This window comes from Cryptomeria japonica, chromosome 3 (assembly GCF_030272615.1).
Source record: "Cryptomeria japonica chromosome 3, Sugi_1.0, whole genome shotgun sequence".
Taxonomy (NCBI): domain Eukaryota; kingdom Viridiplantae; phylum Streptophyta; class Pinopsida; order Cupressales; family Cupressaceae; genus Cryptomeria; species Cryptomeria japonica.
This window is the reverse complement of record NC_081407.1, coordinates 771814289-771886377: the sequence shown is the minus strand read 5'-3', so window position 1 is coordinate 771886377 and position 72089 is coordinate 771814289. Positions and strand designations below refer to the sequence as shown.

Below are 72089 nucleotides of genomic sequence, written 5' to 3'. Positions count from 1 at the left end.
TTGGTTTTGGTATTTTGGTTAGTGGTCCAATCGGGTTGACATATTTGTTGTTACCGGCAAATTGGTCTAGGTTATGGACTGGTATGAATTATCTATTCTAGATCAGCACAACATGTTATGGAAATGATTTATTGATTGGATATTGTTGTAAATGTATTGAGCCGACATGATGCATCACATCTTAGCTTGTTTGTAATTGATTTTATTGTAATATTCTTAGTGAGCCGACCTACACATTTGGTCTTAGGTTTGGTATATATGTAAGATCTCAATTCATGAGATATAGGATATGGTATATGGTATGTAAGGTTATGGTATTGTAACATGGTATGTGCAAATATTGACGATCATATGAGCAGACCATAGAGAAGGTTCAAGGAAGGTTTGAAGATGATTATCAGAGTTTAACCGATACTGAATCCAGCATTGGAGATGCTATTTTGAGAATTACATTATTCTAGGATTTAACTATCCTACTGTAGTCATTGCGACTCCCATTTGATCAGTGTGCTTTAAGCAGTTGGCCTTTCTGCATGTGCAAACCCCATTTGTATACACATACTATCTGCAGTAGTATCATCTGATCGTGGGTAAGGTTTCCCATTGCAGTTTTTCCCCTTACAAGGTTTCCACGTTAAAATATTTGTGTTATGTGTTGTGGATGTTGTTTCTCTTTTTGTTTCATGCATTAAGTTTCACCGGTATTGATATTAACTGTTAATCTGTTAACCAGTATTAAGTATCAAGTTTTATTAAGTTGTATTTGGGTTGAAATTCATAGACAATTGATTCACCACCCCCCCTCTCAATTTCCTTTTGGGTCCTAACAATTGGTATCAAAGCATAGTCCTCTTTTCGCAGAAGTCTAACAGCTTGAGGAGATCCTATGGTGACTAACATTTTTAGGAAGGATAGTCTGAAACTTGATGGAACCAACTATGGTATATGGAAGATCAGAATGGAGAAACATATGAATTGCATTGAAAGAGACATATGGGAAGTTACAAATAATGGCTATGTTGTTCCTACACCGAATCAACCTAATCCACCAACATTGGGTAAAGATCAAGAAAATGATTGCAAAGCAAGAGAAGCACTTTTGAGGGCATTATCAAATTAGCAAATCATGGGATTATCAGACTGGTCTACTGCTAAATCTATTTGGAATAAATTGGAGACACTGATGAAGGAGATACCAATATCAAAATTGTTACTAATATACATTTATAGTAAGTTTTCATTTGAGCACGAAATGGTGTGAAACTCTCCCTAAAGCTTCTGGTTGGTTAGATAAGCATTCCGGTAAAGTTGCGTCGCAAGGTCACAGCTAGTTTTGAAGATATTAATGTTTTCATCTTGGAGGGGTGTAATAAAATATTTAAACTTAATTTTGGGGACTTTAGAGGCTCCAAAACGCCCTGAAAAGTGGCCGTAACTGGCGAAGCAGGTTATGAGGTGATAGAGCACTTCGTGAGCTTTCCGGCGCTTCAAACGGTTCGTCAATCGGACACCCGGTTCTCAAGTTATGGCCTCCGAAAGTTTGTACTCCTGAAATAGGAAAAAAATAATTTGTATCGGATACATAAATGAGTTGTAAAGGGGAGCGACACATGTTGATGTGTGCTTTAACATGTCATAGGGCATCTAGAAGGGAGATAAGGTCAGCTACACCTTATTGGGTGGTTTTAGCCCATGGTTTTGTAATACCGTTTGACGGTTTCTTGTATTGTATCTCCTATTTATGAGGTGTGTGAGATAGAGGTTGTGTGTAAGAGTCTTATGGCTATTGAGTTGCCTCTGAATCTCTGATTAATGGTACTCCTGTGAAGAGCTTGCTCTGCAAGTATGTTGTAATCTATTTTTGATTGCTGAATAAAATATTGAGCTGCTTTTGGAGGGTGGGGTTTTTCTCCCGAAAGGGTTTTCCCCACGTAAATCACTGTGTTGTGGTATGAATGCTATTATATCTATTTCTATTTTCTGTAACTGTTGTAACGATCTGAAAAAGTTTTGCATTACCCTCCTCTCAAGGTTAGTGTAGGAAGTTGTTTCCGCTACTTAACTTCCTTACATCATGCACTTCTTTCTAGGTTTGGAAGTTTGCAAGAGGCCCAATGAGATTATCCTAAGTCGAGAAAAATACACCATTGATATCTTGAAGAGATTTGGAATGATAGATTTCAAATCTATGTCCACACCAATGGAAACTAACTTGAAGAAATTGAGGGAAGTTGCAGCTAGTTCAGATCTTGTGGATCCTACTATGTATAGACAGTTGATTGGATCCTTGATGCATCTTGTCAACACTAGACTAGATATTTGTTATGCAGTGAGTGAACTGAGTGAGTTCATGTGTGAGCTGAGATAGATACATCTAGTTGCAACCAAGCATATCTTGAGATACTTGCGTGGCACAATTGGATATGACTTGAAATACTCTTCCAGTGTGGACCTGAATTTAGAAGGCTATTTTGATTCTGATTGGGCCGAGAGTGTTACTAATCGGAAGAGTACCTCTGGCAATTGCTTCAGTTTGGGATCTACTATGATTTATTGGTGTAGAAGGAAGAAATCTTCACTGGCACTGAGCACCGCAGAGGAAGAATACATTGCAGCATGTGTGGAAACTCGTGAAGCAGTGTGGCTTCGAAAACTCCTTGCAGGATTGTTTGGACAATCGTTGGAGCCTACTACCATTCATTGTGATAACCAAATTTGTGTGAAGCTTTCAATCAATCCAGTGTTCCATGACAGAAAAAAGCATGTTGAGATACAATACCACTATATCAGAGATATGGTACAAAGGAATGGTGTTCAATTGAGATACATTTGTACTGAGGAGTAGACGGCTGACATTCTCACCAAGCCTCTTGCCAAAGTGAAGTTTGTGCATTTTTTAGACAAGTTTGGAGTTGTGGAGAATGAAGCCCTTGCTGAGAGAGAGTCTCAGCATCAGTGATTACTTGATATGTATTATAATTCATTCTTCTTTGTGAGAGAAGTTTGAGGTGCAAGCCCTTGTTAATGCATTCTTCTCTATGAGATAATTTTGAGGTGCAAGCCCTTGTTAATGCATTCTTCTCTATGAGATAAGTTTGAGGTGTAAGCCCTTGTTCCTCCCTCTATGAGTAGGTATGGTGGATGTCATGTGAGAGACTCCATGACTTGTCACTTATGCTTATTCACCATTTAGGAGTAGCCATGGTGAACGTCATGTTGAGATGATGACATCACATTGAGTGACTCTGTGATGAGCACTTGTGTTCACTTACATTTCCATACATGGGAGTAGCCATGATGGACCCACCCTCTGGGAGTAGCCATGGTGGATGTCACTACGTGACTCATTCATTGAGAAGAATTCCTCCCTAGTTAAGAGGGAGTGTTGATGTTATAGTGTCGGCTAGTATTCTTTTATAAACCGATTGTGCAAATCCAAATGTTTAATTGGCCTTCCGGCCTTAGAAATTTTATGGGATTGACTAATATACATTTATGTGCACTGATTTTATACATATATATCCTTTCCGATTTTGTATTTATAAATATAACTAATTGCTAACCCCGACACCCTTGGTGAAAAGTCAAGTTAGTCATAATGTTTGAAGAGGCGTGTTGATTAATGATAAGTCGACTTGGTAAAGGAGACGTGTTAGTTGGCGACACCTTCTCACAAGTATAAAGACCAATCGTGTCTTCCTCCATTATGCATCGATCGAACACATTACCATCTCCAGCAAGTTCGTGTTGTTTACTACAAGCAGATCGTGTCATTCTCCATTGAAGTTCAAAGTCATTCTAAGACAGATCATATTCATCTCACTCTTCACATTGATTACGACTTGTGTAAATCTTCATCTGCAGATCGATCTCATATTACAGCCATGTATGCTCGTCTTAAAGGAAGATCATCTGAGATAGAAGGCGGAGTTATTAGTATAGACCAATATACAGTGATTCGGATTTCTTCTTCTATCAAGGGTGAATTTGCATCACCCTTAAGCTTCAAGAGTGAAGCAAATTTATTGTAAAACTCATTGAGACAATTAAGACAATAAAGACATCTTTAATTGTTGGGGTTTTTACCTTCAAGAGGAAGGTTTTCCTAGGATAGTATATGTGAAATTGTGTGAATTGTTGTTATATCTAATTTGATCATAAAACTTAACACTTATAAGAGAAGCTTCATTCTCAAAACCAGATGCAGTATTTTTATGTCTTATACAAGGTACACATTCTCAAAAGCAGACAAAACAGTCTTATACGATATTCTCCTGAAACCAGGCATATATTTGTCTTATGTGGGGTGTTCAAACTTGAAACCAAACAAAACAAAGTCTCATACTATTGGAATCAAGGAACACTGTGAGGGGGGGTGAATCAGTGTTCTTCAATTTTTAACATTCTTAATATGTTTATGCAACCACTTAATGCAATTGAACAAGAGAAAGATGCAGACACATAAAGAAAATATCCACCACACCAAAACACTAGGATTTATACATGAAAAACCCAGTTAAGAGAAAAACCACAGTGGAATTGAGACCCACAATATTAATATACTTTGTTAGAAGTATAGAAATGTTACATAAGGGGAATGCACATGCATTCAAGCACACTTCCTAGAGCTCACTGCTCAAATTACAATAAGGGCTACAACCCCGAAAGGCTCACTTCCTTACAAAATGATTACAAAGGATTACAAGAAGGTTTGAACTATTGAATAGCATCACCAAATGCCTAAGTATAGTTCCGATTAAGCACAAATCACATAATCTTACTCTACTCTGTTGCACTGCTCCGTTATGTTGTTATGCATTATACCAAAGCACAAATCCTTCACATGCGCACATGAAACTACACACAATCACTCACAACCACTTTTGACACAATCATCGATACCCAAAATAATCATATCAATTGCTCTTATATATTGGCAACATCAAATTAGATCTTATACATGTCAGCCCAAAAATGCATAACACGCAAATGAAACGTGTATATCAAGTTGGCTCAATTCAACCTCAAATGCATGTGCAAACCAAAATAAATTGTCCACACACTTCCCACATGTCGGCTAATTATCCTCAAACATAATTACAACCACCAAAATTACTCTGCACGATCCGCACAACGAATATCCACATGTTACTATTGATGAACACTGTTCTAACCAAAAATTTGTATACCGAACCTTCCAACTTACTCAAGAATCATCACCAGAGGCCACAAACCAAGAATAGGGTAGATTACATATCTGCGATGCTTCTCTGATATCTACAACACAAAACATTCAACCAAAATATTGTACACTATCAGATGTCCTGTTCAAACTCACCGAACCTCGCCATAGCTCAATTTGTCTTCCGATATGAACAAATTAAGAACTGCGGATAAAATATCTGACTCTAGTTGCCATCAATGATAACATCCGATCATTTATACAGTGTCTCTTGCCGACATATACAAGATGCTTCATTCCTGAAACTAGACACATTTTTGCATTTTCATGTCTTATACAGGTTGCTGCATGCTAGAAACCAAACAAAAAAATTATTATACGAGATTCTTAATTCCTAAGACCAGATAGAACCATATGTAATAGGATGAGTGAAACTATCAAAACACAGCTAGACTATTCTAACTCTCCTCCCCAATATAGATTACCTAATATAACACAACTTGCTAGCCCATGACATCCATGTTCTCTCTTTTCTCTCTTCCCCATGAGCTCATAGCTTTGTTATTTTTGGCTCATGGTTCAACATTTGATACATGCTCTTTCTCTTTTTATGTGATCACTTGTGTTCTTGTGATAGCATTCTGAGAAGGATATTAGCAGTTGAGACATTTTGATTATCAAGGTCTCTTCAACTAGTTGGCTTGGAGCCTTTTTGTGTTGTGTCTTTTGCCTTTGAATGTCTTTTGCCTTTCTTTGTGATTTTTCCTTTGTCTGGTACTTTTATTTGTTCTTGCATAAGATTGTGTGAGTTAAGATCCTAAGATTATGGGCTTGGTTCCTCACAATTAGTGATCTCTTATCTCCTTGAGATCTCCCTCCTAATTGCTCCTCTCTCTTATATTTCTATTTTAATGCTAGTATCTGTATAGACTCATACTCCCATTAAAGTAAGGGCTAAATGTAGCATCATAAATTGTAATTGGTCCAATTTACACCATATTTGTGCTCCCACTTTAGTATGTCATGTCCCCATCCCTTCTGTAAGTCCAATTTGACCCTATCTTCCAACTTTGATGTCATGAAGACCCTTTTGTGGGTCCTATCATGGAATACTCTTCCCCCTGGCTATTTATTTTGGTCATGTTTGTAAAAAGACCAAGGCCTGGGACACCTGGTCTGGACCAAGGCACCCCAAAATGCCTTGCTCCCTCTCAAATGGGCCTCAATTTGAAATGGGGCAGGTTCTATATCTCCTTGATAGCATTTGATCATTAAGGCTACACATGACTATTGGAGGTCGACCTAATTCGTAATTTACCTAGGGAACCCTATATAAAGACATTCTATGAATTCATTTCAACCTAAGTCTCCATACCTAAAGTATTCGTGTATTCGTAAAGCATTCATCACCAAGTGTTTTCAAAGATTCAAGGATACATATTCATCAATCAAGCATTGTGGAGAAAAGGTACATCAATCTTCATGCAAGCATGAGTGTGTGATTAGGTTTTTTCATGTTCATATATTTGTCATGCCATTGCATTCAACATTTGTGATTACATTCAAAGAGCATTACATCATCATCAACAATTGCAAATATGAGGAAACAGGTGCAGGAGTTGTACTCAAGAAATATAGCGATGTTGACAATGATGAACAGGTTCAGCTTTCTACGGTGGAAATTTTGAACGACTAGGGTAGGGTAAAAGCACAAAACTATGTCACATTTCGGGCCAACTTATTAGCACAAGTGAATTTAAGTAATTCTAACTAAAAATTAATTTTAGTCAAACATATGGTCTATGGAGATCCATTATAGCTATCTTATATATGGTCCACAACTTTTCCAATTAGAATTGTCCACTAAATGTATATTTTATACCACTTTGGGTCTACTTAACAATTTTATTTGATTTTTTGAAAAACTCGATGTTTCAACAACTCTTATAAATAATTTTTTTTTTGAAATGTTAAAATACCCTTTTATAGATCTATAAATGAATTTTCCAAAATACATATCTTTTAATATTTTAATGAGTTTTTATAATTTATATTTTGTTTTTATTGAAAGTAGGTCATTGGCACTAAAATATAAGGTTGATTATCTTGTAAAGGAAAAATATTTAAATTTATTTAAAAAATTTGAAAAAAAATGATGCACTAGAGAAAAGAGTCTATGTCAAGATGATATAATTCAAGTTTCTAATCTGGATAAATAATTAAGAAAAAAAGTGACGCCGAATGAAAAGAGTTATATTTCAGTACACGTAACTTTTCAAATTTATTGAAAAATATATATACATAAAAAATAGTTAAAAATATGGTTTTTCACTAAAGTTTCAAGTTATCAATATACACAAAAAAAAATTGAAGAAAAATAGGTAGAATTTTCTATATAAAGTGTGACACCTCATGTAACTTCAATTTCAACATTTTATCAACAACTAAATTATAGTGTTTACTTTATAAGAAAGTATATTCAAATAATTTTTTTAATTTTTTAAAAAATTACAAACATAAAATACACAAAAAAATATACATTTTATTAGTTTACATCATTTCAAAATTCAAAACATATATTTCACTTTCTATTGATTCAATTTAAAAAGTTGAATCAGTATTGACCATTTCCTTTATAAAAGTATGTCGCAGCTTTGTGCTTTTAATCGACAGATCTGTGTTACTTGGTCCCAAAAAATTAGGCCAAACTTCTAAGAACATGTTCTAAACTTCTTTTGCCCAAATCTCAGTTAGTGGCTCTGTGAGACATCTGTAGCTTACTGTTTTTGGTAGTCTACTTCAATTATTCATGGTTTTTTCCTAACTTCACAATTACCTTCCAAATTCAACTAGGAAAGAAGATAATCAACCCTAACCAATTGACTCCAATCAAAATCTCAGTCTCTTTCCTCACTAGGATTGAGCCTAGATCTATTGGGTTTGACCCTTTTTCAATGTAATGGTGTTAACTGAGTTATCACATGATCTTGCAACAAAAATTTACCAACATGCTTATTTAGCCAATCTGTAGCTTTGGAAAAAAAAAATCAACCAATTCGTGCTCAAATGTAAAATTATTATAAATAGTAAGCTTGTGCAAATGCAAAGTTGAGACACCATTTTCCTAACAATAATGTGTACCAAGTTGATGATGGATAAGCTTCTGCCAACTTGGAGTGTTGATATGGGATGGCTTTCAAATGTATTAAAAGTTGTTATTATGGTGATTTGATTTACAAAGACATCTTTAATGATTTGGTTAATCTAAATCATTTGGTGGGGTTCAATGTTTGCCATGGGATTTGGTATGTGTTTAATAATGTTGACATTACTCTTTCCACTACTAAAGTGGGATCCTTTGTCTCTCATGTGTTGATGATTTATTTGAATGCATGATAGCTAGCTTTATGTTGGATGGTAATTTTTTTGGAAGAGAGAAAAGGGTAAGCATTAATAATTTTATAGTTTTGTGACATACCACAACAAACCCAATTAGAATTATCACCAAAATACTTATATTAATTGCACGTTAAAGGATTTCTTGTGCAACAACTAAGTTAAGAGATTTATATTTTCACTTAGAAGAACATAGTGAAATTAGCATTTGGAATACCTATTTCCATAATTTGGAAGTCCATGTGACTACTACGGTTTGAATGGGGGTTGCTAGAGAGATTTACTATTGTGGTAATATGGGAGGGTCGAAGAAGCATTTAGAACCCATATCGTGTAAAGTGTTTCAACAGAATATGGAATTATGGAAGATTTTGATAATCAAGGCCTCGCTCCTTTTTTCCTAGCCATGAAAGAATTTAACAATGAGTGCACATCTAAATTATGTAGTTCTTGGAAAGATGATGAGGTCACGATTAGGAGTCTTCATTTTTATTTGACACCAAAGCTAATTACTGAAGTAACAGGATTGCAATGTAATGGTCTTAAAGTGGCTAAAAAGAGAAATGATAAATATCAAAAGTACATTGATAAGGTCTTTGAGAAGGGAGAAAAAGCTAACAGATTCTACAGTGTTTTCAATAGGGTCAATCTACCTACTCCATGGGGATTGGTAAGTCTAGATGTTATGAATTACTTCACCTTAGATGGCTGATTCATGACTATTCATGGGTATCATTCTCTCATTTTGAATCACATAAGACACAAAGTAAAAATCAATATTCCTTTCTATCTATTATCCTCGCTCCAAAAATTGCATAGAGAAAGGTTCTTCCCCTCTGCTCCACCAAGGTCTAATCATGGCCTTATACAAATATGTCCTTCCTTTTGTTCCTCACTCCAAGTCTACTATGGTGTAGAGCTTGGATAGGATTAATCTATTGAAAGTAAGATCCACTCTCCTACTCAAAACCCTTATCAAATTCAAACTCTTGGAGGGAAAAAAGGTAAAGCTAAAAAAGATACTTTGCAAATTGGTGGTAGTATCCCTTCTACCCCATCCCTATCGAAGAAATTGTTGAAAATTACCCCTACGAAAAGGAATCCTTCCTCCTCACGTAACCCTAGTTCAACAATAAAGAGGAAATTAGAATATAAATCAGGCATGCCTATGTCAACAAGGATAATTGCAATTATTGATGTTGTGAAGTCTAAGCATAAAGAGGATACAAACTTCGGGCATTCTATTTCTTTATAGTCAACTGGTACAAGGTCTACGAGGCTCACTAAGGCTACTTCCTATGGGAAATGTTTTGAACCAAAAGGAAAATATATTCATTTTGAGGAAGATGAGTGCACAATTGATGAGTTTAATCCCTAAACTATAGAGGAGAGTGTCCAAGAGGAGGAGGAAGTTGACAAGGTTAATGATGAGGATTGTCATGGGGTTAACATTGACAATGATAAGGATGAGGATGATAATGTTGATGATGATGTTGAGGTGATACTAGGGAAAAGGATGATTACTATAAGAGGGAGGAGGATGTGATTGAAATAGGGACTCAATTCAAGACTAACAAGGATGTTAATGAAATTGAAAATAATATTGAGATAGAGGATAACAATAAACTTAAGGCTTAAGTTAGTGATCTCCATAGTTATATTTCTATCCTCGAGTCTATGATTGATTCTTACAAATGCATAAAGATGTGACGGTTATAGTTTTAGGGAAGTCAAAGATAAAGAAAAAAACAAGATTCACAAGGACAAAGTCTCTAAAAAAGGTAGAAACACAAATATCAATGATGATTGGACGGAGTCCCTTGAAACCCTCAAGGACAATTTGACTCTTATTTAAGGTCGTATGGATTGATGGAATATAATGATCTTTTTTGTTTTCCTAATAGTCTATTTTTTGATAGTATGGTGCTCATAGGCCCACATACCTAGATTTTTGTTTTGTTTGGCCTATGTGCCCCTCTCGTACTCTTAGTTTTGTTAGTGGTCTCAAGCCTGTGTGTCTCCTCTTTATTTTCTAATTATGTGCCTCTAGCCTACATGTCATTTTTTGTTCTAGTTTTGGTCTCGCGTGCCTTCTTAGGTGTTATTTTTTTTGTTTTGTTTTTTATGTTGTAACTCTTGGGATAAACACCCTTTTCCCCTATTATATAATAAAAAACATGCATAACAACATTATTTGATAAATAAAACCAAATCTAGAATTCAAGAAAATAAATAACTCAATAATTCAATAATTTATATCACATTTAATCATAAATTTCTACATTAATTGCATGGAGAACATAAGAAAAGAGTTCAAATAGAGGTGAGGATTTGAAATGCCATCTATTAAGGTGCACAAAAACCTAATTTTTTCAACTATCCTTAATTACAACTTTCACATGCTCTCAACACTCTCCCTCATAATTTGAACATCTCAAAGCTAAGTACATAGTAACCTAGCCTAGATGAACTCACTTAAAATTTACTTTATTTTCTCATCTTTTGAGTGTGACCCTAGAATGTTTCTAGAGCCATTCCTTACATCTTACTCCAACATGCAAGGGAGATTTTATTTTTCTCTCATGTTCTTTATTCTATCCTCCTCCCTCTCCATTGATTAACATTCTTGCAAGACTTCTTGTCTTTGTCTCATACTCTAGCCATCAAATTTTTGTATTTAATATTCCCCTTTACTCTTCTAAACCCTTTCCTTTTAGCTCATTATTTTATTACTATTTTTCAAATTTATTTTACCAATAAAATTTATATGGTTGATCTCATACTAAAATTTATTTTATTAATTTTCGAATAAATAAATGAATTTGAGTTGTCTTTTTTAATTAATTAAAACCATTGCATAAAATTTAAATATTAAGTAATGAAATGCTAGTGATTTCCTTTTTATTTCTTTCCAAATTTCTTGATTCCCAAATGCATCATAAAATATTACCATGCAAGATTCATTTATAAAAAAAATAAACAATGCATTGAGATAATGTACAATTATGACTTGACACAAACAAATTTATAATTTTACCCAGAGCACTATGGACTCAAAAATTGCCATCAATTTAAGATTTGGTTCATGTGGGGTTTCATATGACACATTTTTACTAAATCTAGCAACACATTGAGCTCAACTCAACATCTCCAATATAAGCACTATTAAGAAGACAACCTTAAATTTTGTATTCATGTTGGAAGGTAAGCATGTATTTGCACACTTTACATGGCAAGCATACTTGCTCCAAATATAATAATTGAATGAATAAAAATTCGCCCAATGGAGAACATCACATATTTCCTATAATCATCTCATTGAAAAATAAAATATAATAATCAAATAAAATATAAAAAATTAAGTTCATTTATTGATCATAACCATAACCATGATAAATGTAAGGATATCAATGAAATAAACTACTATGATAATCCAGTCCTAGAAAGAATAACATGTGCATTGCAAAATAATAACATAATAATTGATAACATCTAGAATTCCAACATATTGATTATAATGCCCATCTATGATTATATATAAATGTATCCACAAATATAAATAAAGATATGAACATCACCTAGTTTATTGCAATGTAACACATGCATACTACAATAAACCCTCAAAATATAGATGTGAAAATGAAGTGACCAAGAGAAAATTCCAACGGCATTACATACACCCTAGGTATAGGCCTACTCCTAGAAGCTTACAAAAATATGGAGATATAAAATCCTAAATTGTGTCACATATTTCAAAGTGCTTGAGTTCTCTTCAATTTTGTCCCACTAGATCCTTATTTGATCCATCTTTCACCCTCACAGGGCTATCCTTCGATGCTAAAAAAATATGAATTGGCTTTAAAGCAAGTTTTCTTCCCTTTTAAACTTGCAAGGTGTCCCAATCAAGAACATGTGTCACATCTATTATATATTTATCTAAGAATAGAAATATGGAACACATCATGGATATGTGAGAGGCTAGGTAGCGTTGATGTGTTCTTATGCACATACAAACACAGAATAAAATGCCAAGGTATCTTATCCTCTCTTGAACAAAGTCTCTCAAATGCTACGCTTCGCGATCAAATGAGACAACTCCAAGGTTACGAAATGCCAAGTCTTGACATGTGGATAAGTTCGGTGGTTTGATGTGATAATGTTGGAATCACAAGGGGACTTACTTTGTACATGAATGCTCAATCTTATCATGGATATGGAATGGGTGTGCAACTTAGGATTTAACAATGAGGCTCTTGACTTAATTCTAACAAGACTTTCTAGAAAAGGGGAAAAGGGAGTAGGGTTCTAGAAATCTATTCTAAGCCTAGGAATGTAGAAAATGATGAACAAATTCAGTGGAATCAAACTAGGCAAGGTCTCACCATCAAATTGAACATATTTTGACACGAGCTTAGTGCAATCATCTAAGGTATATTTCATAGATTTTCAAACTACTACCATCAAGCATTGAGACCATCCAAGTTGATGCATATCAATGGATATGTAATAATCAAAGTTAAGCTTGCATAAATTCCCAGTTGACCACACAAGGCGTACTTACAATCAGCAAGAGGTGATAGACTTATAAAGCACTGAGAGGGGGGGTGAATCAGTGACACCAAAAACAATACTACTTTAAACACTGGCCGATAGATATACTTAACAAGTTTATTAAAAATTGTGTATGCAATTCAAAATGATATTAAAGTATCTGCACTAAGTAAAACATCCACCATAACACAAGTGTTTATACGTGCAAAACCCAAATGGGAAAAACCACGGTGAGATGAGACTCACAACTATCTACAGTAATAGGTAACTGATCGGTTAAGGTCTACAAAGGTGCTCTGCTAGGAGCGAATCCTATTAAAGATCCCAAAGCTTTGTTAGGAGCTATACCCTGTTAAAGGTAGTACCCTATTAGGAGTAACCTCGGTAGAGGATTTCTGAATCTAAACTAATGGATCACCTTGTTAGAGGATTTGTACAATGAAGCTTGTTAGAGATTACCTGGTTAGGGGATTTGACTGTTGTAGTGATTAGAAAACAATAGGTGGTGTGATCTAGAAATAGCACAACTTGCTTGAATAGATCCTCTTCTGCGCACTCAAAACTGCATCACCAACATACTCTGCAATGCCTTCAACAACTTAACACGTCTATCTTTGCATCAAATCATCTCATATCATATCTCCAAAATAGTTCATCATTATTTCATTATATAGACATTTAGATTTCATGTCGGCCTTAGAAATCATATCACAATTTCCTAGGTGCAGTGTATCTGGACAATCAAACATAACTCATCACAAATTACCGCCAAAATTTGTCGGTTAGGATAACTCATCACACAATCAGTGAATACCGATTGGAACACCGATACTGATTAGAGTTAAACCTCTGTCAACATGTAAACCGATTGTCCTACATTGCTTCTTTGATAATCTCCACTAGATCTTCAAGTTGGTGTCGGGTCATTCCTGTATATACCGGTTGTCTACATGTACCGGTTTGACACCATCATAAACTAAGCTTTCGATGCCGATTGCAATACAAGTAATCTTTAGAAGTAATACTAGTAGACAATGTGAGCATCTGTGTGTGTGTAGTTTCATCAATGACAACATATGAAGTCATCCATTACAATCATCATCAAGCCAGCAATCTCCCCCTTTGACATTGATAGCAACACTCAGAAAATTTTCAAACTATACAACTAAGTGTGCTTACAAAAAAAATATACCACACATATCACAATACATACTCCCCCTTAATATGTACAAAATTTTCACAACACACATACATATTACTACTCCCCCTTTGACAACAATGCCAATGAAAAGTAAAATATATACATATATAGCAAAATTTGCATCAAAAGTTTACATATACAAAAACTTGAAAATCTGAATCAATGAGTATTCATTGCAATTTTCAGAAAAATGTGACTAAAAGTACGCTTCAATTGAGAAAAATCATTTTCCCATGTCTCCAGCAAGGTTTCAGTGATCTCTATTGTAGTCACGACCTGCGTACAGAATTCTTCCATTGCATCAAGTGTACACATCTCTGGAGTGGCCAAAATTGCTTCTGCATTCTTGTATGCTCTTTGTAACATGTCCACTTTTGGTCTGAGTAAATTCTTCAACTCTTTCAGGGATCGGAGTCTTTTTGCCTATTCACAATCATTTATATCTAACCGGTTTTGCAAATCATCCACAGATTTGCCAAAAGCTAAGACTGAATCCTGTAAAGGTATGTAAGCATTACATATCTTTGTCAGTTCTGGTTCTATCTATGTTCGCTTTTGATTGATATCAGTATAAAAGAATGAAACATTGGATGTAAATGCAAGAATTTCCCCTCCTATTTCAATAGCTTTACTTAACAGATCTTTATTCAGGGATAGGGCAATTCTCCTTGTATCAATATCCTTCAAGATCTGTTCTCCTCGCTTCTTCCTGTAGCTCTTCTCTGCATAGGTCTGTGCTGCTTCCTCAAGGGACTTAAGTTGGTCAGAAACTGGCCAAGCTTGCCAACGGGAGTTGACAAGTTCCCTGTAGCAATTTCTGGTAGAAGGCTTGACAGAATATCTACAACATTTTGAATGGTTTCAACTTCCATTCTCTATTCCTTAAGCCTCTTCTTCTGAGCTCTGGATTGCATCACATTTGCAATCACCAACAATTCCAATGCACTCATGTTGTCAACATCTATAGGCCCTTTGATGCCAAATGAGTCATCATCATCATTATTATTATGTTGCTTGACTAATGCTTATTCAAGTTCAACAGGTTTCTCCTTATTAGTCTTCTCTTCCTCTTCTTCTTTCTCCTTTTCCTGTTTAGAGGATTTCTCAGCAACTTTTTCAGTAGGTTTCTCTTGAGTAGCCTGTGAAACCGGTGGGAGTTGGGGTTTCACTGCTTGATCTTTTATCGGTGGGGGTGGAATATCCACACTTGGTTGAGTTGTCGGTATCTCCACTGTATTAACCTGTGAATCAGTAATTTCAGGTGGTTGCATATCTGGTGCAATGATGTTTCCAGATAGATCTATTGTATCTAGTATATCATCAACAAAAATTATCAGTTGGGAAGTAGTGCCATCCTTCTTCTTAATACGATAAACAATATCAGCTTGCACTATATCTTCCTCATCCATTTCCGGTCCTTCCACAGTATCTTGCTCATTAGCTTGTTGGGACTCTATCAGTTTACACATATTCTGAATGTCCCTTGCTATCTGATGAGTATCAACTTCAACAGATTGCATCTTCCCACTTAGTAGCTTTAATCTCCTCGACTTAAAAGGAAATTGAGTTTTGTGTTTATCAAGCAATGCAATTAACTCATCTTTTGACAAATCAGGAAAATATTGCATAAACACATTATCAATAATTTATTTTTCTTTCTTTGCAGCTTATTCTCATTTATTCAAAAGAATAGTATATAAAGAATCGAAAATATCCTTCTTAAGATCATGAGGTAATCGATTGTAATGACATAAATAGTTGATTACTTGTTGAACAATTTGTTCCTTTTGATCTTCATCAAATGAATCAAAACATTCTTTAACATTATCAAATCTATTCCTTCCCAATGTCTTTATCGTTCTCTCAAAAACAGTCATAGGCTTGTAAGACAAAGCTTTAATGGGAATAGTCTGTTGAGAGGTGGCTTCAACTGGTTTGGACTTCTTGCCAGTTGTCTTTACCTTCTTTGGTTCTTCCTCAGTATCAGTATCATCAGATTATGCTTGAAGAATCAGTTGTCGGCCTCTTTTCTTTGTTGCAGTTTGTTTCTTTATGTATACCTTAGGTGTCGGTTCCTTTTTAATTTGGACACTTCGTGTCACTCTAGTACTTGTTGACACTGGAGGCGCTTGCTTAGCCTTCTTCTTCTTCCCTTTAACATTACTGGTTGGAGCACTACTAGTTTCAGCTTTTGCAGTTTGCTCCTCAACAGTATCCAATCTTTTCTTCTTCTTGACCACTGGAGATGCCAACAGGTTATTGGCATAACCAATCAATAAGTCATAATTGACTTCATAGCTCATGTCTTCCATTTCATCTTCTCTTGGTTCAATAGCTTCCATCAAACAGAAATCAATGGTGACTGTGAAAATGATGTTCTTAGCAAAGTTTTTCACCACATCCTCAGGTAGCCTTACCCCCATACTCATTTTCTTCTAAAATTCATTGAAGTACTTGTTCATTGCAACCGAGAAAGTGTTCTTAACAGCCTTAATGTTGTTCTTGATCTGAGTAGTTACCAGTAGGTCTTTAGACCATTCAAGATCACCAATTCCCGATAGGGAATTCTGAAAGTAAAAGAATAAACCAATCAATAACTGACCAAATTTGAACTTCTGATAGTTGTGCTTCTTGATTGACTGTAGATTCAACATTAATTGACTCCTTATGGCCTCACAAAGGTTATAATCTGCATTTTCAACAATGATTTTATAGGCAGTATGCACTGCTACAGATGGCACACTGTTCATTCTACTGGAATAGAATATCCCATAGCCTATAACCATAGTAGCCAGTTTAACCATTGGGTCCTTAATGTTATTAACAGAAAAAGCACGCCCATTAGAGGTAGACAAGGTTAAAGTGGTTACAGTTTCTTTAGAAATTCGCCTCATCTTGGGAACTTCACTGGTTGACCAAAAACCAGTCACAGCTTGAATAGCCTCCTTGGTTATAGTGTGTGTCCTTTCCAAATACATATTTTCACCATGAACATGACTAAGAATAATTCCGATGTGTTCCTCTTCAAAATCCTCAAGAAAATAAGTTGCATTATGAAAACCTTCCTCATAAACCCTAATATACTCGGGTTGAATCTTTCCACTCTTATCGCAAAGGGATTTCAACTGAGAATAAATTGACAATGATCCTAAATCTTCAATTTTACAATCAATGTAGCTAGACAAATCACATTTTACAATAACACTATCAAGAACTTGAGATAAAGCATTATAAGACACAATTCATTCCGATTCCACAACCTCCATAGGTTTTGACGTGATCATTAGCCTCTCTACTTGCTTAGATGATGAAGCCATTCAGATAAACTAGATTTGAAACGGGATTTACAAAGAAATACCTCAATTCACACACGTTGCCTCAGTTACCAGTTGATTTCTCAAGTGCACACCGGTTCAACCTCCACTAATCTTCGAATCAGCTTCAATCACACAAATCACGGCACAAATTCGACTAAAACCAGCTAGCAATCTGTCTTCACTCTGCAAGTGCTCAAAAAATCTCTTTCAAATGCATTTAGGGTAAACATGACATACTAAAACTCGCTTTTATCCTTTTTACCTACTAAATTAAATGCTCGACCGCTAGGGTTACAAACCCTAACACATCGCTTAACGATGAATACAATATTAACAGGTGTAAAACCGGTTGATAAACTTTTGAAAAACCGATTGACAAAAGATACCAAGATTTCACATATAACAACTCAAAATTCAAACTCTCTTATCACTCATCTTTCAAGGGGTCCGGAAGTAGATTTACCGCTATACTCCCCTTAGCCCTATTGAAAGGCTCAATTCACCGGTGTAGGATTCTCCACACTGGGTGAAGGATTAGGTACTTCTGCAGGTATATCATCACTCTTCTTTTTCCAGATTCGGTTCATCTCTTCTCTGGTTTCCTCAACATTTACCTTTTGCTTTCCTTTCAGATCTTTAGAATGATTAACCGGTTTGTTCTTTCTGGATCAACGGAACTTCGCCATGTGTCTCGGTGTATGGCAATGATAGCAGGCCATTCCAGATGATCTCCAAGGCCCTGCATTGCCTTTTCCAATTCTCCTTTTGCAATTCATAGCCACACGACCATAATTGTTACAAATGGTGTAAATGACATTAGTTACCTTTTCCATCTCAAATGGACTAAACCGGTTGACATAGGGTCTCTGCCAGTTCTTGTTACTGCGGTTGTCATAGGTTCTCATCCAATTACCATTAGGTCTTGGATTCATGTGATGTACTGGATTATTTACTCCATATCTGCATTCAACTGATCTATGTCCATACATTTTGCATGTGAAACAATGACCTTCAAATCTCTTAGATACATACCTAGTATTTGCATTGTAGCTTGTATTTCCATTGGGTTTGTTTCTACACACATTTGCAGTATGTCCAGGTTTATGACAGACAAAGCAAACAGGTTTACAAACTTTCTTACCGGTAGGCTTGTTAGCCTTGGGAGCAATTTTGCCCTTGTGAATGTTGCTCTTTGTACCGGAACACTCTCATTTCTCAGATGTGTTAAAACCTAGTCCATATGTATCACCTTTCATCCTTGAGATTGAATCTGCTCATCCAGCATGGTAGAAATTCTATTGAACTTTTCCAGCTTTCCATTAGCCTCAGTGAGTTCTTTGGTAAGATCTTCATTGTGTTTTGCAAGAGTCTCTCTTAGAGATGATGCCATTTCAAGATCTAGCTGCAAGGCCTCTTGTTCTTCTTTCTCTGCATGCCAATGCTCATCCAAAGTTGCATTCTCTTGTTTGATCTTAGCAATCTCATGATCTCTTTCTTTGACAAGATCTTCAGCTGCCCTCCTAGCTTCCAACTCTTGACTCATGCGGATAGTTGGGGCTTCTAACTCTCTTCTCAGATTTAGCTTTTCACCGTTCAGTTTTTCAACTTCTTCAGCCAATGTATCAATGTTAGCTTCATCGGAAGAACTATTATCAGATATTTCCAATAGTTGTTCAGTCAACTCTCTCCTTTTGACTTGTGAAGCTTTAAATTTGACCCTTAGGGTTTCAAGTTCATCCTTAGTAGCTTCAAGCACTCTAGCCATCTCAAAGTAGCTCATATCCCCCATGGTGGCTTTAGTGTTCCCTTCCAAGCATTTAAGCATTAAAGAAGTTGGGCTCTGATACCAATTGATAGAGTTGTAAAGCACTGAGAGGGGGGGTGAATCAATGACACCAAAAACAATACTACTTTAAACACTAACCGGTAGATATACTTAACAAGTTTACTGAACACTATGTATGCAATCCAAAATGGTATTTAAGTATCCACACTAAGTAAAAGATCCACCATAACACAAGTGTTTATACATGAAAAACCCAAATGGGAAAAACCACGATGAGATGAGACTCACAAGTTAACTATCTGCAGTAATAGGTAACTAATTGGTTAAGGTCTATAAAAGTGCTCTGCTAGGAGCGAATCCTGTTAAAGATTCGAAAGCTCTGTTAGGAGTTATACCCTGTTAGGAGTAACCTCAATAGAGGATTTTTGAATCCAAACTAATGGATCACCTTGTTAGAAGATTTGTACAATGAAGCTTGTTAGAGCTTACCCGGTTAGGGGATTTGACTGTTGTAGTGATTAGAAAACAACAGGTGGTGTGATCTAGAATTAGCACTACTTGCTTGAATAGATCCTCTTCTGCGCACTCAAAACTGCATCACCAACATACTCTGCAGTGCCTTCAACAACTTAACACTTCTATCTTCACATCAAATCATCTCATATCATATCTCCAAAATAGTTCATCATAATGTCATTATATAGACATTTAGATTTCATGTCGACCTTAGAAATCATATCACAATTTCCTAGGTGCAGTGTATTTGGACAATCAAACATAACTCATCACAAATTACCGCCAAAATTTGTCAGTTAGGATAACTCATCACACAATCAGTGAATACCGATTGGAACACCGATACCGATTAGAGTTAACCTCTGTCAACATGTAAACCGATTGTCCTACATTGCTTCTTTGATAATCTCCACTAGATCTTCAAGTTGGTGTTGGGTCATTCCTGTATATACCGGTTGTCTACATGTACTGGTTTGACACCATCATAAACTAAGCTTTCAATACCGGTTGCAATACAAGTAATCTTCAGAAATAATACCGGTAGACAATGTGAACATGTGTGTGTGTTCCATCAATGACAACATATGAAGTCATTCATTACAATCATCATCAAGCCAACAGAGGCTAGTGGTATGGATTCGTAGATTCCACACAAATATACTCAACAATTCTTTCATTCGGTCTAACAAACATTGAAAGCAAATTCTAATCTAACTTGGAGGAATTGAGAACCTTAAATGCAAAACAACACTTGAAAGACAAAATCACCATCAAGTCGAACAATGATTTATATTCAAATAGCTCTAGCATATACCAACAATTCTACAAAAACTCTCGCTTACAAATGAGAAGCAATGGGGTTTATATAGAGCCTCAAAAGAAATGAATGGCTCAAATTGATTCAAGATCAACGGCCAAGACTACAAGATAAAACCCTAATTAGGGTTTGTTACAACCACCATTACATTGGCCAATAAGAAACGAGGGTAGGTAGATAAATAATATTTCATGTAGCGCCATGTGTCACTTATTCCCTTGTTGAATGAATGTTGACTTGGTACCCTTTGATTGAACGAATGGTGACTAGGATGCCACCTTAGCTTGCCTTGTACACTTAATCAATTTGCCTCATACGTTCCTCTTCTTCATAATGTTTGGAATTCCTTATGATACTTTGCATTTCATCCTTATGTTAAGGAATTCCATGAATTGTTCCCTCCTTATGTTTGGAAAATTTCCCAACCTTGGAATCTTGAATTATTTCTTTCCTTGGCGCTCTTTGATATTGGAATTCCTTGATGTAGTTCTGGATTTCTTGATGTAAAATCCCTTGTGCTCATGTCTTGAACTTTCTTGCCTTCACAAGGTGAAGCCACCTTCATGATTGATCTAGTCCTCATCTTCACCTTCTGGAATCTCTGTTTGGAAATCCTCATCCAATCTTTGAAGTGTTGATCTTCCTTATCCGCATTGCGTGAATCCCCCTTCACCTCAAGCCTTGATCATCATGCTTCATTTCCTCGTAACAGTCCTGCAAAACAAATAAACATTGAATCAAACACCAGTATGATAAACTTAATTTCAACCTTGGTGGGAAATCCATCCGCATGCAGACGAATCAGTTCTCAAAACATCTGTATTATCCTTTTCCATTCTTTCACTTGGTGGAAATTTGATGTTTATCTGGACAACTTCCTTCCTTTGTAATTCCGCCCTTCAGTGGAAATCCAACCCTCATCCAAACTCATTGTCTTTGAAAATTTTGTGTCAATTCGATCACCATTCGATGGAGTGGACATCCAAACACCATCAGGACTTTGTTCCTAACATTTGTCCCAACTTGTGATAGGTAGTTTTAGAAAATTGTAGCATCAATTCTGGAAAATATGAAGGTCCGGGTGGAAATCTGGAAGATTTTCCTCAAGAAAACCTGATTTTCAAACTTAGGACAAGTCTGATCACAATTGCTAAGTCTGAAAACATCCATGTAAACTTAGAAAAACAAGTATTTGGAGCCCAAAAATGAATGTCCAGGTTTGAAAATATCACTTGGAGGTCTGAAAACACTCAAAAAGTGACCAATTTTTTCAATCAAATTTGTAATAAAAGATTTTCTAAGGATTGAGTCTGAATACGCCCTCCAATGTCTGAAAATACTCATAAAATGGTGTATTGAAGTCTGGTTTTCCAATTCTTAAGTCTGAATACAACCTCTAGAATTGTAAAAATGGCTCCAAAAAGTCTGAAGACACATTGAAAATGATGAAAATCAATGGTTGGAAGTGGTCACAGCCATGTCACATACTTGCATTTGAATTATTTTGACCTTCAAAACTCAGAAATGGTCACATCTGGGCACAACTATATGGCTAGAAATGAAGTTTCAGTCTGAAGATAACTCAGAAAAATGTCAAAATTAGTGCTCGGAAGTATACCACAATGCTGAAAATGCTTGGAAAAGGGTGTGGAAAAGTCTGATTTTTAGTTCTTAAAATCAGACTTTTCCACACCCTTCCAAGGTCCAACAATGGCTACCCAATGTCTGAAGACAACCCACAACTTCAATAAATCAGTCATTTAAACTTGTCGCAGTCATAGGAAACACTTGTATTTGATGGATTTCACCTTCCCAAAGTAAAGTTTGTCAAATCTGGGAACAAACAAAGGGCTGGTAATGGATATCTAAGTTTGAAGACAAATCTGAAAATGGAGTTTCATACTTAGATCAGCAATGGAAACTCCACCAAATGCCCAAAAAAACTCAAAGATGATGCACAAGTGAGATTTCTTAAGTGTAGAGGTGGTTGGAAATGAAGGATAAGTCTGAAGACACTAAAAAAGGAGTTTTAGACTTCACACCAGCAATGGTGTACTCAGAAAATGCCACCAAAAACACTCCAAAATGACTTCCAAACAAAATCGTCTTAGTGTGGAAAAAGTTGGGCAATGAAAAATAATTCAAAAAAAATGTGTTCCCAACCAACAATGGAGTCCAAATAATCTTCAGTAATGGAGGAAAACTCAGGTATGAAAATTATAACAGAAAGGAGCAACAATGGCAGCCCACAGCTATGGAGGAAATGCACCAAAAATGGGCAAGAATGATCTCCCAAATAAAATCGCCCCACTAGGAGAAGTGGCGCCACCTCCCAAATCTGAAAATTACTCTCAAAAACTTGCTCCAATGGCTGCTAAGAAATATCGCCCAACTAGGAATAGGCAGAAAATGAACAAAAAAACTAATTTTCAGCTCCAAAAGTGTCACGTAGACACTTCACCAAAATCGCCCAGTTGGAGAAAATCACCCAAATCAACAACTTAGCAATCACAATCAGCAAATATAATGATATTTTAATGCTGGTCACCCCTCTTTTAAACATGTTTTCACCTTGAGTTTCCACCACACAAGCAATGTGGAATAAAACTTTTGCTCTTTTACACTTGTTGTGGGAAAATCGGCTTGCTTGCGAAATTATATTTTTAAAATTTTTAAAACATTGCAAGTCATTAAATAATTGTTTTTAATTTTTTAAATAATCATTAACACAAAACAATTAAATTGGGTCACTTTATTTAAATATTTTAAAATTTAGATCAAAATTGACCCCAAGGGAAAATTGCCCCCTTTTGGGATAAAAATCCCAATGAAAAATTATTAAAAATCATTAAAATGCCCTTGGGGAAAAATCGCCCCATGTTTGGATAAAAACCCTGACAAAACTTCATTAAACTTGCACAAATTTGCCTCTAGGGGAAAATCGGCCCATGTCTGGACAGTTATTCAAACTTAAAAATCTTCATTTTGCACTTGGTGGAAATTCGCACCAAGTCTAGAATCACTATCCGCACTAAAATCTACAAAAAGTCGTCATGAAGCTCTGGTGGAAAATCGATTGTCATCAAAAATCCTCACTTGAGTCATCCGCAACTTCATCCAGACTCCCTAGGGAAAATTCGAAGATAGTCAGGAAAATTCCCAACACTTAGACAAAATATAATCTTCCTAGTGGAAAATCGCCCCTAGTCTGGATTTTGAATGGGAAAAATAAGGCCAATCTGGATTCCAAGGGAAATTCATGTCCAGTCTAGATTTTGAGAGGGGAAAATCATGGGTAGTCGGGAATGAGGGGAAAAGCACCTCTAGTTTGGAATTTTGACCTTTTAACCCTTAGAATATGGATTTTCATCCGGAAAATGATGATTTTTCCACTCAAAATCACTAGGAAACTTCAAAACTCAATAAAACTCATATGGACTTAGGCAAATTTACCAAAAATTTGAGCAAAACAAAAGGAAACCTATCGGGATAAAGTATAAAATCAACTTGAATAACTTCCTAGGAGCGAGAAAACAACTCCTAAAGGACCTGAAACACCTTGGCACTCAAAAATCACCGACGTAGACGTTCAAAAACACGCTAACGCTCAAATGTCAACGCAACATTTGCAAGAATAAATCAAAACCATAAAGCAACCCCTAGACTTAGGCAAAACTCAGGATCACCCTAACATTTTGACATTTTGACATTTTAAACACATGATCCTATCCAAAATTCAAAAATCCTCTCATCAACAAAGGCAAACACTAGGAAATTAGGCAAAACTTCTACTCTAAAAAGAGAAAAGTGGGGGTCCCCATTTGCAATGGGGCGATGTGTGAAGACATCACAACAGGTAGCAAGGAAATACAATTAATGAAAGTAGATCAATCCTCTTAAGGATCTTAAATTGTCTAACAAAATATGGTGTGAGCTTAGAAACCTTCTCATAATAGATAGGACTCTTGTGAAGTTTGACTGGTCTCTACTAAGTATAATACGTTGATGCAAACAACTCAATTGCATACTCTTAATAGACCAACAGATCCCAAATTAAGTAAACTATTGTCTTAGAGAGGCTTATTTAATTATCAACCAGGAAAATATATACATGGATGATGCTGGCACTATATGTGCAACTAAGGACTCTCTAAGTTACCTATCAATTGTGTAAAGGGAACTAACTAAACTCAATAGTTAACTGAAATAAAGGCAATGTTGGAATATAAACCTATCTGCACAACAGTTGCTACATGTAACTAGCAAGTTAACTCAACAATGACTGCAGATAGTGCAGTATTATGACTATGTTGCAGCTTTGAATCACAACCTAGACTACTAACATAATTAATTGATGATATGCATCTAACTGAAGAAGACTAAGTATAACAACTAGTCTATGAAAGTAATGAACAATCTACCTAATGCTAAATAAGTGAAGCTAACTATACGAGGATTACACTACCTCAAGTGGCCCTTGCTTGAGGGAATGCAACCTTTGATCACAAAGTAAACTTAACTCTATATGTCATCAATCATTCACTTTATTCATTTTTAGAAGTATATAACAAATAGTAGTAACTTCTCTAATTAGTTAGAAATCTAGGCAGAATCTAGTTTGTATCACATATGCGGAAGATTACCAAATTCTGGCAAAATTGAACTTGATACATAGTTCACAATAGTGCGTTAATTACATCTTAGAAACTATTATGAACACTTGTCAATCCTCCCTAACATTGAGGATGATTTATTCTATTATGAAATTAAGAATAACAGCTAACTTAACAAGATTCTCAATCTTGTTTCGACTCTTATCCAAATGGTAAACAGAAAGATGTGAACATGCAAGAATCAATATGCATGACTTAGCACAACTTCATTATCTTATGAACAACTCCATATCCTCCGTGCATTTATTCCTTAAGAACAAGGTCAATTGAGCTTTACAAAAGCCACATTTTGATCTGCATCCTGATTTCTTCCAGGCGGGTCATAGAGGCATGTTCTACTTTGGTTGCAAGCTAGCCACTAATACTTAAACTACAGGTTAGTATCTCAAAGTAAGCATCCATTCACATTAACACCATTTACAACATTATGGCATAATATCAAATATAAAATTCCACATAACATATTCATTTATCACATGTCATACGTATCATCTATTAAGTTAAAACATGGTTCAGGATGCAGTCTTGAAACATATAAAAGTCTTGTGAAAGGAAAAATAAAATATTGTCAATTGCAAGACCCATCGCTCCCCACAACTACACATTTGCTTGTCCACAACAAAACTAGGGCCTAAGATTAAAATGTGACACATCAAGTTTAAAGTCTATTGACTCGCTAACACCTACACCTTGTGTCATATAAAAACCACCTTGTCTTGTGATCTTCTCCCATCATTCTCTTTCTTTTACCATATCCACCAAATTCTTTCCTAACCAATGTGGAACTGGATATAGGAGCAGGGGATAAAATGTGAGTGGGAGCCATGTGACCTTAGTGTCCAATGAAGCCTTAATGTATCTCATTGCCCTTGATTCTAGTGCAATGTAGTTGTAAATTGAGTGGGGCTCCTTTCTTTTGAGCTCAAGAGTAAGCTCACTCCACCTATTCTAATAATGCACTTTTTCTCCTTACCATGCCCAACTACCAATGTTTTGAACCTACCATAATCCTCTATCTTACATTGAACAATTTTCTCAGCCACTTCTCGTTTCTTGACGAGGTCAACCCATTCATCTACAATCTCTTCTAGTGTAGTTGATTCTACTCTAATTTGCGAAGGATGTAATTTTTCCATTTTCTAGTATGCTTGAAACAACTCTCCCCTTTCTTGTTCAAACCTAAGGTAAGATGTAAGGGCCTTAAGATGAACATCTTCCATGTATATTAAGGGGTTCCAATTTACATTATAAGGGAAACCCAAGTTGCGAAGGTACAATTCACACATTTGGTCCAACATTTATGGCATGGCTTTTGAGTGAGTAATTAAAAATGATCTAGTTGTAATGATGGAAATAGGTGAATCGCTAACACACTGACTAATTTGACAACATAAAAAAATAAAAATTCAAATACAAGGCATATACCCGGGTTGGTGGCCTACAGCTTCTTAGCTGGTTTGTTACGTCAACAATCTTTTCCAGATTGACTGTCACCTCTTTTACCTCTAAGTCCTTTCTTCCAACTTTGCTTCATATTTGGCCCTAATTGCTTTTTATTTCTTTTTCCCATTATTGTTTGTACCATTCAAATTTCAGGTGTGCATGCCATAGAGCATGTCCAAGGGTTAGTGTTCTAAGTGGTCGGGGTGCCACAGGAGCATCTACTTCCTTAGCAAGTCGTGGTTCCTTCTTCTATAGCTCTACTATAGCTAGAATTGTCAACTTATCTAGTCCTACTTCTTCCTTCTGATGGAGTATCAACTATATTTCTAGTTCCTTAATTTTCCCTTGCAACCCAATTTCTCTTTCCTTGTAGCCCTTCAACTGCTCTTCCAAGTCCTGATTTTTCTTAAGAGCTGCCTAAAACTCACTATCTTCTTCTTCTCCCTTCATAACATCGCTGGTCCAATAAAAATGACAGCTCCAACATCCATCCCAACATCATCATTATCGGATAGATTGGTATGTCCTTAGCCTTTTTCTTGGCTATGTAAGGGTCATCATCATCTGTTTCATGCTCTAAGCTAGATTGCCTGTAATCCCTTTAGGTATTCTCATCTATGGTTTCCTCTTTTTGCTATTCATCACCCTTAGTTTTATTTCTCTGATTTTTTAATATATATTCTCTTTCAGAATTAGTTTCATCAACATTATCCCATTTTTGAAACTTTTGCTCTCTTGCAACTTTTTCTTTGAGGCAATGTGAATGCCCCTCTGGCTACTTCTTCATTTTGACCTTTTCCTTTTTATGCTTCTGTCTTTGAGTTTTCTCTTCAATCCTATGTTCTTCATTTTTTCTCCATGCTTTTGTCTAGGCGTTTGTTTCATAGACTCCTTCAGATGTTTCTGCTTCTTGGTTTCTGCTTCTTGGAATCCTCCCTAAGGTTATGTTTATTAGACTTAAGTTTAGTTTGCTATTTCTTATGCTTCTTTTTAACTAAAAAAGAATAAGCAGGTATCTTCTTTTTCTAGTTTTTGGTGGAGATGGAGGAATAGGGCTTCTAGGCAAAGATGTTGTGAGGGTTTTTTAAATGCTACAAGTGATTTTTCAGATGTTCCAGGTGAACCTTGTTGCAAGTCCTCACTTCTATGTTCCTATTTCAATTCTTCACTCCTATGCTCACTAGGGCTAAGGGCAGGTGAATAGAAGGTGGTAGGTTATCCCTAGTATTTCCTGGCACATTTCCTTTAGGGGTTTCAATTTCTTCTACACCCCTAGTTTGTTTAATGTTTTCCATAGCCCTATCATTCTCTTCTTCAGCCCTATCATTTTCATTATTAACTGGAATGTGTCATAATAGTCTATAATGAATGTCATCTATTATGAATGTCATCCCAACCTTTGAACTCTTCCCATGTAACATTTGGGAACTGAGCAAATAGACTTCTTTTTACCAATAAAACAACCAAACAATGGTGTGACAAGGATGAATGTGTCCTTTTCCTTCTAAACTCTACGACCATCCTAGTGAGCATATGGTACAAAATGTTTGGAAAATTAACTAGCCTATTGTGCAAATAGTTTGTAACATTAACCAGCCTATTGTGCAAATAGTTTGAAGCATTGACCAACCTATGGTGCATATCATGCTCAACTTGTGTAATTCTAGTCTTTTTGACGTATGACTTAATTTCATCTAGTTATATCAAATTAGAAAAAATGCCAAATTCTGAAATTGAGATCCCCTACTTTTATGAGTACACAAATATGTATTTTTAGGTGAACATATTCTGTAAATGAATTCATGCAAGAAAATATACTTTGAAAGTAATGAGATACATAAGCAGCCAGCCTAAATTAAAATATCTTCACATTTGAAATTTTGCCTCTGTTTTAGTTTAGTGGACCAAATTTTACATTCAGAGAAATGATGGAAGTACCTCCAACTCTTGGAGTCAGTTTGAAGGCCCAAGAAAGGGACCCAAAGACCCTTAAAGAGCACAACACCATGGAGACTTAACATTCAAATTGTCTAACCCATGAATCAGGGACTAGACCATATGTATCATCTATAATATATCCATCTGGACGTTTAATTCCATCCTCGTTCATTCTATCACTAATAACCTTTGAAAGTGGATGCACGTCAATAGATCTACGTTTATTCTTGATCTGGAACTCAGTTGCTTCAGCTGCAAGATCTAATACTAACTGATATTTGTTATCTGCTTCATTCAGTAATTTAGCAATGTCTACTGTCTCTACTAGACAGCTATCTCTTATCATCTTTTCCTGCTCCTCTGCAAAAGGTATCCGTTTCATCTGCGGCCATCTCTTGTTCGGAGACTGAAATCAGATGGAAAATATATATACAACAAATAAGAATTGACGAATCATTGTCTTTAGAATAGCAAACCATAAGTTGTAATGCATAATATACAAGTATGAAAGTTCATTTATAGGAAGAATCATAGGTATAGAACATTTGTCAATAAACAAAGCTTGCAATACAAAATCTTACAAAAATAAAGATGGTATAGTCTTTCATAAAGTCTCATGCACAACTGTTCCTGTAGTCTGACCTCAGATTGTGCTTAATTTCTTGTGAAAGGAAAGTTAGGAGGCCAAATGAAAGGAAAACTCAAAAATTCAAAATCATTGTTGGACCTGTGGCTCTGATCACATCATGTTTCCAACAATTTATTAACGACTTGTGAAATCTGGGAAAGAATCCTAAACAAGTCCCAAAATAACAATAGAAATTCGTGAGTACAAAAATTGTTATTGAAACTGGAAACTTTTGCTGCATACAGCCTTGTGTCAATCAGATGTCAATCTTGAAACTGTATAGATTTTCATGTTTGGAATAGATGCATCTTCAAGAAGGTGTCCAATAAATAAACTGAAAACAACCTTTACAGCACAATTATGAATGAACAATGAACAATGTCCTAAAATTACATGCACGACATTATCTCTCGCACGTAATGGATAATAAGCTTGATTGCCTAAAGCCACGTAATTCATCCAGGGTTTTGCCTGGCCTCTGAAAGATTCAATTGCTTTCAGTTCACTCGATAGAATATTTAATCATCCAGCAAATATTGCATAATTACCCTTTCATTTACTCCAGATGTATTTTTTCTTTTATAAATCTAGATGCATATTTTTAACATGGCACATCCCTATAATTTTAAGCAGGGTTGCACGGACATCGATACAATGTCTGATATGGATACGACTATTTTTCAAGACCCCCCTAGAATGGATACAGCTGGACCTAAATTTTATAATTATAAATAAATAAATGTAAATTAAAAACATATTAAATTTAAATATTTCTACAAAATTCAAATAATACTTATACAAAATAAATTAATAAATAATAATAATAAAATTAAGAGTAATTACAATCAACTATAAATTACAACGATTTTTAGGCTTCAATTCAGATCACTCTAGCCTAGCACACACTATATATATCACAATTTTACATTTATATCTAAATCTAAATTAAAAAAAATACGAAATAAAAATAATTACTATCAGTTCTGAATTGCAATGTTTTTAGGTTTCAATTCAGGTCATACTAGCTTATCACGCACTTACTCTTTGAAGCAGTGCTGTCACTTATACAAAGTCACGTTACCCTTTTTGGATTGAGGGGGAACTTAAATAATATTATTTTAATAAATCAAAAAGATATTTTTTTAACACTTCAAGGAAAATAAAACAGCATTCCATGGAAACGCATTTCCCCCCCATTTTGGCCACATTTCCGAGACAAGGAAACGGGGACATGACATCTCCCGCCGTCCCACCGCCGCCAACGGTGCTCCGTCGGAGATGGGGAAACGTCTCCGAGACGTGGAGATGAGGAGACGTCCCCCAGTCTCCTTGGGAGACGTCTCCACGCCTCCTTGGGGGACGCCTAGGCGTTTCTCGAGGGGTAGGGAGATGTCTAGACATCTCCCATCGCCCCCACATCAAATGCCATGAAAAAATTAAAATTTAAAAAAAAGGTTTGATTTTTGGGGATTGGGGGGTAACCCTAATTTGACGTGGGCCCCACCCCTTCCCCCAAAACACAACAAAACCATCATATTTGATGATTTCACTCACATTTTGAATGACTGGTGAAGAGGAGCAAAAACTTGTAGAAGTCTGATTGAAGGAGTGAAAAGAGTGATTGCAAATGTGATAGGAGTGAGAAGGAGCAAGAAGAAGAGGAAGAGGATTCTATTGCTTTTTGGAGAGATTTTTCAAGCACAAGGTAGGGTTTTTCTTGGTTTTTTTGTTTCATTTTCTGATTTTCATTTTTCAATTCTTTGTTTGGTTTTTTTTTTCTTATTAGTTATTCATCTCAAAATCAGATTTGATGTTGAATTTTCATCATTATGCCCTCAAGATTCAACATCAATTTTTATTATTTTTATTTTAATTCTTAAATAATTGTAAATTGTAAATTTTGTTTTCAAAATTGAAATTTCAAATTTGTATTTCAATTTGTTAAACTAGGCTGATTTTATTTTTATTTTTATTTTGTGAAATGCAGTGTCACTTTCACAATGAGCTCCCACGACATGAGTGAGGATGAGATAGAAATCCATTCTCATAGTGAACATGATTCAGAATTTGAACCTAAGGATGAGGGGGGTGACCATGGGGCTGATCTTCGAGCCCAATTTAGTTCCATGGCAAGTGCACCAGCTAGTACAAGTTGCCCTTCAGAGTTGTTGGCACAGTATGCTAGGGGTGCTTATGATCACGAATCTCCTCTCAAACAGTTTGCTTCAAGAGTAGAAGGCACATCACGTTCAGGTGGGAGAACAAGGAAGTGGAAGTGCAGCATTTGTAGGGTTGAATGGTTTGGTAGCATCACTAGAGTGAATGCACACTTTCTTTTTTGGACAGAAAAAGGTGTGGATCATTGTAAATTTTTTAAGGAACCTAAAAACATACAATACAGAATTGAGTTAAACAAGCTTTGGGCGTTCCAAATGACACAAATCTTTCAGTCCCTACTACTTTATTTGCTAGGGCAGCCCTTCAGCAAAGCCAGCATGCGCCATATACTTCTCCTCATGCTTCACATACGAGAAGAATGATCCATCCACTTCCACTTCTACTTCTAGTGCCATGCTCGCTAGGGGTATAGGGAAATGCAAGTTGCAGACATCGCAGAGTAACCCCATAGCTGATATATTTAATATGCAACTGAGAGATGAGATAGATGAATCCATTGGCAAGTTCTTCTTTGCCAATGGCATCCCATTTCATGTTACACGGTCTCCTTATTATAGGGAAATGATGGCTATGGTGGCAAAGGGAGGAACATCATATGTGCCACCAGGTGAGACAAAAATGAGGACCTCGATCTTGGATAAGTTCCATTCTAAGATCAATATTTTGATGGAGAAGATGATGGCATGTTGGGTAGCATTTGGGTGCAGCATTGTTATGGATGGGTGGACGGACATTAGCCATCATCTACTCATCAACATCATGGTCACATGTGCATAGGGCCCATACTTCCTTAGAGCAGTTGATTGTACAGGGCATAGTAAAGATGTTGATTTTCAATTTCAGGTCCCCAGGGAGGCTATTGAAGAAGTTGGGCCACAAAATGTGGTCCAAGTAGTGACTAATGCAACCCATGTGTGTAGAGCAACAGGGAGACTCATTGAGAGAGCCTACAAACATATTTGGTGGACCCCATGTTGTGTGCATGTTGTGTGCATGCCATGAACAATGCACTCAAGGACATGGGGAAGATTGACTGGATTAGAGGAGTGGTCACTGATACGAGAGATGTGCAGATGTTTATCTACAACCACCACACTTCACATGCACTCTTCAGGACATTTGCGAAGGAGTTCTTGAAACCAGTTGAGACCAAATATGCATCCTATTTCATTCTCTTGGAGAGAATGATTGAGTTGCAAGAGGCATTGCATCTCATGGCTATGACTAATGAGTGGAATAGGTGAGTCAAGGCCAAGACAGAGCAGGAGAGAAGGATGAAGGAGATAGTGAAGAGTGATGTGTTTTGGATTGATGCGAAATACATTGTCTCCATCATTTCTCCAGTATTCCAGGTCATTAGCTATGGGGATGGGGATGCACCTAACCTTGGAGAGGTGTATGAGTGCATTGACTCTATGCTTGACTAGATGAGGGTTGTTGTGCGAGTGAAGGACCCCTCTCTAGCATTCTACAATGAGCACATTCGGCCAATCATTCAGCGCAGATGGGACAAGTTGAACACTCCTTTGCATATGGCTGCCTTTGCCTTGAATCCTAAGTGGTACAAAGCTAGATCAGGTAGAGTGATGCCGATTCAGGATGATGAGGTGAAGGCGGGTTTCTTTAGGTGCATAGAGAAGATGTATGATTCTAGAGATGTCGGCATAATCTACATTGAGTGGGGAAGATTTGACACTCTTAGAGGCTATTCAGATGCGGCAAAGATGGATATAGAAACTATGGCACGGGAGGACCCACTTTTGTGGTGGAATTGTCATGGTCTGAAATCTTTGACCACCAGTCTAGCCATCTGTCTGCTATCCCAGGTTTCCAGTTCTTCAATGTCTGAGAGGAACTGGTCTACATATAGCTTCATCCACTCTCTTAAGAGGAACATACTTACCTCTAAGAGAGCAGAGAAGCTTGTGGCTGTACACAGTACTTTGTGTCTCATGGACCACAAGACACTTGTCTACAAGGAGAGTCTAGCGGCACGATGGGATGTAGAGCCAGAGGATCCTACCACTTCAAATGCAAGGCTAGTTGGTGTGAGCTTGAGGGATCTTGACCTTGTGGAGTCCAGCAGTTCCAGTGATGAGGAGTTTGCAAATGATTAGAGGCCTCCCTTCACTACATTTTGAATTTTGACATTTTGGCATTTTGTCTTTTGTAATGCTATTGCTATTAGTATCTATATTTGCTACTCATTGTAATGATGAATCATGTAATCATCTTTATAGACTTTGTGATTGTTGGCGGTAATATTGTACGTACGGGAATAAACAGTAATTAATTAGGAAGTACTTTGTTAGTAATGTAACTGAGGGTTGGTAGTTACGGGTGCGATGGTTATCCCTCGCACCCCCTCAATACCTTTATATACCATGTAATGTAACTTGTCAGGATCACGATTATGAATGGAAATGGTATCTTTTCTGTTGGCTTAATATTATTATCTAGTATCTATGGCATTACTGTTTCTCATTAAGTATTATGTCTGTATGTCTTAAACTGTTCACCTAGAGGGTAAACTTCTAGCGCCGTTGCCAAATTAAACTTGGAATGACGGGAACATACTACATGGCACGACGATAATGGGGCAACCAGTGAGCGAGGGGACAAGTAACAATCTCAAGGAAGAGCCGACGGAGTTGTTCGAAGGAGAGGGAGCACTGACAAGGGATTTCACCTGCATCCTACAGGCAACCATCGAAACTTACGTACGGAGGGAGGCCACGATTGAGGACGTCCCTGAGAGCGTAGTGTGGAGTGCCCTTGGCATAAATCCGGTCGTAAACCGGTTGATGAACAACTTGCCTAGCTTGTTGGCACAGGCGTTCCTTGCTCTCCAAACTCGCCGAGAAGAAACCTACCGCGAGACCCGTCAGCAACAAATTTTGCAGCAATTTGAAGAAAGGAATCGACGAGAGGAGGAACGGGACGAAAATCGTCGACGAACCTTCAACCCCATGGCAAGAAGGAATTGATGCCTGTGACGCTGAAGAAGGATAGAAAACGTATGCCAAAGGGATAGGAAGAAGACATGCACGAGGCAGCCGCGAAGACATTGAGGTTAGAACAACAAGCAAAACGTCGGCGACGCTTGAAGAAACTTGCTGAAAAAAGCGCAACTAGCAATGATGGCTCGAGTGCTGACGGCCAAGTTTCCGTACTAATAGAAACCACCAGGAAGCGATTGGGGGACCTTTCCCTGACATTGGAAGAGATTGGTGACGGGAGTACGGAAGAGTCATGCACGCCATACAGAGGTGCCGAGACCAAGAGAGAAGAGGAGACCCAGACCGAGAACAGAGAGGTGGAGGATACCAGTGCGACCGAAGGTGTCGGGAGGGCACAAGGGCACAGTAGTAGAAGCAATCTATTCGGTTCGGACTCATCACACCCTGGTAGTCAGAGTAACCTGGTGGGACCTTGTTGACGTGTATTTTGTACACTATCAAACACAGAATAAAATACCCAAGGGTACCTTATCCTCTCTTGAATAAAGCCTCTGATTGCTGAAGATGCCGCGAAAAAGGATCAATCAGGATGACTCCAAGGTTCTTCGATGTAGGGTCTCTACGTGTGGATAAGCACCAGTGGTCGTTGTGAATGTTGTTTCATCAAGGGGCCTTATGCATCCGAATTGCAGGAACAGAAATTTCCTAAAACTAACAAGTTCTCAAAAAAAATCAAAAGGTAGGGTTTGCAAGAGATGAATTCTAATCTAATCCTAAGAATGACTCAATGTAGGCTAGACTTGGTAAGATTCTACCAATTTCAGTATTGCCAAGGGATTACAACTTTACTGGAATTGATGCGATCTTCTAAGGTGATTAATGATTTTCAAATCATCAAGAATTATAGACACTACCATGAAGGTACATATCAATAGCTCAATAATGATTGAAGGTTTAAGCAATCCAAATATTTCCAATTGACCACACAAGGCGTTCTTACAATCAATAAGAAGCTAGTGGTTTGGAATGTGAATCTCACCAAAGATCAAGCTCAACACTTAGTCCTTCAAACTTAAATACTATTTCGATTGAGAATGATTCAAGAAAGTAAACAACCATGAAGATAGCCACAAGAATTGCAATAAAACACCATAACTTCAATATTTTATTGATCTCAAAGCCAAAATAGACAACAATTGCTTGAAATTCCTTCTTCAATGCTCAATCTTGCTACAAAATAACTTTCTTCTCTCTAAAATCTGATTTCTAATCTCTCCTCTAATATCTAATATCTCATTTCTAATGACAAAATGAAAATGAGTGAGGGTATATATAGCATCCTCAATTACAATGAACGGCCCAGATCAAAAGAAGATCAACGACTGAGATTCTGACACCTAAACCCTAATTAGGGTTTATTACAAAAAGTTCCCTTTTTAGTTGAACAATATTAAATGCATAGCCAAATATTTAATTGGCACAAAAATCTAGGAAACATAGACCAATGATAATTAAGGTGCCACATCATCTACAACAACCTCTCTTCTAGAACCTTATTCCCTTTCCAATGCTCTTTCTTAGCATATGCAATGAATCTGGACACAATTCCTTCAATCTCAGCAATAGGAATCTCGAGAAGATTCCTCATTCATTCCTCCAAGTGGATAACCTGATCAAAGGCCTTGAGAAGAGCCGCATCCCATCCATGTTCAAGTTCTTTGATCTTCTCAATCAAGAGCATAGTAGCGAACATTTGATCCCGTTGCCCATCTGTAATGACATTCTCATCCTTGCAAAAGATGACCTTGACCCTTTCTTCCAACTCTTGAAGGTCCACATCTGTCTCAACTTCGATCCTTTTGCCCAGAATGGTACATAACACCTCAAACACCTTGTCCTGAATTGGATGGATGACGCCCTCAACTTGATTGCATTTGGTGTTGATGTCCTCGAAAAGAACCTCCTTCATCTGAAGTAGGGTTCACCACTGAAGTAAAATATGAGCTCCTCCATCCATTATCTTTTCTTGTGATAGGATCTTCCTTGGTGTTTGTCTGATTACTTGTAGAACAGGAATGATAACATCTCTAGTGTGAGCGAAAGCGGCTACTGTTATCATCAGGTTGTGGACGATCTCAAGGACCTGGATAGCTCGATGGATTGTCTGCATCATTCTTGTTGCAAATTCAACGGCAACTGTGTGGGATTTGTCCATCCAAGAGCTCATAAGCTGAACCAAGCTCTTGACTCTCTCTGCCTCGCCAACTGATTCAAGGGGAAGTGCCTGTACAGGAGACACTGCTGGATCTTGACGTCCCAAGGGCTGATTGAGATGGCTAAAGTAGCCTCTCTAAGCGCCGACCTCTCTCTCAAGCTTTCTATTATTTTCCATTTCTTCCTTAAGCTTGTCTTTAAGTGCCTCAAATGAATCGGTTGCCTCATCCAGTGCCTGCTCAGCAGTGAGTGGACCAAGTTCAAATGTTTCTACATCGTACTCTTTTGCAAGGATTTCACCTTCATACTTGTCCACTGCCGGTGTAGCTATCTGCAACTTCCTGGACCCTGTCTCATCTCTGATCATCTTGGACATCTTGGTGGCCTTCTTCCTCTCCGTTACTTCCTGAGAATTCCCTACAAGGCTCTCTAAGTCAATCACATTATCTTCATCCTCAATCACAATCACCCTTGTCAATCTCTCCTTCAACCAATCTGGAATGGCGGATCTTGTCTCTCTGACTTGTATTTCTTTAGGCAATGGTTCTTCTTCTCGGAGAGGAGATGTCGCTTCATCATCATTCTTGTCTTCATGTAGCTCATTGACTTGGGGAGATCGACTTGATGAATGCTGAGGTGCCTTCCCCTTTTCAGGTCTATCATTTTGTACTATTGACTCCATAGATTCATCCACCTCAGGCATCGTCATCTCTTGTCCTTCAACTTGACTTGTCCTTTTCTCATGTCGAGATGATGTACCTGATGAGCGATCTCGATTAGCCTCTTGCTTCTTCTTAGAGGGTTCCTTTTTCTCGGGTCTTTCTTTCCTCTTCGCGCCTCTAGGATGAGAATTGTCTTCACTTGCGCTTGCTCCTCCTTCTTCTGGTCTTTCCTCCAAAGTATAAGTCATTGGTATGTTCTGTTCTCTTAACTTTTGATGTTGTACATCCACCCATCTGCGAGTACATGACAAAATTGGAGCCATCAAAGTTCTCAAATCCGTAATCTCGGGCTCGTTCCAATCTATCTTCACTGCTTTGTCTTCTCTATCATAGGATGACTGGAGATGTCTGCCACTGTCCTTAGCTTGATCGGCCACTCTGTAAACTATACATTTTCTGATGAAATCTAAAGGCAATCTGGAATGCATCTTTCTTTTCACTTCTAAATCACTTGAGAGATTCATCCAAAAGTCTTCTACCTGAAATTCGTGCTTGTACTTCCTACCATATGTCTCCTCTATATACCCATAAGGATCAAAATTCTCCCTCAAGGCAAAGAATGCGAATGAATATGAGGCCAACTCCCTCTCTGCATCATCCAAGGCTAGAGCATTAGGACATACCTCAACTGAATTCCCCAATATGATGGGCACGGGAGCTCCATTTCTATGCCTGTGTCTGAATGTCTTTGCATAGTCTGCCAACTACCTAGCCACCTCAAGTAGCACTATCTTGTCTATCGGATACCTCGGCAACATGTAGGGGGGTGAAGGACATCCATGGACTCTGATATATGTAAACTTTTGAAACTAAATGAACCAAGCACCGTACCTCTTTATAAGTTCTTGTGCATCTTGAGATAGTCGATTGTGAATCCCACCCTGCAATATCCTAGTGATGTTCATTGTGAAGGTATCATTGACTAACTTGTAGTCACTTCCTGGTGGATGATGCAAATGAACATAAGACTCACAAACTCTAATCTCTCCGGGTCCTCTTCCGATCACTCCTCTGTGAGGTAGTCCTGCATATTCGAAACTCCTGATCAAGGCATATATGATGTATGAGCTCATGTGAAATGACTTGGTAGCCTTCAGTCTTCTTAACTGCACGTCCAAGCAAAGGCTAATAATTTTAGCCCAATGAATCGTTCCTTTTCCTTGAACTATCACTTGGATGAAGTAGAACATCCACTTCTCAAAATAGAAGGCTTGAGGTGCCCCTGTAACTCGATTGAGCAAAGTTATCAAATCTCTGTACTCCTCCTAGAAGTCGATCCTATGTGGTGTGTTGGGAATCTTGCTTAGGTGAGAACGACTTTTGAGTAACCAACTCTTATTGATGATGTTCAAGCAAGAGTTTGGATCATCTTCATACATGGACCTGGCTCCTTCTAAGCTTTTGTAAATCATATCTTTATGCTCTGGAAGATGGAGAGCCTCACTTATAGCCTCCTCTGAAAGGTACGCCAAAGTGTTCCCTTCCTTGGACATGATTGATCTTGATTGTGGGTCATAATGGCAAGCACACTCGATCATCAGCTCATGGCACTGGACTACTGGAGGGAAACCGGCCGCCTTGATGATGCCACTTTCAATTATTCTCCTTGCGACGAGTGATGGCTTGCCAATGTAAGGGACCTCTCGAAACTTCTTTACACTGAAGTTTCCCAAGTTGGTATCTCCAATGTTGCTCCACTTTGACACGATCTTGGTCTCCAATTCTTCATTCCTCTGATCTTCCTTCATGAGGGCTAGACAACTAGTGGATGCTCCTGCCTTTGGGGTCGCCATCTTGACACCTACACAACATTTCATAATGAGTAATATATTTTGCAACGTAGAAATATAGAGTAGAAAGGAAGATAAAAGATTTTAATTAGGAAACTTCATGATAAATCTTGAGTTATCATTTCCTAATTAACTACGCAATTTTCAAAAACTTGAAGTTCAAAATTCAAAATTTCAACATTGGGACTAGGATGATCTCGCCATACCTCCACTTGAGAATTAATTCTAAAAAATGATGCAAAAATAAGGTGAATTCGCTAGGCAAAATGTAGATCGAAGTCCTTCCTTTAGCAAAATGCGCCTCCTTTAATCTTCTCAAGCATCAACTTCACCACCTTAAGCCTTTAACACTTAGGATAATTCGCTCCAACTAGACCAGATTTTGCACCTCCTTCCTTGCTCCTCAAATCGCACTTGAGATAATGAATGAATGATGATTAAAATTGTTCAAAATACCCCCCATTATATAGGGCGCTCACCATTTCATCTCCCCATAGGCCGACTTGGCAAAATAGGCCAAAAAATAAATAAATTTGCAAAAACAAGAGGCTGACCTAATAAAATGGATAAAAATAATACTTCAAGCGCTCCTTTTTCAATTTTAATTTAATAAAAAAATTAATTTTAAATGCCTTTATAATTAAAATTTCGATTTTCTAAGGCCCCAAATTAATTTATTAAATGCCATGCGCCTTTATTAAATGCCAATTTAATTTAAATTTTTCAAATATTTCGAAGTTGATGATTTTGGCATTTCATGCGATTTGGAGGATGTCAACATTGGGATATGGCAAAAATAAAGAATGCACATGTTAAGTGCTCTGGTCCCTTGGAGAGGGACAGGAGCACTTTTTTATTTTTAGGCTAGGATTCTCAATTTTTGAAGTCAAACCTTTGTTCACCATGTTTTAGAAGATCCTTCCCATCTCATACAACTTTGCCTTAACATAATCTCGGAGGGAATTAGTTGTTTTCATAAAAAGTGCTCTGGTCCTTCAGTGAGGGACGGGAGCACTTTTGAGTCCATTGCATGAATTCTTGATCACATTAATCTTCAATTTACCCTCAAGGCGTAGAATATCACATTTCACTCCATCTTGAGCCTTGGTAATAAAAATATCCTTTCAAAATGCAAGGTAAATGGTCATATTTGAAAAAAGCGCTCTGGTCCCTTGGTGAGGGACGGGAGCACTTTTGCAAGTTGTCGTCAAAATTCGCAACTCTCGCATCTCAATTCCACTTCAAGGCATTTTAAACACTTTTTCAAACTTGTGCCTTGGCCTCAATTTGTCCAAAATTGGCAAGAAAGGCGAGATAACATGTTAAGTGCTCTGGTCCTTCAGTGAGGGATGGGAGCACTTCGCCTTGGTCCCTTGGTGAGGGACGGGAGCACTTTTTCAATTTCAAGCTTATCCGTCCTTTGCTAGCTTCCCAAATTATCTTCAATGGGCTAATCATGTCCTCTTCCATTCATTTCAATCACAAACTTCCCTTGGCCTTGCAGGAAATTCACACCTTTTGGAAAATCGCTCTGGTCCCTTGGAGAGGGACGGGAGCACTTTTTGTAAAATCGCTTTGGTCCCTTGGAGAGGGACGGGAGCACTTTTTCCTATCTTGGTGTATTTCTTTGTTCTTTTAAAAGTTCAATCGCGTCCAAGGCATAAAACATCCTTCGTCCTTCCCATCCAAGTCAAGTTTTGCCATAAAATACCAAACAAAAAAGAGAAACTTGAAAAAGTGGCATGGTCCTTCAGTGAGGGACAGGAGCACTTTTTGTCATTTGGGTTGATTTACTCCTTTGTGAACCGCTTAAATTATATTCAATGGACAAAACATGCCTCCCTTAACCTCTTCAAATCATAAAATCACCTTAACCTTGCAAAGATAGTGCAAATTTGAAATTTAGTGCTCCGGTCCTTCAGTGAGGGACGAGAGCACTTTTTGCTCTCTAAGCCAAATTGTCTCACTTTTCATCTCGAAATTCCTTTGCTAAGGAAGATTTCATCTTACTTCATGCTATGAATAGAAGTTAATGTCCAATAAAGGTCTAAAATTGTGCATATAAAGAAAAGTGCTCTGGTCCTTCAGTGAGGGACAGGAGCACTTTTTACCTTCTAGGCAAAAAATTCATCATTTCATTGTTTTCAATCAAGTCTGGATGCTTTATCATGTTCATTTCGTCCTTCACTATGCCTTTGATGTTTCAATTTGACCAAACAAGGTCAGGAATGGCTCCAATAAGCCTTTTCGCCTTTGTCCTTCAATGAGGGACGGGAGCACTTTGCCTTGGTCCCTTGGAGAGGGACAGGAGCACTTTTGTCCTTTCTGGCTAAAATATTCAAAATTTAGGTCTCCAATCATTTCACAACGCAGAGTTAGGTCATCTTCAAGGCCCGGAATCAGTTAGCAAGCTCTCGCAAAACAAGAAATTGCACTTAGAATGAAATTCGCCCTGGGCCTCCAGTGAAGGACAGGAGCACTTTTTCTGTTTCAGGCATCATCCTGCCTCTGAAATTTGATCAAAATTTACCTAGGCAAGAATATACAATTTCATCTTCAAAATGCTAACACTTAAACAAAATTTGAATTTTCCCTCAAAAAACCCTAACTAGACCTAACCTGAGACATATCTGACCTTCCTGACAGACTCAGCTTATTGACTCAATCTCAATTCTCGGGAGGACGCTTAATAACTTTCAAAATTTGACTAGACTCAGCTTGAAAAATATCTAAAAGAAACCCCTAAGGCTTAGCCCTAGCCCAGACAACTCACTCACTCACTCAAAACCCTAAAAACAGAGAGAAGAATAGGCAAAACAAAAAGCAAAAAGTGGGGGTCCCCATTTTAATGGGGCGATGTGTGAAATGGTCACAACAGACCTAACGTACCAAATCTCGGCGAAGTACCTTCTGGAGGACTAGTGTTTGGAGGAGTTCCTGGAGGGTCGAGTTCGAGTTCTGGAGGACGGACTGGGCCGCCACCAAGGAGCGTGATGGCGAATCGGCAAAAATTGCCTAAGTTCAATGGTGACGGGAAAGAAGACCCGGTACGGCATTGTCGTACGTGTGAAACAATCTAGTCAGCCAATGGTGTAACCGACAAAGCAGAATGGGTGGTGCAATTCCCCGCCACCCTACGAGGGGTAGCCATCAACTGGTACTCCAATGCTGATAAAACGAAGCAGGCAACTTGGGATGAATTGCTTAAAGCATTTGAAACAGAGTTTTGACTTCTCAGGGACGACAATGAAATCGTGGCGGAAATCCTGAGTACCAAGCAAGGGAAAAACGAGAATGTCCGAGCATATAGTCGGCGCCTGAAGGAATTGCTGGGAAAAATCGACAACCAGCCCAGTGATGGATTAAAGAAAAGGTGGTTTGTGGAGGGTTTGAAATCATCCCTCGGGAGGAAAATGAAAATTGTACCACCCACCTCCTACGAAGATGCCTATAACCGAGCAATGGACCTGGAAAGTGAAGGCAAGACATCCAGGAAGAAGAAAGACAAATCCTCAAGGGAGGACTCCTCCGAGGGAAGTAGCAGCGACGAGGGGTCAAGCAAGAAGGTGCAAGCCCTCCAGAAGGACATGCATCGCATGATGAAGGAATTCAAAAGTATGAAGGGAAGCACCAGTAAGAATGAGGAAGTGTGGTGCACGGAGTGTAAGGAGGAAGGTCATACAAAAGGCTTCTGTCCTAAAAAGGCCTCATGTGACATTTGCCAAGTGTTGGGACACTCCACCAAAGAATGTCCCTACAACATGAAGACACGAGGGAATCAGGTGCTTTTCACCTAGGAGCAGTCGTCACCCTCCGCTACAACGGGCACATCCCAGCCTCAAGCCAACACCACGGCATCATCCGACAGCTACAGAGGTAACTGAAGGGGAGGGAAAGGCAACAATAATAATAACAATAACCGGAACCGGATGCAGTATGATGTCAAAGGACGGTCGATGATTCAGTGTCGGGCCTACAACCAATGGGGGCACTTTGCGCGGGATTGCCAAAAAGAGGAAACACCACAGAACTTGTGCAGATGGTGTGGTCCTCGAGACCACGACGACACAAATTGCCCCAAGCTAGGGGTTAATCTTCTCAATATTGAGAAAACTGGCGATGATAAAGAAGTGTTGGCAATCACCCGTGCTCAGGCCAAGAAGGCCACTTATCCCGACCCCCATACGGAGAAGGAGAGATTACGGGAGGCAAAGGTCGACATTGAGCAGGAGATGACGGCAGAACGATGAAAACATGCAGGGGTGGTGAGTACCTCATCTCGTACTGAAGCAGAAAAGAACATTATTGGGCAAGTCTTGCAAATGGAGGTGCCGATAAGGCTGAAGGACCTTTTGGACACAATGCCACAGCTGAGGACAGCCATTCTTAGTACCGTACAAAGCACCGCACACACACCTTCAAGTGTGACCCAGACGGAAGTACCGGTCAGCCCTTCGGCTAATGCAATGTTGTTGGCCTTAAATAGTGGTCGGCATCCTACGGTAGTGGAAATGGGAATCCTCGGGACTATCCTCAAGGACACCATCGTGGACGGAGGATCTGGGGTGAATGTGCTGCTGGAGGATACATGGAAGAAGCTCGGGAAGCCAACACTATGGACACCCACATTCAATTCGGTGGGAGTAGACCAGCACACTATCAAGCCACTCGGCACCCTGATAGCCCAGCCCGTGACCATTGGCACACAACCCTTCTTACTAGATTTTGTGGTAATCCTACTTAAAAAGAAGGGCTATGACGCCATTTTAGGGAGAGGGTGGCTGGTCACAGCAAAAGTGAATCACAATTGGGCCTCTCCACGAAGAAAGGGGGGCGGAAGTACGTTATTGAACTGAGGACCCAGGTCGTCAACAAGGAGCTTGCATCATCCGACTCCGACTCAAAAGACTCAAACAGATGGGAGTGGGATTCCTATGAAGGCAGGGACGAGATGGAACCAAATAATGGAGTGCTTGAACTCGAGGGCTGCTCAGAAGACAACATCTACTCATTGAATGGACTCTTCCATTGGCAAATGGAGGATTATGAGTTGTTTCAATGCAACATGCTCCAGATAGAGGAGTCGGAGGAGAAAGTTGTGTTTCCACCTGAGTATGGAGAATACAGAGAAGGGGAGGCCCGAGTGGGTGAAGCTTCGACGCATCAGTTTGAGAAGGACAAACCTATCAAGTGTGAGGAGTCCAAGTTAAAGGTGACCAATCTGGGAACAGAGGAAGCCCCAAAAAACATATTGGTCGGGGACGATTGAGATCCAGTGTTGAAGGCAGCAGCTTTCTAAATATTTTTGGAGTATAAGGATGTTTTCGCCTGGACATATAAAGATCTAAAAGGAGTGCCCCCTGAGATGTGTGTACATCGCATTCAACTGGTACCTGGAGCCCAGCCGGTGCGGAAGAGGTCGTACCAGATGAACAGAAACTATGCCGCAAGAGTGAATGAGGAAATAGAAAAAATGTTAGACACTGGCATCATTTTTCGAGTCTAGACCAGTGAATGGGTGTCTCCGATTGTTATTTCCTTAAAGAAAGAGGCTAATCAAATTCGGATCTGCGTCAACTTTCGGTGCCTAAATACAATCACCATAAAGGACCCTTTTCCTATTCCTTTCACAGATAGCATACTGGAAGAGGTAGCCAGCCACGAAATGTATTCCTTCATGGACGGGTTTTCAGGATACAATCAGATATCCATCGTCGAGCAGGATAAGCTCAAGACCACCTTCATGGTGGAGGACGGTGTGTACGCATATAACTGGATGCCATTCGGTCTATGCAACGCGCCCACAACTTTTCAGAGGATCATCCTGCACATCTTTGATAAGATGTCTATAGGAAACTTTAAGGCTTTCCTCGACGATTAGTCGATTTACAGCGAGCAGGACACACATCTGGTAGCCCTAAGGGAATGCATGGAGAGATGTCGGAGGGCGAGGTTGGCACTCAACCCTAAGAAGTGCAGATTTATGGTGCCGCAAGGCAAATTGCTTGGGCACATTGTTTGTAAAGCAAGGCTAAAACCAGACCCTGATAAGATCCGGGTGATTGTGGAGATGGAGTCACCCACAGATGTCACAAGGGTAAAATCCTTCTTGTGTCACATTGGTTACTATACATGGTTTATAAAGAATTTTGCTGATATATCCTACCCCTTGGATAAACTAACTCGGAAGGGTGAGTTGTACACGTGGGGGACTTCGGAAGGTGAAGCTTTTGAAGAGTCGAAGACCAGGTTAGTGGCGGCCCCCATCCTGGCATATCCGAATTGGGATAGGGAGTTCCATGTCCACGTAGATGCCTCTAATTTCGCAATTGGTACCACATTAGCTCAGGTAGGTGACCATGGACTGGACCATCCAATCTACTTTGCAAGTAGACTATTGTCTAAGGCTGAGAAGAATTATAGCACAACGGAGCGCAACGCCCTAGGGATGGTATATGTTGTGCAGAAATTTAGACATTATCTTCTGGCGACGCCGTTCACGTTTTACGTGGATCACCAGGCGCTTATGTATCTGGTCAATAAACCAATCATTCAAGGAAGGATCAGCAGATGGCTACTCCTGCTGCTGGAGTTTACATTCATCATTATTGTAAGACCGGGTAAAAGCCATGTGATAGCTGACCAGTTATCCAGGATAAGGTCGGGAGAGCCGCCAGAGGGAGTTCATGATGAATTCCCGAATGCTCACCTGTTCAAGATCGCAGTACTGTCGTCATGGTATACTGCTATCGGGGAATATCTCTCCACCTCCGTGTTCCCCCAAGGTATGCCACTTGGAGAACGGAGGAAATTGGTGTTAAGGAGCCCTACATTTCAATTAATTAATGGATTGCTGTATAAAATGGGACCCGACCAGGTGTTGCGTCAGTGTGTGATGGAGGAAGAGGTGCCAAGCGTTCTGAGGGAGGCACATAAGGGGCCCGCAGAAGGCCATATGGGACCCGACACTACGGCAAGAAAGATGCTACTAGCGGGCTTATGGTGGCCCACATTGTATAATGATGCCAGAGAATGGGTAGTAGGTTGTGATACGTGTCAGAGAGTCGGGAAGCCGCTGAAGAGGGATTTTATGCCCCTCAACCCTTCGCATGCTCAGGAGCTATTCGAGCGTTGGAGGTTGGATTTTATTGGACCACTCAAGGCCAGATCGTGCCAAGAGGTGCCGCTACATCGTGGTTTCCACAAAGTACTTAACCAAGTGGGTAGAAGCATAGGCCTTGCCTAACAACTCGGCCTTGAGTACGACGAGATTCATCTATGAGCAGATAATTACATGGTATGGCATCCCCATATAGTTGATCAGTGACCGGGGTGGACATTTTGTAAACCATGTCATCAAGCTCCTCACTATTGAATTCAAAAAATTTCATTCCTTGTCCAGCCCTTAGTACCCACGAGCGAATGGACAGGCAGAGGCCACCAACAAGATTCTCATTGCAATGATTTACAAGTCATGCGGAGTCGAGGGGGAAGACTGGGAGGAAAAATTAGCCTCAGTTTTGTGGGCCTATCGCACCACCTACAAGGTGACCACAGGCCAAACTCCATTCCAACTGATGTACAGGCAGGAAGCTATTGTGCCAACCGAGTTTATGGTGCCCAACCGACGTATTGCAATCGAAAACAGACTGGGGGATATGGAGAGCCTGAGAGAGAGGTTGTATGTCTTGAACAAGTTGGATGAGAAAAGAATGATGGCCCAATGGACTACGGAGGCAGCCCAACAAAGGAGGAAGTTGTGGCATGACAAGCACTTAAAACGAATGAGGTTCACTCCGGGCCAACTGGTACTGAAATATAATGGGCACAATGAGATTAAACCGAGGAAATTCAAGGTAAGATGGTTAGGGCCATATAAAGTTCGAGAGGTGGCCGAGAACGGGTCAGTCAAGTTGTGGACACTGGATGGACGAGAGGTTCCAGACAGCATTAATGGGTCGAAATTAAAACAATATCATGAGCATAGGCGGTTGACTAACCCTAAATCCTCCCATAGAGGTACTTAGAATTTATTTTTGCACAAGCTTAAAAAAAATAATAAATAAATAAATAAATTCACCATATGGTCAATACCGTACAATGACAAAGCCATGAAACACACCGTACGAGCGGCGGATGTATGACAGAAGGCACCGTACGACGGGCACATAAGATGTAACAAAAACCACACCGTAGGGTATATGTAAGACGAACAATTGGCGGAGCGGACACAACAAGACCACATCATACGAAGCATGTACGGAGCAGTTGGCAGAGCGTGGAAAGATCTTTCATACCATACGCCATACAGTCGACAAGGCAAGCTCACGGCAACGGAGAAGACAAGCGTGAAGACAAGCATACGGTAGGAAACTTAACAATACCGTACGATGAGAAGGAAAAATCCTTACAGTCTATACTTTTGAACGGTGGAGAAGAATAAGTTGTGTTTGTACGATATAGGGGGAGTTGTACGGTTGCCACAGAATCACCGCCTTGCAGAGGAAAAACAAGAAATATCGTACACCGTACGGCGGGGCAATTAGAGGGATAGAGAACTGCCATCGTACGGTCTCTATTACCGTACACAGAGCACCAACATCGTTTTACCGTACGGCGAGGGGAGGCATTTAAAAGGCAGACCCGTACAGCAGAAAGGAGGCGAAAAACAATAAAGTCGCCGCCCAGCTGAGTAAACAATTTCGTTGACAGTAAAAGGAGAGTAAGCACATGCAAAAAAAAAAATTCCATAACCCTATTTTTTTAATATTTAAAGGCACACGAGACAAGAAAAATCATTAATGGACCCCAGCAGTGGAAAGAATTGGAAAAGATAGTTGTGGCAATTACCTGCTACAGTGTCGTCAACCTCTGCGAACAAGAAAGCTATTTGGATTCTGCCTTCCAGTGTGAAAGTCAGGGACGGCATAGCTGACAGCAACAAAAGCAAGGGTAAAAAGGTGCAACCCAAAGTACAACAGCAGATGGCAGCGAAGAATAATGTGACCGTGGACACCATTACCTTTGAGGAGTGGAGCAGATTGCAGAAAATGGTGGAACGAGACCTCGCATGATGATCCTATGAAGGCACAACTACGACATGCACAGGTACAATGGGCCATCCAGATGCCCATCTTTTGCATTAAGGATTTTGAGGTTGTGTTGCGGGCCATGATTGGTGCCTATGAACCACACAGGCGACAGTTCGTATTCGATTATGAGCACCACCAGGTTACAGTGTCTTTCGCTTCCACAGAGTTTACGAGGGTTTTTGGTATTCCAGGAAAACAGGGAAAGAAAGTGTATAAGGGGCAGAAAATATCCCCAAATTTAAAGGATAAACTCCTCAAGTTGATGTGTCGCGACGACCTCACACAAGCCGAACTAGATAGTCTCCAGCATGCCAGCAAGGGAAGAGGCCTAAAGAAGTCATTTTTCAGAGAGGGGATATGGCGGTGCCTTCTGGATGTGTTGAAGAGCCGCTTGATGTGAGCGAGTAGGGCTTCAAACATTGCCATGGCGCAAGTGTTATTGATGAATGGCATCCGCAATGGCATGGTATACGACTAGGTGTTGTGACGTTTTCACACATCGCCCCATTGCAAATGGGGACCCATGTTTTTTGTTCGTTTTCGCTTTGCTTTTTTAGGGTTTTGTTAGTTTGTTAGTTGTCTGGATTTAGGGTCAAGCCTTAGGGTTCTAATTACCGTCTTTTCGGACCAAAATCCAGTTAGGTTTTGGGAGCTTTTTGAATTTCCTTTTCTAGAATGCAAATTTTGAATGCAATGAATTTGCCAGAATGGTCTAATTTTCAATTGGAATGTTGATGCAGAGCTTAAATTTGTCTAAGTGTTGAAGATGAAATGTGAATTTTTGTCCAATTGAATATTTTTGACCAAATTTTGACTTTTTTTGATATTCGATCCTGGGCATTGGAAATGATTTGTTTTCGCCTTGTGAAGTGTTAAAATGTGTAAAATCATGTTATTTTGGCCTGTAGGAGCAAAATCGCTCCTGTCCCTCAGTGAAGGACGGGAGCTCGTTTTCAAATATTTTACTATTCCTGCAGGGTCAAGATGAATTACGAATTGGAAGTGATGGAGAAAGGCGAGATCTTTCCATTGAATATAAATTGAAGATTTTCATGAGCACAGAAATGCCTCCAGGGGAAAAATCGCTCCTGTCCCTCAGTGAAGGACCGGAGCTACAAATCCAATTTTGCTTTGTCCTTGCAAGATTTTAACGTCTTGACGATGTGAAAAGGTCCAAAGAGGTGCATTTTATCAAATGAATATAACTTGAAGCGTCGCCCAGGGGATCACATAGGATAGCAAGTCCGGCTTGAGTGAGGCCCTGATCCTGAAATTTGGCTAAGTCTGGAATGCCCTGATCCTGAATTTGACTAAGTCTGGAAACTGAAAAAACCTCCAAAAACTAGATTTTGCAATATAACTCCTGGAGGTCTGAAACCACTCTCAAACATCCTGAAAGTATATATGGAATATAACTTAAAGTATAAGAATTATACTTAAATGTTATATTCCATTAAAATTGTCCTGATTGAGAATGTTATATTCCATTAAAATTGTCCTGATTGAGAGTGCGAAAAGTCAAATTTCGCTCGTGTCCTTCTCCAAGGGTCCAGAGCGAAAAGCGCTCCTGTCCCTCTCCAAGGGACCAAGGCGAATCGCTCGTGTCCCTCACCAAGGGACCAGAGCGAAAATGATTAGTTGAGCCATTCCTGACCTTGTTCGGACGAATCGAGACATCAAAGGCATGGTGAAGGACGAAATGAGCATGATAGAGCATCCAGACTTGATCAAAACAATAAAATGCTTAAATTCGCTCCTGTCCCTCAGGAAGGGACCAGAGCGATTTTTGTTATAGATGATTTTCTCGCCAAGTTACGACCGATTCCAAGGCATGGATGAATGGAAGGACGCATTATGAACCCGTTGAATATAAATCTGGAAGCTAGCAAAGTGAAGTGAAGCATACAAAGCCAAGATCGCTCCTGTCCCTCTCCAAGGGACCAGGGCGATATGATGATTATATTGCCGTCCCTCCAAGATCAGGACACTCCAAGGCGAAGAACAAGGTACCAAGGACATTTCGAAGCATTTCCATCAAGCACAAAGTTACAAGGATCGCCACATTGAGGGATTTGCTCTAAAATATCCTAATTCGCTCCTGTCCCTCAGGAAGGGACCAGAGCGAAATTTCCATAAAGACCAAGATTTTGAAAGTTTAACAAGTATCAAGCCACCAAGAGGAATCAAGGGACGTCATTTCACGCATTGAAGGTAATGGCAAGTTGAAGAACGCAAGGACAAGCTTAAAAACTTGAAGTTCGCTCCTGTCCCTCAGGAAGGGACCAGAGCGATATTGATTATATTGGCCAAGTCTCTCAAAATTTACGTCAAGCCAAGGTTTTGCAAGATGGTAAAAGGTCTAAGGCGTCTTTTGAAGGTGATATACCAAAGTGTTGAACGTTAAAATGCTACCAATTTGCACATAGAGCCTATATCGCTCCTGTCCTTTGGACAAGGACCAAAGCGATTTTTACTAAAACACTCATGTTCCGTCAAAACCAAGACAAGGCAAAGATAGGCATGGTCAAGGACGTCCTTTGGAAGACAATGAATGAAGAACAAAGATCAAAAGTTTGCAAATTTGAGCCAAGACACTAGGATCGCTCCTGTCCCTCAGGAAGGGACCAGGGCGATATTACATCCAAAGGCACTCATTCACACATGCAAGTCAATCTAACTCAAAGGACCCAGCTAAAATGGCGATTTGGACGTAAGGATGAAGACCTTGGACGTAAAAATTGCAAGAATCATGACCAAATTGACCAAATTGATGGATCGCTCCTGTCCCTCAGTCAGGGACCAGGGCGATGAGGTACGTATCTTCTCACTTTTTCATTTTGGCGCTTAAAACACATTTTTTAAATTTATTTAAATGCTAGAAAAAAATCGATATTTAATTAAAAGCATTTAAATAGCGCATGGTATGTATTTATTAATTATTTTTTGCCTTTGTAAAAAATCGAAATTTATTAATTAAAAATAAAGGCATTTAATAATTAATTATTAATTTAATAAAAATCAAAAGGGAGCGCTTGGGTTTATTTTGTCAAGGTCGGCCTTTATTATTTATTTAAAAATCGTTTTAATTGCTATATTTTGCAAAAAGTCGGCCTAAGGTCAATATGAAGGTGAGCGCCTATAAAGGAAGGTGTTTATTTCATTTTCACATCATCATTTATCATCTCTCATATGCAACTTGGAGAAGGCAAAAGAGGAGCGAATTTCATACAAAGGAAGGGCGAAATTATCATTCAAGAAGAGGAGCGAATTCCATCCAAGGTGGCGCTAGTCTATCAAAGGGTGGTGCGATACTTGAAGATCTATTTGAGCGAATTTGCCAAGGCATTAGAGATCACGTCCAAGACTTGAAGGGTGGCGAAGTTGATATGAGGAACGTTCTTTTGAAGATCACATCAAGACTATCGAATTTCAATTTTGCCTAGGCGATTTTATTCATTTTGCATTCTAGAGTTAGTTCTCTAGTGAGGTATGGCGATTTGGTTTTATTGTTTTAATTTTGAATTTTAGATCGTCATTGCCTTAATTTTGAAATTTTGTTTTTCCTTAGCTCGTTCGTTTTTTAGGAAATGATTAATAAAGGACTTATCATTAAGTTTCCTAAAATTTGCTCTCTATCTATTCATTGCAAAATCATGTTACTAATTTTGAAATGTTGTGTAGGCGTCAAATGGAGGTCTCTTCAAGGAAAATCAAGCCGGATCAAGGACGGTCTTCGCCAGGACGATCAAGCCAAGACAAGGGCGACCTCTTCCAATCCAGCGTTCCAAGGCGAGGTACATCATCCTGCACATCAAGGACAAAAGGAGTTAGAACAAGAGTTAATTAAAGATAGCCTCTCAACGACATCAAATTGAATATCTAGCAAGCTTCAAGTGTCAGATGAGGTGGCATCCCAGTCATCACTCCTCCAGTCAGTGAAGTCCACCTCAGCATGTCCAGATTCAATGTACTTAACTCATGGAAGGTGGCACAAACTTCGATGTACCTACCCCGGCTATCCATTGGTCAATTTTTCTAGAAGGGACATGTGTCCAAGCAATACAATTTTATCATTGGTCAAGCATTAAATGTTATGTAATGGTTGTAACAAACCCTAATTAGGGTTTTCATTGTTGAATCTTGGCCATTGATCTTGAATTGATCTAAGCCATCAAATTGTATTGTGGGCACTATATAAGCCCAGGCATTTCATTTGTAAAGGGGAATTTTAGCAATAATTAGAGAGAGAGTTGTAAATAGTTGAAAGTAGTTAGAGAGTAGAATAGGAGGACAAGGCAAGAAATTGTTGCCATTGATTGTAAACAAACTCCATTTTCATTGAAGTAATGGTGAAATATGTCGTTTTCTTGCAATTTGCATGGTTTCTTGTTGAAGTCTTCAATCTTAGATGGTAGATAACTAGATGAATGGAGGAAATGTGCTTGATTGATGGTGAAATTCGTATATCCATACTACTAGCAGTTTGTTGATTGCAGACTTGCCTTGTGTAGTCAACTGGAATAGTTCAGCCTAAGCTCAATTTCAATTTGTCGCCTCTTCATTGATATGCATCAACTTGGATGGTATCTATGCCTGCGGTGATGATTTGAACATCATAAAGCTTCCCATAGAAGATCGCACTAGTCTTGTGTAGATGTTCCATTGATGTCAAAACAAGACCTAGTTAGAGTTTCATCAAAAATCAAATCATTGCTCCTACATTCTTAGTATTAGGAATAGATCCTCTCTTCGCCCTCCATCCTTTTTTCCATTTTTTTTTAATCTAAGTTAGTAAGAGCCTGTGTCCAGCAAAGCAGATCGGAAGTTCAATGTAAGTCCCCTTGTGATTCCAGCAAATCACATCATACCACGAAGAGCTTGTCCACACGTGGAGACCCCACTAAAAGAACCTTGGAGTCTACCTAACTGATCCTTTACGCGAATCTTCAGCAGTTAGAGACTATTTTCTCAAGAGAGGATAAGATGCCTTTAGGTATTTTATTCTGTGTATGATTGTGTACAAAATACACGTCAACACTAGGCATCAATGCTAGCGAATAGGATGGAGGAATTTATGACCCTACAACACAAAACCTTCTACATGCCCTACCATGCCATTGGAATCTTCTTGGATGCGGTACGCCTTCAAGGTTCGCCGGACAGCACTTGGCACCACAAGGCTGTGTACACCCTGGGCAGCCGCCTATATTCTATTGGGTTCATTTGGATATCATGGCACCCAGTGGAGAAACACAACCAAGCAAGAAACGGAAGTGGCGGGTGTTGGCATTTTTTATGATGTTGTTGTGATTGTCATTGATGGACACACACTTGCTTTGAGATCACCTTTTGTATGTATGAGTTATGCTCAACCGGTATTTGTTCCAACCGGTATTATGTATTATAGTCTTTAGACTATCAGTGTTTTGCAGAAAGTGTTTACCGATCCCAAGCGGTATGAAGACCTCAAGCGGTTCACGGATCCCAAAGCGGGACAAAGAAACAAAGCGGTTGTTATCATTTTTCCCAGTCTTCATTTTAGCAAACCAGTAATTGGTAAAATGTGTGAACCGGTAATCGGTAAAGTATGTGAACCGGTAATCGGTAAATGTATGAACCGGTATTACTCTGTGATGAGTTACCAACCGGTATTATTTTTGTGATGAGTTATCATCCACTGACACTTTGGCGGTGATTCTGTGTCGTGTTACCAAATGTGTCCAGATGCACTAAACCTAGACCTAGTAACTTGCAATGTAATCCTATTGGACCGACATGAAATCAGATTCCTTTATAAGGACATCATGTCTAGGGTTTTAACTAGGTGGTTAGGGTTTTTGTGTGGTTGATAAAGTTTTTACATGTGCGATAACAGAAGAAGATTAGGTCTGTGTGAAGAATCAGAGTGTGAAGATATTGAAGACTGAAGTAATGCTAAAATGCATTAACAATGATCTATCAAGGATCTAACCAAGCACACTGTGCTAGTATTTAGATCACTCACTTGTTGATTACTCACATCTTTGACAAGTTTGTAACCCTTAACTAGGTAGGCCTAGCAAAGCCTTTGTAAATCCTCTAACAAGGTGGTTCACAACTGTGGATCCGAAATCCTCTCACAAGGTAGTCTTTAATCGGACTTATCTCCTAACAGAGATTGAGATTCCTAACAGGATCTGTTCTGGTAAAGAACATTGTATGACCTTAACCGGTCTGGTTACTATTCTGCAGATAGTTACTTGTGAGTTTCATCTCACCGTGGTTTTTCCCACTTGGGTTTCCATGTCAAAATCTCTTGTGTTATGGTGATTGTGCTTTTGTGGGTGAATGTCTTATTTGCTGTTTGGTTTGCATTTGTGTTAACCGGTTTGTTAATAAAACTATTATACCGGTTTACTACTAAATTGTTTAAGTGTTTAAGTTCAATATTTTTTGGTATACTAATTCACCCCCCCCTCTTAGTATTCATCAGCGGGTGGTGGTGTCTGAGTCCGAGCCTAGTGACCCAAGTGAGGAGGCCAGTGCAGAGGAGTACTCCGTGGATACATCACAGGCCACTGAGAGTAGTTTTAGAATGGTGGGTAGAGGCGGACAGTAGGTGGAGGAAGAGACGGGGGCGACATCTTCTGCAGTTGCACAAACAAACACACCTCCACCTCTCGTAGTTGTGCCAGCAGTGGCAGCCACACGATCCTCAGGTGAGTTATCCCAGCAGACAGCCTCAGCAGGTGCCACCCGGACTCTCCCTGGAGCGACAGTATTGGTAGTGCCGGTTCCTGGTTTTGGGCAGGGCCGGACACCAGTGATTATGATTCCCTCACACGTGGCCGCGACATTGGTAGCCCTACCAGAGCCTCAGTCGGTCAGCGTCAAGAGTCCCACGGCAGCAGTAGAGGCTGGGACCAGTGGCGGGACGGTTGGTAGGGAAGCTGCGGTACAAGCAGAGCATCCTAGAGGGAGTGGTACGCCTTCTCAAACGGATATGAGTGTTTGGCTGAGTCAGTACAAGATGGCACCAGTAGCACCGGTTGGAGCAGCGATCCTCTCCCCACGGCGTGAGCCGAGCCCTCATTAGATTGTGGACTTGGTTGGAGATAGTACAAAGAGACCACTCACCCATTCGTGAGTTGGAGCTGAGTCCTAGGCAGGAGGAGTTGATCCATAGCCCCCCTCATGACGAGCCACTGCAGAGCCCTCATGAGGATGCCCAGGAGCACGGTGTCCTAGCATCTCTGAGAGTGGAGGGTGATAGGGAATTGGAACAATTTCTTAAGGACATGGTTGTCGGGGCCCGAGGGATTGTAGCCTCTGCCAGGTCTCAGGGAGATGCTAGGACAGATGGAGAGTTGGAGCAGCTACTAGGGCTTATGAGGGGCAGGTGCACGACACACTTTGCGTGGTGTTTTGAGTCTAGAGGGTGGCCTACTATGGAGACCTTGCAGATGTTGGAGGATTGGGGCCTCTGGGAGTAGGTTGGCGACACCAGTAGACAGTCACTGTTGCGGAGGATAGAGCAGGTCTTCTGTGAGACCTACTATGAGTTGAGGAGGACACAGTATATTGCTCAAGGTACCGAGACCCAACGCCAGGAGGCTGTGTCGACACGGGAAGAGTTGGTTGCTCGACTCCAGCAGATGGAGGAGTCGCACAAGGAGCAATTGGCTCGAGAGAAGGCCTCATGGGATGCAGAATGCGCTACCTTGGACCCAGTATTAGCCGAGGAGAGGTCGGCGAGGGATGCCTTGGGGGCATGGTTAGAGTAAGCCCACGAGGACAAGGCTATGTTGGAAAGCCGCATAAGTACAAGGGTAAAACTCCGTCCTTCCAGCAGAAAGGACAAGGTCAAGGTCAACCTCAGCAGTCTTCCAAAAAGAAGAGCTTACAGTGTTCCTACTGTCATATATATGGCCATTTGGTGAAAGATGTCAAAAATTGATAGAATCCCAACAATCCAAACAGGGAAGGTCCAAGCAGAAAGCCAATTCTGCCACGCATCCTGATCAGAAGGAATCTGCATTCTATGCGTTCATGGCCCAAACCTCCTTTGATGATGTTCAATCATCAGCCTGGTACATTGACTCTGGAGCCTCTCGGCATTTCACACATCGTCAAGATTGGTTTACAGAGTACATGCCTTTCATTGATTCAGTGATCTTTGGTGGAGGCGAACAGTATACTGTTGTCGGCAAGGGCAACGTTCAGATTTCATCTGGTGAGAGGGATTTAATATTCCTCAATGTATACTTTGTACCTGGTATGAAGCTCAATCTACTGTCAATCAGTCAGACTATGCAGCATTCATCATAGCTGGATGTCGTCTTCGAGTTGCACAAATACAGCATTGTTGATAGGGAGATTCGCACTACAGTTGCAGTTGGTATTGAGGATCATGGTCGTTATAGACTTGTTGATTCTACTGGTTCTCAGGAGCTCGCCATGGCAGCTAGGAGTACTTCCATCAGCACTCTTTGGCATCAACGATATGGGCATCTCAATGTCCACTATCTCTCTCAGTTGGTTCGAGAGGATCTAGTCGTAGGATTACCTGAGATTCAAACTCAGAATCATGGAGTTTGCAATGCGTGTCAAGCTGGAAAGTAGCATAGGACTCCATTTTCAGATGGAGACGCTTGGAGAGCATCCAAGGTCTTGCAGCTCGTTCATGCGGACATCTGTGGTCCCATGAACACTCCACCAGTCACTGGATGCAGGTATTTTCTATTATTTGTTGATGATTTCAGCAGACGCATGTGGGTTTATTTTCTTAAGCAGAAATCAGAGGTGTTCACCATGTTTCAGACATTTAAGGCCTTAGTGGAAAAAGAGTCTAGCTGTCAGATAGTCACTCTTTGGTTCGACAATGGAGGGGAATTTTGTTCTACAGAGTTCACCAACTTTTGTGCATCACATGGCATTAAGCATCAACTTACCACACCTTACACCCCACAGCAGAACGGTGTTGTTGAGCGCAGGAACCGTACAGTCGTTGAGATGGCTCAGTGTATGTTGGAGCATAGAAATGTTCCAAAACACTTTTGGGCGGAAGCGGTCTTCACTGCAGTCTACCTTCTGAACCAGTCTCCCACAAAGGTCGTTAAGAAGATGACTCCAGAGGAAGCTTGGTCTGGCAGGAAGCCCAAAATCAGTCATTTGAAAATTTTTGGCTCTACAGATTATGTTTGGATTCCAGATGCCAAGCACACCAAACTGGATTGAAAGAGTCAGAAATTGATAATTCACCGGCTACAGTGACAACCACAAGGCATATCGGTTGATTGATATAGACACTAATCACCTCATATTCAGTCGAGATGTAGTATTTGATGAAGAAAGAGGGCCTTTTCAGCCTTCCTCTTCTGATTTGAGCACTAAGGATCAGCCTCCAAAGGCTGTAAGTATGGGTGTTCGTCTTCCCTTGGCTCCACCTGATGGGAGGGATTCAGTTGACTCTAAAGTTGTGGGGTCTCCCAGGAATGACATTGCACCCCCTGACTTTCTTCAGGATCTTCTAGATCCACATCCAGAGGAGCTTGCTCCAGATATTCCAGGTAATCTTCATCCTACAGCAGATGTTGGTACTTCTACTCTCTGGCCTAAGTGGTGGGCCAAGACCATTGGTGATCTTCATGATGATGAGCTCATTGAGGGTAGATCAGTTAGAGGTAAGAGCAAGCAACACACAGTTAATTTTGCTCTTATGGCCAACATTCACAGTATTTATGAGCCTCAAACATATACAGAGGCTAAAGGTGTACCTGAATGGGAAAAGGCTATGGCAGTTGAGCAACATAGTCTTCTGAAAAACAACACTTGGGTATTGTCCGATCTTCCTCCAGGAAAGAAGCCCATTGGCTGCAAATGGGTGTTTAAAGTCAAGTATAAAGCTGATGGAAGCCTTGATAAGTACAAGGCTCGGTTGGTGGCAAAAGGGTTTTCACAGAAGGAGGGCATCGACTATGAGGAGACATTTGCTCCCACAGCCAAGATGAGTACCATTAGGCTTGTCCTTGCTCTCTCAGCTCAATTTGGATGGAAAGTCCATCAAATGGACGTCAAGAGTGCCTTTCTCAATGGTGATTTGCAGGAAGAAGTCTACATGACGCAACCTCCAGGTTTCAAGGTTGCCGATAAGGAACACCAGGTATGTAGACTAGTCAAAGCACTTTATGGCCTCAAACAGGCTCCTCGTGCATGGTACATCAAAATTGATAAGTACTTGATTGGTCAAGGCTTTCAGAGGAGTCCTTCAGACCCCAATTTGTATGTCAAACATACTAGTGATGATATTCTATTTCTAGTAGTCTATGTTGATGATCTCATCATTACTGGCAATGCAACACATCTGATCATGCAGGTCAAACAGAATTTGTGTCAGCATTTTGATATGACAAATTTGGGACTTCTCCATTATTGTCTCGGTGTAGAGGTTTGGTAGACTGATAGTCACATATTCATTTCTCAGTCAAAGTATGCCAAGAGCCTACTAGATAAGTTTCGAAAGCAAGATTATAAACTTGCATCTACACCTATGGAGATAGGGCTCAAATTATCAACCAGATCAGATTCACCTGTAGTGGATGAGTCTTCATTCAGGCAACTAGTGGGCAGCATCATCTATCTCACCACCACTAGACCTGACATCAGTTATGCTGCGAACTATATTTCTCGCTTCATGTCAACCCCAAAAGTTGAACATTGGGTTGCAGCGAAGCGTGTGCTTAGATATGTGAAGGGCACTCCTGATTTTGGCATTCTGTACAGCAGAAGCAAAGATCCTAGGCTGGTTGGTTTCACAAACTCAGATTGGGCAGGTTGTGTTGATGACAAAAAGTCAACTTCTGGGTATGTTTTCAGCTTGGGTACAGGTGTAATCACATGGACCAGCAAGAAGCAACAGGCAATAGCTCTTTCCTCGACCGAAGCAAAGTATCGGGGAACTATTAAGGCAGCATGTGAAGCAATTTGGCTACGTAGGATGCTTGCAAACATGCAAATGTCTCAACCAAGACCTACTCCCTTGTTTTGTGATAATCAAGGGGTTCTAAAACTAGCCAAAAATCTAGTCTTCCATGAGCGGACAAAGCATGTGGAGCTTCATTGTCATTTCATCCGCCAGCATGTTGAAGATGGATCAGTGATACTACAGTACATTCCTACAAAAGATCAAACTATAGATATCCTCACCAAGTCCTTGAGCCCGGCAAAGTTTCTCAAATTTAGAGGGCAGCTTGGTGTGATAGATAGCATGACCATTAAGGGAGGGTATTAGAATATTTAATTCTATGTTAGTCACCTATTTTTAGTTCCTTGGTTAATGGTCATTTACTTTTTTTATGTAATTAGCTTTTAAGCTTAATTTAACTATCACGCTTAATTTAGCATTTAGCTCTTTACTCTTTTACTTTAACGTTATGTTCTAATTATAGAACATTGTCTTGTAACCTCTATATATACGTGTATATCGTTCAATGTAATTATCCGATTATTGAATCATTCATTCAATTATTTTTTAGTTAGATTCATCAAAGATGCCTTTATATAGACCAAAATTTATTTTGTCTGTTCCAAATATGAAGCTTTCACTAAGTTTAAGGTATTTGAATCCTTGGTTCAAAAGTAAATAGATTATAAAATAAGGGTATTGAGATCTCACATGGTAACGAATACTATTCCCAAGAATTTGATGAGTTATATAAGCATGAAAGAATTGTTCAACAAAAGGCAACCACCTACACACCACAATGAAATGGCGTTGCACAAAGGATGAAATGGAAAGACCTAGAAGCTTGTTGAGTGATATGCAATTAAATCAATGTTACCGGGTTCGGCTATATAGGTCTCCGTATTGCCTAAATACGGTTCGTGGTTCGTGTTCGGTACTGAGTTCAGTTCGGTAACCCAGCTCCTCTCCTGCTGCTGACATTCATGTCTGACTCAGCTGCCACCTGCTTCTGTCTCTGTATATTTATGGCAGCTCTTGGTCAAAGTAACTCAGCAGCCCATTCTTTGGCTATTTAAACTAGAGGGGCTTATTAATTATAAGGTCTTTTATAAATTGAAATTCAATGGTATATATTATAACATAATATAATGTAATATATTATATTATAATTTATATTTATAATATATTATATAATAGATATATATTATTGTATAGTATATTAAATATATTTATAATATATTATATAATAGACATATTATTATATAGTATATTATATATATTATAATATAATACATTATATAATAATATATTATTATATAATGTATTATATTATAATATATATATTTATAATATATTTTTATATAAGAGTACATATATATGTGTGTGTTTGTGTGTATGTGTGTTTTACATTGTTTTTGTACTAACGAACCCTAACCCCTTTTCAAAATTTTGCCGAACTAGCGAACCAGGTTCTCAAACCCGAACCGGTGCCCAAACCTGAACCAGCAACTTAGCTTTTGGGCAAAGGCTATGAATAATGCATGTTATTTGATAAACTGATCTACTCGTTCAACTCTTATTGATAAAACTTCTTATAAAGTGTGGACAATTAAGAAACCTTCTGTTTCACATCTAAAGGTATTTGGTTGTGAGGCTTTTGTGAGACTTTTATTCATTTGCCTAAGGAAAAGCAATATAAACTGAATCCAAAACCACTGAAATCCATCTTTGTTGGTTATGGCGAGAATATAAAAGATTATAAGTTTTAGAAAACACTAGCCCAAAATTGATTTATTCTAGAGATGTGATTTTCAGGGAATTTAGAGTATTTTCAAGTCTTGAGCAATTAAAAGAAAATAGAGCATTTTGAAAATAAGGTCAAAAAACAAGAAAATCCACATGTAGACAAAATGAATAACAGATTAGAGGATGGAGATGAAGAAGAGGATTCAAATGAGAGTTGTGAGCAAGATGTGCAAGATAAGCATGCAAAAGAACAAGTACTGCCCCTTACTCCTACCTTGAGAAGATCCACAAGACAATGGAATCTAGTTGATGAGTATAGCCCAATAGACTTCCATTGTGTACTTGCTTTGTTATGTATTGATGATGAACCAAGATCTTTCAAGGAGGCTCTCTTTTCAAAAGATAATGAATCTTGGATGCAGATCGCACAAATGGAGATGATGGCCCTAGATCTAGAATCTTGTGGATTTGCCTAAGGGAAGAAAGCTCATTAATTGCAAGTGGGTGTATAAGAAGAAAATTGAAGTAGATGGAAATTAGATGTACAAGACCAGACTAGTGGCCAAAGACTAGACACAAAGCACAGGAGTTAAAATCTCGGTAAAATATTCTATCTTGTTGCTAAGTTTTCTTTTTATTAGACTCCTATTATCTATTGTTGCAGCTTGTGATTCGAGTTGAGCAATGAATATTAAAAATTGATGTCTTGCATGGGACTTTTGAAGAGGAGATTTATATGTGACAATCAAATGGTTTTCTTTTGAAGGGGAAGAAACATTTGATTTGTAAAATGAAATGATCATTGTATAGTTTGAAACATTCAACCAAGATGCAATACCAAAAACTTGATGCATTTGTATTGAGTTTGAGTTTTTTAGGAGCAAGTTGGATCATTGTGTGTAAAATAATTAATGATTAAATTCTAATCATTGTCTTGTATGTGGATGACATGTTATTTATTAGTAATAGCAATGGTTTGATTAGAGAGATCAAAACTCAGCTTTCTAGCACATTTGATTAAAGGATTTGGGGGCTGCATAATATATTATTGGTATGGAGATCAATAGGGATCAAGAACACAAAAAGATTTAGTTTAAGTCACAGTAAGTATGTTGACACTGTTTTGCAGCAGTCTTGTATCTATGATTACAAACTTATGAGGGTTCTACTTCCTGTTGGTACCAATTTTCTGCAATAATCTGCTCTAGACGAGATACTACCCAAGCAATGGAAGTCTTGAGCAAGTTTATATCTAACCTTGATAGGGAGCATTGGACATATTATGTTAAAAGGGTTTCTAGATATTTGCAAGGGACTCCTGATTACTATTTGTGTTATCATGGTATTAAGAATATGGATAATTACATTGAACCTACAGGGCTTTGTGGATGCAGATTGGGCAAGTGCCTCGAATAATTGAAGGTTCAGTAGTGGCTACGTGTTCCCTTTGTTTGACAGTGTAATGAGTTGGATGAGTAAAAGATAACCCACGATTGTTTTATCCACCACCGAAGCAAAGTATATGGCTGCTCCACATGCCTGTAAGGAGATGATATGGCTACAAAGACTTTGTGCAAGTATTCGTTTTGATTGCAAGGTGGCTACAATCAATTGTGAGGGTCAAAGTGCTATCTATTTAGCCAACAATCCATGTACCATGCTCATTCTAAGCATGTTGCTGTTCAATACCAGTTTGTCCATGAGATGGTCAAGAGTACTAAAGTCTTGTTGCAGAAGGTTGACACTCAAAATAATGTTGTGAATTCCTTCACGAAGCTAGTGAGCACAAAGAAGTTTTGTTGGTGCAAGAAGGCCATGGACCTTGGATCTTGTTCTTTATTTATTTTATGTTTACTATGGATGTCATTGTAATGTATAATATCAAGTGACTGAATGTTATGATAATGTGATATTTATCTGCATTCCTAATGTATTATTTTTGTGTCTCCAAACATTTTGGAATGGGTATTTGGACACCCATGTAGCTAGTTGAGAGATAATATTTAAAAGCATGAAGTTTCCATAGTCCATACTAACAATTTATAACAGATTTCTAGACTTAACTATGTGCAATTTTTATCATCAACATTTTGAACATCAGGATGAGATAGCAGTCCATGTGATTTGTGTGTTAGATTTGGAAACCTACCTTGGAATGTAAGCCACTATGAAGAAGTTATAACTCCACAATGTCTATTATTAGTGCAATAGTTATATTTTCTATATTTGACACTTTGGGAGTTGAAATTACCATTCTCAAAAGATGTTCTTCATGTGGAACATGGATTTTTGCATTGGAACCATGGTTTTGGTTGTAGATTGTTTTGGAAAACCATTTAGGATTTTCACTCTCCCATTCTTCTATAAACTGGAAGCATGAGATAGTAGTTTAATATATGTTGAATTATAAGTGCCACCTAAATGTTGTCAAATTAAAGAGAGTTGCAGTGTTGCATATGTATTTTATTCTTGAAGATTAATACATTCCTGAGCCTCTCTTTGATGGTGGAGTTTCTTCCCACAAGGATTTCCCCACGAACATCCAGTGTTATGTGTTGCAGATTTATGGTATTGCTAGTTTTTATTTGATGTTTTATGCTTCCACATTGAGTCTTTTATGGTTAACCTGATGTTGCATACTAAATCAGATTTCCATCCTTTAGAAAAAATTTCACTGTAAATTTTCTTCACCTTAAATTACAGGGTAAAGTAATTCAAATTAATCATGTTTGTTATCAAACAAAGCACCAGAAATAGAATTGGACACAGAAAAAGATAATTGTATTCCTCCAATACTATGTTCACCTGTGTTTCTTCTACTTAAGGAATTTCAATTTCAGCTAGTATGGTAAGGATGTATTCCTTCATTTGTGCAAGTATAACCACCAAGGGTACAAATTTCTCACTATAAGTAACCAATTTCTTGCATTTCTTCATGTTGATGAATAAAATCCAAGTTAATACCTCCAATGTGTAGTATATATTTTCGCCAACAGATCTATGATAATATCTCTAGCATTTGCTTCACAGGCTCAATAGCATTGATAAATATAAGGTTGTGTAAGTAAAACATCACAAGCCTCTAATGGTGCAAAGTTGGTGAAGATTTCAACTCAGAAAGACTTAAATTTATACACCAATTGACACTGATGAGTGACACATTTGGTGTGCACCTAAACACGGCCTAATATCAAGAGTATTTTATAAGCTACTTTGGCCCAAGACCCATTGGCTAGATTTGTTTAGGGACCTGTTTTTGTTTACATCAATGAAGGAATATGACGTAATTAAAGTTTTTTGCTCTAAACAATATAAATCGAGAGAATATGCTAATCTATATGTCATTTTCTCATTTTGATATCTATGCACCATAGTGAGCTGTCATTTGTAATCTCTTAACTGTTTTCACTAGGACCGGCAGAAGTAAATCCATATTGGTTGTGCAAGTGCCCAGGAAGTGCTACCTTTCAGCAATTTCCTTCTAGTTATAGTTTCTAATAGCATTTGCATTTCCTGAACATTTCTCAGAATCCAAGCTTAGTTTTTCGAATTCGAATGGTTGAGCGTGAAGCTTTAGTGGCAAGTTCAAAATTAAAACTGCCTCAGGTTAGGTCAGCTTTTTCAGACTCTCGTCATTAACTTAACATGCATAAGTTGGCTACTAACACACATTTGAGAATAATGTTTTTCCTACTTTTAAATTTAAATTGCAAGAAAATGATATTTTTGTAACTGCTACCATAGCCAAGGCTCAGAATCTACAATGGTTTACCTTTATCTAGTGCCAACAAAGTAGAAGTAAATGCTAGTACATGTGCAAGGAATTTCATAGTATCTTTAAACATAGAATTCTTCATCAGGATGACTATTTCAGACAGCAGTAAAGCATGCTGAACCACTTGTTGGTCTCGATTGCTTTATTTGCTCTTCAATATTGTGCCTTCCAAAAATTCACATGGTGGCCCTTTTTCTCGTTGCCTAGGATTTTACTTCACTCTAGATTTCAAGATTCCCATGGTGGGGCTTATGTGTGGTTTTGTCAAATGTCTAGGAGCTATCATTCTTAATTTCTTGGACTTGCTCTTTTCTTTAAATTTTTGTTCCTAACTCTATAAGCCTCCAATAGAGGACATTAAAAGCAAATCCATCTCAGCTTGGATATATGGTCTCAAGGCAACCTATATTTCAAAATTTGGATCCGCTTAATAGCGAACTATTTAGCTTATAGCTATAAGTATTGAAAGGGTTGGTACATTCAATGTTACAAGATGTGGACTCACCTCGGACTCTGGCAAAAACTCGACAAATTGAAGAACCCAAGAAATTCAAAGATTTTTAAAGATTTAAAACTTGTTTCATGCACCCTCGATCAAACTCTGAGACTCTGTTAGCCTCAGTCAGACTAGACAAGTGTACTGACTCTACCAGCCTCGGTCAGACTTGGCAAGTTCGAGTCTCGAGGCTCATAGACTCTGCATGGCTGCCTCGCCTTGGGAATTGGCAAGACTCGACGATTCTAGCAGATTCTTGTAACTATGTTAACATTCTTAGAGTCGGGGCCTGTACAAATTTTAATAAATTGATTCTCATAATTGCCAACGAGGTAGTAGGATTCTTTTAAGGCATCAACAAAACCAGACCAATGACAGTCGGCGAGCAAACAGATAAATGCTTCTCTACAAGCTGCTGACCCTGTGGTACTCCTGAGGATTATTTCGAGGTCTGTGATATCGCCAAAATTATCAATTCACCTTCACCAGATGCTACACGGACTTTCCCAGAGGCATACCAGACATTATAGGCATATTGTACATGGCATCTTCCAAGTGTGCACCAAACTTTACATGTTCTTCATCACGAACTTTGTCGGGGTTTCAGACACCTACATACCAAACAATGAAGGTTCCATCATTCACAAGACATGGTACTGCCAAGTGCTAATATTTTATTCTGGCCTTTACCCAAATTCAACCATTATATTTCAATGTGACTCAACTCAATTACCCGAAGGTGAAGTTCTCGTAGAAGAGAAACTGTTTCATTTTCTAGGTCATCACAGCTTCGTAACATTATCAGATTTAATTGTATAATCATGGTTATTGCTTAGGCAAAGCTATTGGAAGATGAACAGACATGCAAATCCCCTGAGAGTATGCCATATACTGATCGCAAGGATAAATATACTACTTTTTGCTTCAGTTTTAATATATCGCCTAGGGACTATACGTCTTTCTCTGATTAAAGCTCATCTCTTCTTTAATTGTATTATTGCTTCCGCTCCATCAATATTCCGTGCCCAGAGGAGTGCACTGGAAATCCTATCTGATTCATTATTTCATACAGCCGTTGATTCTTCAATGTAAACAGTAAAATTTAGGGTGTTTTTTAAAGACTGATTTGTCTGCAGAATGTCAATTTTTAAATTCCTTCTGGAACATACTACGTAGCTTATTAACTTCGGCAGTCTCATATAGAAGATTTTACAACTTCGGGTATGAAATTTTTCCGTTACTATGTTGACTTTCACAAAGAAATGTAGGATTTTAGAGGGTTTAAAAGAAGAACCAGCTTTCTAGGCCTCCAAGTCCTCTTCCTGCTATTTTCACCTTGGCTAGGGTTCTGGCGGCCACTCTGAAAATTCAGTTGTACTGGCACTACTCAGTACCAGTAGCAAAAATTCACATTAAATTAAGAAGAGCAGAGAATTTCGAGAACCTACCACAGCCTTTACCATCAGCCCTGAAACCTGGTAATTAACGTTGCACTTTTGGCATGGATATCTCACCATAGTACCCTGAATTTTTTTTTAAGAAACGCAAAGGAACGCCAAACGCTTAACGAAATTCCCAAAGATGGAAAATAAATCAAAAAATAGTTAGAGTGAGTAAAAACTCTTACACGGAAGGGCAAAAATTGCAGTAACCCTGTTGTCATTGCCATCATCTCTCCCGATTTTGTGTCCGTCAAATATGCTGCATTTTATCCCTTAAGGGCATTCGGGTTACTAGATTGCCACGTAAGCTTATTTTATACATCAGTCCATTTAACACTGAGCGCGCTTAACAGGCCAATCTTGTATTTTGGCCTGCGGTTCCAGGTGTTAAAATTGACTGTCATTACCGGAAGGAAAATAAAATATTGAAAAAATTGCAAAAATTGTATTTTTACAAGAAAATACTTGCATAATTTTTAATGCTCATCTCCTATAACCTCTTATGAAAAAATTGGTGACAACCTCATTAAAATATGTATCTTAATTGGTGACAACCTCATTAATATATTGGTGACAACCTCATTAATATATGTCTACATAATATTGTAATTTTTAATTATTATTATTATTTTTAAATTATATTTTTAAAATATTAATTATAACTCTTATTTCAATAAAATAATATTAATAATTATAATATAATATAAAAATGATAATGAAAAATAAATCAAAATATCACCAAATATCAATATTGACAAAACTCATGTTGACCAATGGAGCTCGATCTAGAGGAGGAGTGAAAAAGAGCAAGTGACCTTAATGGATAGGGTTAGTGTGATGTTGAATTCAAGGTGGAGGAAAATGGTGATGTTGTACTGAACCAACACAAGGAGGTGCATTGACCTCAATGGGTTTTAGAAGGAGGCATATGGGTGGACAAGGCTTGGAGGCAGTGAGCTTGGTTTGGGTGAGGTGGCTATGCAAATAATAGGATATATGGAACTATAGATTCTGCAATCAAACAACTACTAAGGATCCAAACACCATTATCGAAGAGATCCAAATTAGAAACCCAGCAAAACTCGGAGTAAGTATAGGATTGGGGTGTTCAGGGAAAATTCATATACTGCTACAAAGCAAACTAACAATTGGAGATCAAGAGATGGATGGAGAAAGGCCTTCTAAGGACCAGCAAGCAATGGGAAAGGAAGAGGACTTGGGTTCCAAAAAAACCTACATCAAATGATTTGAGATTACAAGAAATGGTGGCATATCCCTTGATTCATGACAAGGGCAAAGAAAAACTAGATCCCAAATGTAAAGCTTTCTAAATTCCTGCAAAGATGATTTCCCCAGATATGGGAGTATATGCAAAGTTGTGCCTTTTTTACAAAATTGCATGGACCAAATTGCCCTTCGAAGCGAATTACAAAATGGTGGCAAAATACTTTCAAGGGCTAGGTAAGCATTAAATCACTTTCTTGAGGTTTCTTTGTAGTTGAATATTTAAATGAATGATTGAAGAAAACCATTTTAGAAGGAGATCCTTATTTTTTCGAAGGCTTTATCTTTTATCTCATAGATTGGATGCCAAATTTTGATCCCCTAACACATCAAATAACAAGATCCCCTAAATGGTTCAAGCTAGCAAATTTGTCGATGGAATACTAGTCTATGGAGGTGATTAGCAAGATTGGGGAGGAAATCGGTGCATTTATTGGTGTTGAGGAAGAATTTTTCTTTGGAAAATCGAGGGAATTGCTAAAATATATATAGAAGTGGAAAATGGCCTGAAGAAGATTGAAGATCTAGAAATAATCACTGCAAAAGGAATATGGAGGCAAAAAGTGGAGTTTGATATGCATAATGGGAGGGGTAGTTGCATTCTAGGGAATGGTTGTTCGGCGTCCACATCCAAAAGCCCTTTACCTGAAATCTATCCCAAAACCACCTAATCAAGACATAGAAGAAAAACACCCTAATAGGAACCTTAGACATAAGAAGATTCAGTCCAACAATATACCTACTCCATCCCAAGGGAACATGTTAAAAAAAAAAAAAAGCAACATACTGAGGATCCCTTAGAATTTAACAATTTGAATAGCTCATAAATCTCACCCCAAATCCCCTTGCATGAAGTTAACAACCCCCAAGAAAAAATAGAGCTCCTCAAATTACTAAAGGAAACAAAATTCCTATATACGGAAATTGAACATCAAATCATGAATCTACCACCAAAAGAAGATATTTTGGCAATAGAATGACACGAGGATAGGAATCTAGGCGTGGATGAAGATAGGGTGAAACTAGAGACAGGAGAGAAATCATCAAAGCCTTAAACTTTAGCAAAACATAATAGTAGGGAAAGCAAGAAGTATGCAAGGGTGAATTCCACAGAAAGGGAAATAGATGGCGACATCCAAAGAGCAATAGAGAGTTTGAGCAAAATTAAAAAGTTGGGGAATGTTAAGGATCTCGGGGTCTTCATTGAGGGCAATGGTATAAGCCAAGTTCTCACACCCAATGTCGACAATGAGGATAAGGGAGTGATTTATGGGGTGGATGACGGGTTTGAGGCGACATAATGTGAAAGCCTTGCCTTTGATTTTGAATTTGATGAAAGCTCTATGGGGAAACTCTAGCTAACATTATGGCTGCAAGGGGAATAGAGAAAACTAAATCAAAGTTGAAGAAGCCATACATTGAAAGCAAGAAGCGTAGGGGGTGTATATCCAACAGAGGCAAATTGGCATCGACAGGAAGTGTTAAAGGTCTAAGAAAACTCAATGAAGGGAAGGAGAAAATCTTTCCTGAGGAGGCATGAAGCTCATAACTTGGAATGTTAGGGGTGTAAATGCCCCTAGCAAGTGGCATCTACTTTGACACCAAGTGGACGCAAGCAAAGAAAATATAGTACTTCTTCAGGAAACAAAGTGTAGTAAAGAAGAGTGTTGGATCAAAATGAAAGGTTGGAGACAATGGGAGGGGCTTTTTGTGGAAGCTAACGGAGCTTCGATGGGTTTGGGGCTCTTATGGTACCCACTATCAATCAGTTGTAATTTGCTAATTGAAAACCAAAATTAGATGGAAGCAAGGTGTAAGTCGCTCACCCAAAATTGAACATTTATGGTAATCAATATCTATGGCCCTATCTTGACAACAGATAAAAGACAACTTTGGGCTGAGTTAACTCAATGGTTGATTCAACAAAAGGAAGAGAAAGTCATCACAGGGATGAGATTTTAATGCCACTTTAGACAACTCAAAAAAGCGAGGTGGTTTGCAGCACTTGACTAGGGTTCAACTTGATTTTCAAAAGTTTGTAAATTAATAATTTATGAGATGTTCCTACTAAGAATGAGCTCTATACTTGGACCTACAGAAGGAAAGCACTTACAAACATTGCAAAAAAGTTGGGATCATTTCTTCTTGTTTGGAGACTGGTAGAAATCCATAGACACATATGACTCCAGCATCCTACCATACACTGGGTCAAACCACTTTCAAGTATAACTAATCTTAAACTTTAAAGGTCTCAAAGGTGGGGCACCCTTCAAATTTGAGAGTATGTAGCTTAGAGACTCCAATTTGTTTGAATTGGTGGAGAATTGGTGGAATGAAATCAAATTTGGAAATCAATCCAAGTTGTTTATTTTTAACAAGAAGCTATCACACATTAAGAGTAAACTGAAGGAATGGAACCAAGAGCACTTCAAAAGCATTTTTGAAGAGAAAAATAGATTGGAGTAAGAGCTTGACAAATTAAATGAGATAGTCATTAAGGATGGGATGCAACTAGCTAATTTTGAGAAAGAAAAAGAATTGAAGGTTGAATTGGCTGAGATTATGGCAAGAGAGGAGTGCTTCTGGAGACAAAATTCTAGGGACATGTGGCTAATGGAGGGAGATAAAAACACCAAGTTCTTTCATAGGACTACTAATGCTAATTGTTGTAGGAAAAGGATTGTAGAAATTGAAAAGGAGGATGGGACTTTAACTCAAACAGTGGAAGAGGCTAACTAGGATGCAGTTAGATACTTCCAATCCATCATGAACTGGGAAACTCAAGACCATAGAGAGGAGAGGGATAGTTATTTGAGTAGGATCCCAGCGTTAATCAATGAGGCGGACAGTTTGGAACTATTAAAACCTGTATCCATGGATGAGGTGAAAAAGGCCACTTTTTAACTCAATCTAGACAAAGCTCTAGGGCCTAATGGTTTCTTTCCCAAATTCTAGGAAATTATTAAGGAGGATCTCAGTAGTGCAGTTGAGGAGTCTAGGAGGAGAAAATCAATGCTTGGGGTACTCAACCACACCTTTTTGGCACTAATTTGTAAGAAGAAGGAAGCTAGGAGCATGGGGGATTATCAGCCAATTTCTTTATGCAACACTATTTATAAGATAATAGCCAATAGACTAAAAAAAGTAATCAACAAGATTATCTCAATCAGGCAAAGTGGCTTTGCTCCAAGGTGGTCTATTGTGGAAGGCATAATTGTGGTACATAAGGCTATCCATTCAGCCAGGAAACTAAGGCTCCCAAGCATGATTATCAAATTGGATATATTAAAATCCTATGATTTAGTGGACAGACAGTTTCTTCTCTCAGTATTGATCAAGTTTGGATTCAGAGTTAAGTGGGTTGAGTGGATTGGAAGTTGTATTAGAAACCCCAAATTTTTAGTATTGGTGAATGGTGTTTCTTAAGGTTTATTTGAATCTTCTAGGGGAATTAGGCATGACCCCCTTTTCCCCTTCCTATTTATTATCAAGGTTTAAGCCCTGCAGAGGAGCATTGAAAAGTCTAGGATTGATGGATGATGGATAGGAATGAATGTCACACCCAACATTGAGGCAATAACTCAACAACAATTTATAGATGATCGATTATTTTTGCCAGCACCACAAAGAAGTGAAGCTAGGACAATCAAAATGATGCTAGATGGATATAGAAAGGTGTTTGGGCTAAGCATAATTAGAGGAAGTCAAAAGCCTTTTTTCTCAATGCACAACCTAGTGTTCAAAGGGATATTGCTAGGATCTTAGGTTTAAGAGTGGCAACTAACCTGGGAAATTTTTGGGAATGCCCCTATTTGCTGGGGCAAACAAAAAATGCTATTGGGACAGTCTCATATGTGGATGTAAAAGGAAAATGGAAGCATGGAAGGGGAAATGACTGATATCGGCTAGGAAATTTTTTCTAATTAAGACAATGCTATGAGCCATCCCAATTTACTCAATGTATTGCATGAAGATTCATAGAGCTCTTGATGACATACTC

General features: G+C 38.8%; 1 protein-coding gene across 1 annotated transcript; it reads right to left on the bottom strand.

The window, feature by feature from the left end:
* Window positions 1-28733: 28733 nt before the first annotated feature.
* Window positions 28734-67148, bottom strand: LOC131075244 (protein PLASTID TRANSCRIPTIONALLY ACTIVE 7). Its single transcript, XM_058012076.2, has 4 exons — window positions 66991-67148; window positions 66812-66886; window positions 66658-66723; window positions 28734-29226 (listed from the first exon to the last, which is right to left on the bottom strand). Exons 1-4 carry the CDS (start codon window positions 67033-67035, stop codon window positions 28897-28899), a joined length of 516 nt encoding a protein of 171 aa, XP_057868059.2. The 5' UTR covers window positions 67036-67148; the 3' UTR covers window positions 28734-28896.
* Between the last annotated feature and the right edge of the window lie 4941 nt (window positions 67149-72089).

Bases quoted from the DNA above. Each gene is read 5' to 3' on its own strand.
- LOC131075244 (XM_058012076.2), bottom strand. From the start codon at position 67,035: ATGATGGCAATGACAACAGGGTTACTGCAATTTTTGCCCTTCCGT. The intron at 66,887-66,990 runs GTAAGAGTTTTT...AAAAAAATTCAG, and splicing joins TGCAATTTTTGCCCTTCCGT to GGTACTATGGTGAGATATCC. The intron at 66,724-66,811 runs GTAGGTTCTCGA...CTGAATTTTCAG, and splicing joins GGCTGATGGTAAAGGCTGTG to AGTGGCCGCCAGAACCCTAG.